Source organism: Rutidosis leptorrhynchoides, chromosome 6, assembly GCF_046630445.1.
Source record: "Rutidosis leptorrhynchoides isolate AG116_Rl617_1_P2 chromosome 6, CSIRO_AGI_Rlap_v1, whole genome shotgun sequence".
Classification (NCBI taxonomy): domain Eukaryota; kingdom Viridiplantae; phylum Streptophyta; class Magnoliopsida; order Asterales; family Asteraceae; genus Rutidosis; species Rutidosis leptorrhynchoides.
In genome coordinates, this window is record NC_092338.1 from 62,328,531 (window position 1) to 62,400,619 (window position 72,089).

Below are 72,089 nucleotides of genomic sequence, written 5' to 3' on the forward strand. Positions count from 1 at the left end.
CCTTCATGTTCGGGTTTAACCTTCGTTGAGTTTCATGAGGAGGTTTAACCTCAGGATCTGTCACTATACGATGCATACACACTGAAGGACTTATCCCTTTCAAATCAGCTATTGTCCATCCCACTGCAGCTTTGTACTTATTGAGCACCTCCATCAAAGCTTGTTCCTGTACACCTGTCAAATCTGAAGCAATAATAACTGGCAAAGTGCCATTAGTACCCAAGAATGCATACTTTAAATGGGAAGGCAACGGTTTAAGCTCAAGGGTCGGTGGTGACTCTAACGAAGGTTTTGTGTTGGTGCCTATGGACTTGGGTAATGGCTCATATTTATGAGTCCAAGGTGGTAACCTAGAGTCCATTGTACTTGCTATGGCCAACTCAACCGCCTTAAATTCCTCACACTCAATGTCATCCTCATCACCTAAGCAAAATACTTCCACCACATCATTTGTTATCAAATGGGAAGCATGTTTTTCCACTTGCTCATCAACTATATCTACTTGGTAGCATTCATGGACATATGAGGCATGAAGAGAATTAAAGATATTAATCCTCATTTTCCTATTTCCAAATGATATGTCCATGGCACCAGTTCTACAATTTATATGGGAATTTATGGTGGCCAAAAACGGGCGCCCCAAGATTATCGTGGGTTGGGCATCTATATTCCTAGGTTCAATATCCATCACTACAAAGTCAACTGGGTAATAGAAATCCTCCACTTTTACTATCACATCTTCTAACATACCCCTAGGCATTTTGATTGATTGGTCCGCTAGTTGAATGATTATATATGTTTTTTTCATCAATCCTAATTCAAATTGGTCAACTAGGCAAAAGGGTAAGATATTAAAGATAGCTCCTAGGTTCAATAACGACTTTTTCACATTTATGTTTCCTACGATCACCGCTATCAATGGGGTCCCCGGGTCCTTAAACTTAGGTGGGAGTGTACCCGAGATAACCGCACTTAGGTGCTAGGTTAGCTCCACCTTCTTGGGTAAAGTCGCCATTTGCTTCCTCTTTTGAGTGCAAAGGTCTTTCAAAAACTTAGTGTAGGACGGGACTTGCTTAATAGCATCGAGAAGGGGCAAATTAATCCTAACCTGTTTAAATGTTTCTCACATGTCTTTCGGTTGTGGTCCCTTCTTCCCATAAGGGAATTGGTTCGGGGACTCTAAGGCCTTGGGAAATGGAACGGTTTTTGGTTCCGTACCCGATTTTCCACTTTCCTCAATGATGGGTTCTTTATTTTCCACCCCCTTCCCAAGGTCATTATTTTCACTTACCTCATCCTCCTCATCAAGAACGATAGGAGACTTATGTGCATCGCTTTGAGCTACCTCTTTCTCACCAACCTTGTTGCCATACTTCTTTCCACTTCGCAAGGTGCCTACCATATTCACACTATGTCCTTCGATCGAGTCCTTATGATTTGGATTTAACACTGTATAACTCAGAATGGTACCCGGCTCCCGATTTCCCTTACTCTCCACTACATTGACAATTTCTTTAGCCAATGCACCAATAGACTTGTTTTGCACCTCCACTATTTTTCGCATTTCGGAAATAAACGCGTCCATCTTGGCATCCGAGCTTGATGGCTGATTGGGTGGAGAACTGTTTTGATTTTGGTTTTGGTTTTGATTTTGGTAATTGTTTTGGTTTTGGTTTCAGTTATTGGGATAAGGGTTTTGGTAATTTCTTTGGTAGTTCCCTTGATTTTGAAAGGTTTTTTGGTTTTGGTAGTTGTTTTGAGGTCTTGGTTGGGTTCCTTGATTTTTAGCATTTAAAGCGTTGTTGTTGCTCCAACTAAAGTTTGGATGATTTCTCCATCCCGGATTATACGTGTTGGAGTATGGATCAAATCTCCTTCCCTGAACCTCTTTAACTTGTTCTTCCATTATCTGTTGATTCACCGGTGGAATCCCATTCCTACAGCAGTGTACGAAATGAGAAGGATCCCCACATATCTCACCAACCTCCCGAACCTGCGAAACATTACAAGCAAGACCCTGGTTTGGGTTGTTAAATATAAGCATTTTCAAATCCATCTAGTTCTTGCTCAAGGTTCCTTGATGAACCGTCGGAGTCGGATACGTGATTCATTCGGGACGTACTAGGTTGTTTCCTATTAACCGAAGCTTGGGTTTTCGAACCCTTGCTTAATTGCTCAAAGAAGGTCCACTCGTCCTCACTAGTTCGTGTTAGGAATGCCCCACCACTAGCCGCCAAAAGGAATTGTCTATTTTAAGAATCTAGACTATCGTAAAAGACTTTGACTAATTCCCATTTGGTATCTCATGGTGTGGGCATGCCCTAAATAATTCCTTGAGACGCTCGTACGCTTCATGAAAAAGTTCACCAGACAATTGCCTAAAAGATTTCATTTGCGTACGCATGTCCGAGGTCTTACTTATGGGGTAAAACTCCTCTAAAAACCGTTTTTTCATTTCCGCCCAAGTATTAATACTCCGGGCGGGTAAGGATAAAAACCAACGTTTCGCTTTGTCTTTTAATGAATAAGGAAATAAGAGAAGGCGTACCTCTTCGTCAGTGAATCTGTTTACCTGATTAGTGGCACAAATTTCGTTGAACTCAGTAATGTGCTCATACGGTTCCTCATTGGCAATACCTCAGTAGGTTGGAAAAATGGAGATAAGTTGAGGTCGGACCTAAATCTCCGATTGTTTCCCCCTTCTTGGGTGGGAAAAACGATGGGTGAATGATCCGCATAATCACCCGGTTGGTAGTAGGTATCTACTCCTCTTGCACGTTCAGCCATTTCGGTTGGTTGAACAAGAATTTCCTCCTCAACGTCAGAGTCTGATTTAGGAGAATTTGGTGGAATGATGGGATGTGACTCTGCTGGTGGTTTTGTTGATGCTGAAGCCACCGTCGAGTTTTATAGAATCCTTCTAGATTTCCGATTAGCTTTTGCAGATTTCTCGATTTCCGGGTTTAAAGGCTAAAGATTTTGATCTCCTGAACTCCGAGTTTGCATACACTAACCTGCACTTCAACAAAAACAAGAATACCGAGCGTAAAACTGACAAAACAAAATAAAAGAAAACAATATTTTTGGATTTTTTATGTCTTATGATTTTTATGGTTTTTCTAATTTAACAAGAAAGCAATTAAAATAAGAGCTTGCAATCAAGCGCACACTTCCCCGGCAGCGGTGCCAAAATTTGATTGGTGTCGAAGGGCCGGTTAAAATAGCCTAATTACTCTACTTTAGATAGGGTAAGCAGGATTCGTTCCACGGGAAGTTATGGTTAACTAGCAAGCAATTTCAAGATTGGTTTGTTTGTGATTAACTAAGATTAACTAAAGTAAAGACTAGATTAACAAGTACTAAGTGTGATGACCCGTCAATTTCTGACCAAATTTAAACTTAATCTTAATATGATTTCGACATGATAAGCAAAGTCTGTAAAGTTGAGTCTCAAAAATCTTGAACTGTTTCATATATTCATTTGACTTTCGACCTTTCCCGACGATTCACGAATAACTATTTGTAAACAGATATGTGTGTATACATATAAATAATATTTGGAAGTATAGTTTGAAATATTAAATGATTGTAACATTCGGTTGTCATCTCTAATGATAGTAAACAAGTTTGAATATAAACTTGGGAGGATCTAAAAAAAAAAAAATTTAAAAAAAATATATATATAAATGTCGATTCATTTATAGGTCATGTAAATTATTGGTGTGTTAAAAATGCAAATACTTTGTTGATTTAAATTTTAACACTCCATACGTATTACTAGGAAATAAAAACAATTATTAGACGAAATATTATTCGTGTTTAAAGTATTGATACAAAATATCAAACAAGATGATTAACATTTTTTTTTTTCATCTTTGATTTTCTTATCATGTTATCTTTATATGTTAAATATTACAAAATAAGTGTCGGTAACAAAATGTTAAAGGGTGACTGCTTTATTTGTTATCTATCAATTCATTGTGCATTCATATTTAGTATTATATATTTATATATATTTGAGAGATTGAGATTTTGTTTTCTTCCTTTATCAACGATTCCCACTAACAACTAATAAAGTTTTGTATATTTATATCATATTCTCAAAACCACTCTTTCTCTTTACACATAGATATAGATACAATCATTTTTCTTTGTTTTTGTCTATCACTACTTTTCTCCTAATGATCAAAGATCACCACACCTTGTCTCCTTGCTTTATCCTTTTATCATCATCTCCATTGAATCAATATTCACAAACGATCACCATTTAAACCCAACTCAAAAACATATGTGATGATTACTTGTTTATTATTTCTACTTATGTTGTGTGCTAGGAGAAGTTCAACCCCCTTTATAGTTGCAACTACCCAGTTCCGGGTTCGACAACCATAGATCATCTTCATCATCTATCACCGAACCACTTTTGTTAATGAGCTACTGCTACATCTTTTCTGTTCCCTGTTCGACTTCAAAAACCACCACGGTATCTCTCACATCCTTCCTCTCTCTCTTCTATTCTATACTTGAACCACCAACAAAACTGTGACCACATTTTTACTGTTGTTTGTTCTTATGTGTCTATCCATCAAGAACAACTACAACTACGTCCATCACAAACCACCACCAAATCATCACCACAGGTTGTCGTTGCTATTATTTATATTTTCTTTCTTTGCTTCTTTTGTTATTGCTTTTGCTTTTGCTACTGCTCTTGATGTTACCACCAAAACCACCACCATGAACCATTGTAAGTTGATGTGTTAATACTATCTATTTTATGTTTTTGTGTTTCCATGTCAATAAAAATCCACCGACGTTCATCACCATAACCCACTTCCTGTTACAAGCCACCACAAATCCTACAACATCTTATTTGATTGTTATATTACGCTATTGTTGATGAAACGACACCCCAAACTCAACCTCAAAGATCACTTCCCTACTGCTTTTGCTTTTCCCTACTGATTGTTATATTACGCTATTGTTGATGAAATCGACCTCACCATCTTCAACTGATTATTTAATTACGCTGCTACGATTATTTTTCTTGTTCATTCACCACCACTTAATCGTTCCTGCTTAATCACTGTTACTGTTAAACATTTTCTTGATTCAAGAACCTGCAACTAGTGAATAATAATGGTGATGATACGTGAAGATAATAAAGAAAGGATGATGATCATTATGTCGTTTTCTTTTTTTTTTGAATTGATAGTGATATGGCTGCTATCACTTTTCCTTGATAGATTTATAAACCAAAAACCCTTTTAAATTCTGTTAGTGGACTACTTTTGTTGGGCTTACGAAGTTGGGCTCTGGATTGTTGGGCCGTATACCCTTTGTGATTGTTGGACTTGACTAGGTGATAAGTGAGCCGAAGCTCAAATTTAATTTGAATTGAAAGATGATGATTTATGATAGCATGAGGGTGATGTATGTGTTGGTGTACGATGGTGGTTAACGAATGACGAAATGATAATAATGAGCAGTCATAATATGATAACAATTAAACAGAAACTATGTTACAATGATGATCGTGTTTAGAGTGATGACATTAAACGAAAATAATTATGATGATGATTATTATGATCATAAAGATGATGAGATGATGAGAAATCGTGATGGTAAATGAACAAAGATGATAAAAATGAATCATGAATGACGATAAGGGTTAGATGATAAAGAAGAAGAAACAGTTAATAGATTAAACAAATTTAAGTAGGGTTATTATCAGAACATATGAAATAGAGGAGTGGTTTGTGGTTTTAACAGGTTAGCGGAACGTCGCGGGTTCAAACCCGGGCTTGGGCATTTTTCTAAGGACTACTTTTTTGAGGTAGTTATTTATTTATTTATTTATTATTATTATTATTATTTCATTATTATTATTATTATTATTATTATTATTATTATTATTATTATTATTATTATTATTATTATTATTATTATTATTATTATTGTTATTATTATTATTATTATTATTATTATTATTATTGATTGTTATTGATTGTTATTAAGTAATTATTATTATTACCAATATTAGAAATAAGATTATTAATATTATTATTATTATTATTATTATTATTATTATTACTAAAATATATATATTATTATTATTATTATTATTATTGTTATTATTATTATTATTATTATTATTATTATTATTATTATTATTATTATTATTATTATTATTATTATTAAAATAAGTATTAGTATTAAGATTATCATAAGTATTATTAGTTTTATCATTATTACTAAAAGTATCATTATTATTATCAATAGTATTAGAATTATCATTTAACATTTTATTAGTATTATTATTAATATGACTATTAACATTTCTATTAAAGATCATCTTTTTTGTTAAAAGTACCATTATTATTTAAAATATTACTTCTATGAAAACTAACATTTTTATCTTATCATTATTATCACTTTTATTAAAATTATTATTATTACTAACATTAATTTTATTATTAGTATTATTACCAAAACTATTAATATCAGTATCATTACAAAGTCTAATTACTTTTATTATTATTATAATTATCATAAAAAGATACAAATTTTTATTTATTATTATTGTTATTATTTTTACAAATAAATAACTATATAAAGAATATATTTAAAACATATCGCATAACAACATTAATATTTTCATAATAAATACTAATTATTTATCTAAGGTATATAAAATAAATATAGTTAAAATAGTTACCAATGAAACGTACAAGTTACTGAAATAACAATTAATAATAATATCTAAACTTGTTCGATTACAAGTATATGTTTTAATAAATATATGAATAATATAGGTTCGTGAATCCGAGATCAACCCTACACTTGTTTAATGACGTCATATGTATTTTTACTACAAAATACAGTATAGTGAGTTTCATTTGCTCCCTTTTTAAATGCTTTTGCAATATATATTTTTGGGACTGAGAATTCATGCGCAACTTTTATAAATGTTTGACGAAATAGACACAAGTACTTAAAACTACATTCTATGGCTGGATTATTAAACCGAATATGCCCCTTTTTAGTCTGGTAATCTAAGAATTAGGGAACAGGCACCCTAATTGACGCGAATCCTAAAGATAGATCTATTGGGCCCAACAAGCCCCATCCAAAGTACCGGATGCTTTAGTACTTCGAATTTATCATGTCCGAAGGGTGTCCCGGAATGATGAGGATATTCTATATGCATCTTGTTAAGGTCGGTTACCAGGTGTTCAATCCATATGAATGATATTTTTGTCTCTATGCATGGGACGTATGTTTATGAGAAATGAAAATATAAAATCTTGTGGTCTATTAAAATTATAAAATGATTAATTATGTTAAACTAATGAACTCACCAACCTTTTGGTTGACACTTGAAAGCATGTTTATTCTCAGGTACGAAAGAAATCTTCCGCTATGCAATTGCTCATTTTAAAGATATTATTTGGAGTCATTTATGACATATTTCAAAAGACGTGCATTCGAGTCGTTGAGTTCATCAAGATTATTATTAAGTCAATTATAGATAGATATTATAAAATTGTATGCATGCGCTCAACTTTCGATGAAATGAAAGATTGTCTTTTCAAAAATGAATGCAATGTTTGTAAAATGTATCATATAGAGGTCAAGTACCTCGCGATGTAATCAACTGTTGTGAATCATTTATAATCGATATAGACTTCGTCTGGATGGATTAGGACGGGTCTTCACAGTTGGTATCAGAGCGGTGGTCTTAGAGAACCAAGTCTGCATTAGTGTGTCTAACGGATAAGTCGTTAGGATGCATTAGTGAGTCTGGACTTCGACCGTGTCTGCATGTCAAAAGTTTTTCTTATCATTTAGTGTCGAAAATTATTTGCTTATCATCCTTAAAGTCTATACACGTCTTACTGCCTCTATTGCATAGACAGTGTATAGATAAGTTCATATCTTAGCGTATCTGTTATTGTTACCTTTGCCTGACAGATTCCGTAGATTCCTCTGTAAAGTTATGGGATTTTAGTATTATATATGCATATGTAAATTATGTATTGCAGGGTACTAATCTACATCCTATAATCTATTTCTTATCGAAAATCCTTCATCTGATCATACGAGATGAATCCCTCAAGCAGTTCGAATTCCTCGGATTCCGACAACTATTCCGATATGGAGTTTCACCTATCAGCGTCACCGGAATGAATCAATCAATCAGTCATCCCCAATTCATCTGATAGGTTCGTAGTCGACTTAATCAATGGAGACGCGAAGAAGGCGATCCCTTTCATCAAACGAATTCACCTCTTGACAATGAACCTGAAGCACTTACCGACGAACCTGTTCGAAACACCATTTTCACTCTCATTGTCCGAATATCTCGCCACGATGATATTCTATCTAAAATTCAAAACCTTATTCATTCTCTCATTCCAACTGACAATCACCCCGTAATAATAGAAGAAGTCAACAAACTGCGCGCTCGAAAAAAAAAATATAAATAAATAAATAAATAAATTTGGAGAATATGGTGCAAAATTTACCAGCTTCAGCAACATCACCAACACCAACAGTACCATCAATAACAACACCAGAACCATCAATAATCCATGCTTCAATATCATCATTTGTACTTTGAGCATGATCTTCGTTCTACGTATCGTTCTACATCAATTGTCTACGTTCTTCATGGCGATCATGCAATCTCTAATGTTTTAGAGATTATGTATTCTAGTTCTAACGGTAAATCAAATGAGATTAATATCATATTAACTCAATGAATCCATGATTACATCTGAAGAAAATGTATATGTATATATGTTTTTCATAAAGATTGTAATTAAAAATTCTTTCGTACAAAGTGTTAATTGTGAAAATATTTTAACGGGTAGGTAATACCCGAGGAATATTTAATTTCACATTAATAAGTTACAATGTACATTCTTTCAATCTGATTCAACAGTCATTTCCTATCCTATTTACATTCACAGATAAATGAATCCGTTCACTACAGAATAATCATTTCCATTCAAATTTCATATTTGGATTTGGACCTTTCAGAATCCAACAAGTGGCATAATGAAGAAATAATGGACACAATAAAAATTGATTAGAAACAGACTAATTAACAATATGAAATTTTGTTAAGAAACCACGCTAACAAGATCCTAGTTAACTGTTCCTAACTAACTGGTTACATTTTATTTATCACAATTTAATTATCGCAATTTACATTCTCGCAATTTTATTTATCGTCATCTAATTTCTGTTATTTATTTTACGCACTTTATTTATCGTCATTCTGTTATTTACACATTTTAAATATCGGGACACGTATACAATGTTTTGACATATCATATCGACCCATCTATATATATATATAGTTTGAGTTGTGATCGAGTCTGAGACGTATACGGGTCACGATACGTATTAATTAATTTGAATATTATATATTAAACTATATATGAATTACTGGACTGTTACTGTGGACTATCAACTGTGGACTACCAACACTGGACAATTAAAATGAATTAAAATATTGATTATAACATATGAAACTAAACAATTCTTCAAGTTTGCCACTTGATTTCATTTTAAACCCCATTCGTATCATCACAATTACAATCCGCGTTCAAACCTTTCATGATTCTTGAAAACACCTCAATCGATAGGATGAATCAACCGCACTTCATCTATGGAAGAAAAGATTTATGCATATAGTTATGCACCTAAGAAACTCTCGGCAATTGAGTAAAATTTAACACGTAGCCGCGTCAGATCCTTTGGCATTTATTAGTAAAAATAGCTTTGCGATCCCTTTTCAAAGTAGCTAATTTTGTCACAGCTCCAGCAGGTCAACTTTGACTTTTCATTCGAAATAGCCTTACTATAAATCCTGATATATATGATTACCCTTTTGATGCTGGAGAATTCTTTTATATTTCACCATATTACCAGCAGACGTACCAACAACCTCGTTGCTTCTTGGCTTAAATCTCTCTGACAAATCATTATATTTATTCATTGAAACCCTATCATATACTCATCTGCATCTTGTAACGAGAACTGCCATACCAATTACCGAGAATCATCAATCAGTACTTTGAAAACTCACAGCATATCTACATCAACAGTATATGTATGACATTTATCTTTTAGAATTATGATCTCTCATTCTGAAATTCTGAAAAGCACTCAGTCACAAATCAGTACTCTGAATGTTGAGGAAGCTGAATAAAGCAGCAGAAACTGTAGACAACCGTAAATGACCTTAACCGTTGAAAGTTTGATGATAAAGAATGGAGTATTGGAAACACTCAATAGAAAATTTAGTACCGAAAAGCGGATTATGCGAAACTATGAAGGAAGTCGTGGACAAATCACAAAGAATAAGTTTGACTTCAAAGAATCCAAATGATTCAATGCCTGCTGAAGTCTTTAGGGAATATCTTGCTCCTTACTCTAAACCCTTGCGGATAATAGTTTTCATCATCCTCTGATCTTAGATATTCAAAGATATTATCGTATATTTCATTACAAATATCCTCCATATTCTGAAGATATTTTCATAACTATTCTTATCTGAAATCATTCATCTCTTCGTGCTATCAGTGTTACATCATATAGAAACTGTTAGTTTCTATATTCTGTAAACTTTCGAGCTTAAAATATGAATGTTATTGAAGTAATGTTGGGAACTGATGCATGGGTTAGTATTATATAATGACATTTGATCAACGTGATTATATTACAATAAGTCATGCTGAGTTTCTAATGGAACGTGATGATTCACAGATCATATCGTCATCATGTGCCATGTTACATAACTCTTCCATTCTGATTAACTTATGAACATATCAAGAAAATATATTCTTGATAGTTCTATTCTCAGTGATTCTGGTAATTTGACAAATCAAATCGTGCTATTATGTTCTTTCTCGTTTAGAACATAAAGTTCATTCGAAACTCCATACTTATGAATTCGGGACCGTTACTCGCTTTACTAGAGGTCGAGAAGAGAATAAAAAGGCAAAGAGCTCCAAAATATAAGAGAAAATATAAAGCCCAAAAACAACACGGAGGTTACAAACCGTGGATATTAATAGGAATAACAATATAAAGACGCGGCATAATTAAGAATATGTCACCCCAAGGTTATATTAAAAGTAATCAGATTTTTCTAGTGGAAGATTGAAAAGAAGGATGACAGAAATGATAATTAGGAAAATATCAAGGATGAGAACGGGATTAAGCATTTTCACTATCTATTGGATGTACGAACTAAGGAAAGAAAGTATGGGAATGGTGAGAATAATGGAACGGAAGAGTTTATTTTATAATGGAAATTCCAGACAGAGTAATCAAGTCAGATCTCCACATTTAATTAGAGAGATCCTAATTTTCCTAATTCGCCGAAGAATCAGATCTTATAGATTTCCAAAGATTTTCTGTTAAATCTCTTGAATTCCGGAATTCAACCCTGACTCTGTCAAAAGCTAAGGCAAATCCTTATCTTTTCATTTCACTATTTTATGATAGCTTCACTCGTACGCTCCGTATAATCGAATCGTTTTATTTATATTAATCAATAATGATAAAACGATATTTATCAACTCATATTCGTCATGAAAACATTTTTATTGTTAGCCATGACCACCTCACTCAAATTTCGGGACGAAATTTCTTTAACGGGTAGGTACTGTGACGACCCGTCAATTTCCGACCAAATTTAAACTTAATCTTAATATGATTTCGACACGATAAGCAAAGTCTGTAAAGTTGAGTCTCAAAAATCTTGAACTGTTTCATATATTCATTTTACTTTCGACCTTTCCCGACGATTCACGAATAACTATTTGTAAACAGATATGTGTGTATACATATAAATAATATTTGGAAGTATAGTTTGAAATATTAAATGATTGTAACATTCGGTTGTCATCTCTAATGATAGTAAACAAGTTTGAATATAAACTTGGGAGGATCTAAAAAAAAAATTAAAAAAAAATATATATATAAATGTCGATTCATTTATAGGTCATGTAAATTATTGGTGTGTTAAAAATGCAAATACTTTGTTGATTTAAATTTTAACACTCCATACGTATTACTAGGAAATAAAAACAATTATTAGACGAAATATTATTCGTGTTTAAAGTATTGATACAAAATATCAAACAAGATGATTAACATTTTTTTTTTCATCTTTGATTTTCTTATCATGTTATCTTTATATGTTAAATATTACAAAATAAGTGTCGGTAACAAAATGTTAAAGGGTGACTGCTTTATTTGTTATCTATCAATTCATTGTGCATTCATATTTAGTATTATATATTTATATATATTTGAGAGATTGAGATTTTGTTTTCTTCCTTTATCAACGATTCCCACTAACAACTAATAAAGTTTTGTATATTTATATCATATTCTCAAAACCACTCTTTCTCTTTACACATAGATATAGATACAATCATTTTTCTTTGTTTTTGTCTATCACTACTTTTCTCCTAATGATCAAAGATCACCACACCTTGTCTCCTTGCTTTATCCTTTTATCATCATCTCCATTGAATCAATATTCACAAACGATCACCATTTAAACCCAACACAAAAACATATGTGATGATTACTTGTTTATTATTTCTACTTATGTTGTGTGCTAGGAGAAGTTCAACCCCCTTTATAGTTGCAACTACCCAGTTCCGGGTTCGACAACCATAGATCATCTTCATCATCTATCACCGAACCACTTTTGTTAATGAGCTACTGCAACATCTTTTCTGTTCCCTGTTTGACTTCAAAAACCACCACGGTATCTCTCACATCCTTCCTCTCTCTCTTCTATTCTATACTTGAACCACCAACAAAACTGTGACCACGTTTTTACTGATGTTTGTTCTTCTATGTCTATCCATCAAGAACAACTACAACTACGTCCATCGCAAACCACCACCAAATCATCACCACAGGTTGTCGTTGCTATTATTTATATTTTCTTTATTTGCTTCTTTTGTTACTGCTACGATGGATTTCTGTTTGCAACAATATCACAGCCACTTGCTATTCCTTTCTTGATGTTACCACCATAAATAAACAACAAAACACCTACAATCGATTGCTTTTGCTTTTGCTACTGCTCTTGATGTTACCACCAAAACCACCACCATGAACCATTGTAAGTTGATGTGTTAATAATATCTATTTTATGTTTTTCTGTTTCCATGTCAATAAAAATCCACCGACGTTCATCACCATAACCCACTTCCTATTACAAGCCACCACAAATCCCACAACATCTTATTCGATTGTTATATTACGCTATTGTTGATGAAACGACACCCCAAACTCAACCTCAAAGATCACTTCCCTACTGCTTTTACTTTTCCCTACTGATTGTTATATTACGCTATTGTTGATGAAATCGACCTCACCATCTTCAACTGATTATTTAATTACGCTGCTACGATTATTTTTCTTGTTCATTCACCACCACTTAATCGTTCCTGCTTAATCACTGTTACTGTTAAACATTTTCTTGATTCAAGAACCTGCAACTGGTGAATAATAATGGTGATGATACGTGAAGATAATAAAGAAAGGATGATGATCATTATGTCATTTTTTTTTTTTTTTGAATTGATAGTGATATGGCTACTATCACTTTTCCTTGATAGATTTATAAACCGAAAACCCTTTTAAATTCTGTTAGTGGACTACTTTTGTTGGGCTTACGAAGTTGGGCTCTGGATTGTTGGGCCGTATACCCTTTGTGATTGTTGGACTTGACTAGGTGATAAGTGAGCCGAAGCTCAAATTTAATTTGAATTGAAAGATGATGCTTTATGATAGCATGAGGGTGATGTATGTGTTGGTGTACGATGGTGGTTAACGAATGACGAAATGATAATAATGATCAGTCATAATATGATAACAATTAAACAGAAACTATGTTACAATGATGATCGTGTTTAGAGTGATGACATTAAACGAAAATAATTATGATGATGATTATTATGATCATAAAGATGATGAGATGATGAGAAATCGTGATGGTAAATGAACAAAGATGATAAAAATGAATCATGAATGACGATAAGGGTTAGATGATAAAGAAGAAGAAACAGTTAATAGATTAAACAAATTTAAGTAGGGTTATTATCAGAACATATGAAATAGAGGAGTGGTTTGTGGTTTTAACGGGTTAGCGGAACGTCGCGGGTTCAAACCCGGGCTTGGGCATTTTTCTAAGGACTACTTTTTTGAGGTAGTTATTTATTTATTTATTTATTATTATTATTATTATTATTTCATTATTATTATTATTATTATTATTATTATTATTATTATTATTATTATTATTATTATTATTATTATTATTATTATTATTATTATTATTATTATTATTATTATTATTATTATTATTTATTATTGATTGTTATTAAGTAATTATTATTATTACCAATATTAGAAATAAGATTATTAATATTATTATTATTATTATTATTACTAAAATATATTATTATTATTATTATTATTATTATTATTATTATTATTATTATCATTATTATTATTATTATTATTATTATTATTATTATTATTATTATTATTATTATTATTATTAAAATAAGTATTAGTATTAAGATTATCATAAGTATTATTAGTTTTATCATTAGTACTAAAAGTATCATTATTATTAACAATAGTATTAGAATTATCATTTAACATTTTATTAGTATTATTATTAATATGACTATTAACATTTCTATTAAAGATCATCTTTTTTGTTAAAAGTACCATTATTATTTAAAATATTACTTCTATGAAAACTAACATTTTTATCTTATCATTATTATCACTTTTATTAAAATTATTATTATTACTAACATTAATTTTATTATTAGTATTATTACCAAAACTATTAATATCAGTATCATTACAAAGTCTAATTACTTTTAGTATTATTATAATTATCATAAAAAGATACAAATTTTTATTTATTATTATTGTTATTATTTTTACAAATAAATAACTATATAAAGAATATATTTAAAACATATCGCATAACAACATTAATATTTTCATAATAAATACTAATTATTTATCTAAGGTATATAAAATAAATATAGTTAAAATAGTTACCAATGAAACGTACAAGTTACTGAAATAACAATTAATAATAATATCTAAACTTGTTCGATTACAAGTATATGTTTTAATAAATATATGAATAATATAGGTTCGTGAATCCGAGATCAACCCTACACTTGTTTAATGACGTCATATGTATTTTTACTACAAAATACAGTATAGTGAGTTTCATTTGCTCCCTTTTTAAATGCTTTTGCAATATATATTTTTGGGACTGAGAATTCATGCGCAACTTTTATAAATGTTTGACGAAATAGACACAAGTACTTAAAACTACATTCTATGGCTGGATTATTAAACCGAATATGCCCCTTTTTAGTCTGGTAATCTAAGAATTAGGGAACAGACACCCTAATTGACGCGAATCCTAAAGAAAGATCTATTGGGCCCAACAAGCCCCATCCAAAGTACCGGATGCTTTAGTACTTCGAATTTATCATGTCTGAAGGGAGTCCCAGAATGATGGGGATATTCTATATGCATCTTGTTAAGGTCGGTTACCAGGTGTTCAATCCATATGAATGATATTTTTGTCTCTATGCATGGGACGTATGTTTATGAGAAATGGAAATATAAAATCTTGTGGTCTATTAAAATTATAAAATGATTAATTATGTTAAACTAATGAACTCACCAACCTTTTGGTTGACACTTGAAAGCATGTTTATTCTCAGGTACGAAAGAAATCTTCCGCTATGCAATTGCTCATTTTAAAGATATTATTTGGAGTCATTTATGACATATTTCAAAAGAAGTGCATTCGAGTCGTTGAGTTCATCAAGATTATTATTAAGTCAATTATAGATAGATATTATAAAATTGTATGCATGCCCTCAACTTTCGATGAAATGAAAGATTGTCTTTTCAAAAACGAATGCAGTGTTTGTAAAATGTATCATATAGAGGTCAAGTACCTCGCGATGTAATCAACTGTTGTGAATCGTTTATAATCGATATAGACTTCGTCTGGATGGATTAGGACGGGTCTTCACACTAAGCAAGTGTAAACTTTGAGTATTTAAGAGCATAAACAATGAACTAAATGAAAAGGTTGTAATCAATTGGATGAAAGCCTTTATTCTTTTACAATCCCAATTATGCATGCACTAGTTCAACAAATTCTTATGCTATCAAATTATCAACTAAACCTCATAAACAAGACTTCTTCAGTTTTCCAATTTATGATTATCTTTGAAATGTCCCGTTCTTATTGATTAAAAAGGTTCCATATTAATTGATTTCGTTGCGAGGTTTTGACCTCTATATGAGACGTTTTTCAAAGACTGCATTCATTTTTAAAACAAACCATAACCTTTATTTCATAAATAAAGGTTTAAAAAGCTTTATGTAGATTATCAAATAATGATAATCTAAAATATCCTGTTTACACACGACCATTACATAATGGTTTACAATACAAATATGTTACATCGAAATCAGTTTCTTGAATGCAGTTTTTACACAATATCATACAAACATGGACTCCAAATCTTGTCCTTATTTTAGTATGCAACAGCGGAAACTCTTAGTATTCACCTGAGAATAAACATGCTTTAAACGTCAACAAAAATGTTGGTGAGTTATAGGTTTAACCTATATATATATATCAAATCGTAACAATATACCACAAGATTTCATATTTCAATACACATCCCATACATAGAGATAAAAATCATTCATATGGTGAACACCTGGTAACCGACATTAACAAGATGCATATATATAAGAATATCCCCATCATTCCGGGACACCCTTAGGATATGATATAAATTTCGAAGTACTAAAGCATCCGGTACTTTGGATGGGGTTTGTTAGGCCCAATAGATCTATCTTTAGGATTCGCGTCAATTAGGGTGTCTGTTCCCTAATTCTTAGATTACCAGACTTAATAAAAAGGGGCATATTCGATTTTGATAATTCAACCATAGAATGTAGTTTCACGTACTTGTGTCTATTTTGTAAATCATTTATAAAACCTGCATGTATTCTCATCCCAAAAATATTAGATTTTAAAAGTGGGACTATAACTCACTTTCACAGATTTTTACTTCGTCGGGAAGTAAGACTTGGCCACTGGTTGATTCACGAACCTATAACAATATATACATATATATCAAAGTATGTTTAAAATATATTTACAACACTTTTAATATATTTTGATGTTTTAAGTTTATTAAGTCAGCTGTCCTCGTTAGTAACCTACAACTAGTTGTCCACAGTTAGATGTACAGAAATAAATCGATAAATATTATCTTGAATCAATCCACGACCCAGTGTATACGTATCTCATTATTGATCACAACTCAAACTATATATATTTTGGAATCAACCTCAACCCTGTATAGCTAACTCCAACATTCACATATAGAGTGTCTATGGTTGTTCCGAAATATATATAGATGTGTCGACATGATAGGTCGAAATATTGTATACGTGTCTATGGTATCTCAAGATTACATAATATACAATACAAGTTGATTAAGTTATGGTTGGAATAGATTTGTTACCAATTTTCATTTAGCTAAAATGAGAAAAATTATCCAATCTTGTTTTACCCATAACTTCTTCATTTTAAATCTGTTTTGAGTGAATCAAATTGCTATGGTTTCATATTGAACTCTATTTTATGAATATAAACAGAAAAGTATAGGTTTATAGTTGGAAAAATAAGTTACAAGTCATTTTTGTAAAGGTAGTCATTTCAGTTGAAAGAACGACGTCTAGATGACCATTTTAGAAAACATACTTCCACTTTGAGTTTAACCATAATTTTTGGATATAGTTTCATGTTCATAATAAAAATTATTTTCTCAGAATAACAACTTTTAAATCAAAGTTTATCATAGATTTTAATTAACTAACCCAAAACAGCCCGCGGTGTTACTACGACGGCGTAAATCCGGTTTTACGGTGTTTTTCGTGTTTCCAGGTTTTAAATCATTAAGTTAGCATATCATATAGATATATAACATGTGTGTAGTTAATTTTAAAAGTCAAGTTAGAAGGATTAACTTTCGTTTGCGAACAAGTTTAGAATTAACTAAACTATGTTCTAGTGATTACGAGTTTAAACCTTCGAATAAGATAGTTTTATATATATGAATCGAATGATGTTATGAACATCATTACTACCTCAAGTTTAGTAGGTAAACCTACTATAAGTGACAAGAAATGATCTAGCTTCAAAGGATCTTGGATGGCTTGAAAGTTCTTGAAGTAGGATCATGACACAAAAACAAGTTCAAGTAAGATTTTTACTCGAATTAAGATAGTTTATAGTTATAGAAATTGAATCAAAGTTTGAATATGAATATTACCTTGAATAATAAAGATAACCTACTGTATATAACAAAGGTTTCTTGATCTTAGATGATTACTTGGAATGGATTAGAAAGCTTGGAAGTAAATTAGTAAACTTGAAGGGATTTTTGAAGTGTTCTTGAAGTGTTCTTCCTATGATGATTATAGCTTGATTCTTGAAGTGATTTTTGATGAATATGATGATTAACTACTAGAAAAATACGTTCATAATAGTGTGTGTGTGTGTGTGTGTTGAGATAGAATTAGAAAGAGAATTGGAAGTGAAATGGAGTGAATGATGAGTGGTAATTGGTGAGTGGTGAGTGGGGTTAAAAGGAGTTCTAGTTAGTTGACTAGCTCATGGTAGAAGTTAAAATTGATTAGCCATACATGACATAATCAAGAGTGGAATCCCATGCTAGTTCCTATTGGTATATACTCATAGTAAGTACGTTTTGAAGCTGTGTATAATACGGATAAGAATACGACTAGAATTCTTGATGAAAGAAAAGAATGGAAAAGTAACTGTAACCATTTTCGTTAAGTATAAGTGTTTTGATATATGTCTTGAAGTCTTCCAAAAGTATTTTAATACATCTAAATACACTACATGTATATATATTTTAACTGAGTCGTTAAGTCATCGTTAGTCGTTACATGTAAGTGTTGTTTTGAAACCTTTAAGTTAACGATCTCAATTAATGTTGTTAACCCATTGTTTATTATATCTAATGAGATGTTAAATTATTATATTATCATGATATTATGATATATTAATATATCTTAATATGATATATATACATTTAAATGTCGTTACAACGATAATCGTTACATATATGTCTCGTTTCGAAATCCTTAAGTTAGTAGTCTTGTTTATATGTATATAACTCATTGTTAATATACTTATGGAGATACTTACTTATCATAATCTCATGTTAACCATATGTATATCCATATATATATCGTCATGTCATTTTTACAAGTTTTAACGTTCGTGAATCGCCGGTCAACTTGGGTGGTCAATTGTCTATATGAAACATATTTCAATTAATCAAGTCTTAACAAGTTTGATTGCTTAACATGTTGGAAACATTTAATCATGTAAATATCAATCTCAATTAATATATATAATCATGGAAAAGTTCGGGTCACTACAGTACCTACCCGTTAAATAAATTTCGTCCCGAAATTTTAAGCTGTTGAAGGTGTTGACGAATCTTCTGGAAATAGATGCGGGTATTTCTTCTTCATCTGATCTTCACGCTCCCAGGTGAACTCGGGTCCTCTACAAGCATTCCATCGAACCTTAACAATTGGTATCTTGTTTTACTTAAGTCTTTTAACCTCACGATCCATTATTTCGACGGGTTCTTCGATGAATTGGAGTTTTTCGTTGATTTGGATTTCATCTAACGGAATAGTGAGATCTTCTTTAGCAAAACATTTCTTCAAATTCGAGACGTGGAAAGTGTTATGTACAGCCGCGAGTTGTTGAGGTAACTCAAGTCGGTAAGCTACTGGTCCGACACGATCAATAATCTTGAATGGTCCAATATACCTTGGATTTAATTTCCCTCGTTTACCAAATCGAACAACGCCTTTCCAAGGTGCAACTTTAAGCATGACCATCTCTCCAATTTCAAATTCTATATCTTTTCTTTTAATGTCAGCGTAGCTCTTTTTTCGACTTTGGGCGGTTTTCAACCGTTGTTGAATTTGGATGATCTTCTCGGTAGTTTCTTGTATAATCTCCGGACCCGTAATCTGTCTATCCCCCACTTCACTCCAACAAATCGGAGACCTACACTTTCTACCATAAAGTGCTTCAAACGGCACCATCTCAATGCTTGAATGGTAGCTGTTGTTGTAGGAAAATTCTGCTAATGGTAGATGTCGATCCCAACTGTTTCCGAAATCAATAACACATGCTCGTAGCATGTCTTCATGCGTTTGTATCGTCCTTTCGCTCTGCCCATCAGTTTGTGGATGATAGGCAGTACTCATGTCTAGACGAGTTCCTAATGCTTGCTGTAATGTCTGCCAGAATCTTAAAATAAATCTGCCATCCCTATCAGAGATAATAGAGATTGGTATTCCATGTCTGGAGACGACTTCCTTCAAATACAGTCGTGCTAACTTCTCCATCTTGTCATCTTCTCTTATTGGCAGGAAATGTGCTGATTTGGTGAGACGATCAACTATTACCAAAATAGTATCAAAACCACTTGCAGTCCTTGGCAATTTAGTGATGAAATCCATGGTAATGTTTTCCCATTTCCATTCCGGGATTTCGGGTTGTTGAAGTAGACCTGATGGTTTCTGATGCTCAGCTTTGACCTTAGAACACGTCAAACATTCTCCTACGTATTTAGCAACATCGGCTTTCATACCCGGCCACCAAAAATATTTCCTGAGATCCTTGTACATCTTCCCCGTTCCAGGATGTATTGAGTATCTGGTTTTATGAGCTTCTCTAAGTACCATTTCTCTCATATCTCCAAATTTTGGTACCCAAATCCTTTCAGCCCTATACCGGGTTCCGTCTTCCCGAATATTAAGATGTTTCTCCGATCCTTTGGGTATTTCATCCTTTAAATTTCCCTCTTTTAAAACTCCTTGTTGCGCCTCCTTTATTTGAGTAGTAAGGTTATTATGAATCATTATATTCATAGATTTTACTCGAATGGGTTCTCTGTCCTTCCTGCTCAAGGCATCGGCTACCACATTTGCCTTCCCCGGGTGGTAACGAATCTCAAAATCGTAATCATTCAATAATTCAATCCACCTACGCTGCCTCATATTCAGTTGTTTCTGATTAAATATGTGTTGAAGACTTTTGTGGTCGGTATATATAATACTTTTAACCCCATATAAGTAGTGCCTCCACGTCTTTAATGCAAAAACAACCGCGCCTAATTCCAAATCATGCGTCGTATAATTTTGTTCGTGAATCTTCAATTGTCTAGACGCATAAGCAATCACCTTCGTTCGTTGCATTAATATACAACCGAGACCTTGCTTTGATGTGTCACAATAAATCACAAAATCATCATTCCCTTCAGGCACTGACAATATAGGTGCCGTAGTTAGCTTTTTCTTCAATAACTGAAACGCTTTCTCTTGTTCATCATTCCATTCAAATTTCTTCCCTTTATGCGTTAATGCAGTCAAGGGTTTTGCTATTCTGGAAAAGTCTTGGATGAACCTTCTGTAGTAACCAGCTAGTCCTAAAAACTGGCGTATGTGTTTCGGGGTTTTCGGGGTTTCCCACTTTTCAACAGTTTCTATCTTTGCCGGATCCACCTAAATACCTTCTTTGTTCACTATGTGACCGAGGAATTGAACTTCTTCCAACCAAAATGCACACTTTGAAAACTTAGCGTACAATTCTTCCTTCCTCAATACTTCTAACACCTTTCTCAAATGTTCACCGTGTTCTTGGTCATTCTTTGAGTAAATAAGTATGTCATCAATGAAAACAATGACAAACTTGTCAAGGTATGATCCACACACTCGGTTCATAAGGTCCATGAACACAGCTGGTGCATTAGTTAAACAAAACGGCATGACCATAAACTCGTAATGACCGTAACGTGTTCTAAAAGCAGTCTTTGGAATATCATCTTCTTTCACCCGCATTTGATGATACCCAGAACGTAAATCAATCTTTGAATAAACAGACGAGCCTTGTAGTTGATCAAATAAGTCGTCGATTCTCGGTAGTGGGTAGCGGTTCTTGATGGTAAGTTTGTTCAACTCTCGGTAGTCGATACACAACCTGAATGTACCATCTTTCTTCTTGACAAACAAAACAGGAGCTCCCCACGGTGATGTGCTTGGTCGAATGAAACCACGCTCTAAAAGTTCTTGTAATTGGCTTTGCAGTTCTTTCATCTCGCTGGGTGCGAGTCTGTAAGGAGCACGAGCTATTGGTGCAGCTCCTGGTACAAGATCTATTTGAAATTCAACGGATCGCTGTGGGGGTAATCCCGGTAATTCTTTCGGAAATACATCGGGAAATTCTTTTGCAATGGGAACATCATTGATGCTCTTTTCTTCAGTTTGTACTTTCTCGACGTGTGCTAGAACAGCATAGAAACCTTTTCTTATTAGTTTTTGTGCCTTCAAATTACTAATAATATGTAGCTTCGTGTTGCCCTTTTCTCCGTACACCATTAAGGGTTTTCCTTTTTCTCGTATAATGCGAATTGCATTTTTGTAACAAACGATCTCTGCTTTCACTTCTTTCAACCAGTCCATACCGATTATCACATCAAAGCTCCCTAACTCTACTGGTATCAAATCAATCTTAAATGTTTCGCTAACCAGTTTAATTTCTCGATTCCGACATATATTATCTGCTGAAATTAATTTACCATTTGCTAATTCGAGTAAAAATTTACTATCCAAAGGCGTCAATGGACAACTTAATTTAGCACAAAAATCTCTACTCATATAGCTTCTATCCGCACCCGAATCAAATAAAACGTAAGCAGATTTATTGTCAATAAGAAACGTACCCGTAACAAGCTCCGGGTCTTCATGTGCCTTTGCCGCATTAATATTGAAAACTCTTCCGCGGCCTTGTCCATTCGTGTTCTCCTGGTTCGGGCAATTTCTAATAATGTGGCCCGGTTTTTCACATTTATAACAAACTACATTGGCATAACTTGCTCCGACACTACTTGCTCCGCCATTACTCGTTCCGACACCATTTGTTCCTTTCGTTCTATTAACCCCTGGTCCGTAGACCTCACACTTCGCCGCGCTATGACCATTTCTTTTACACTTTTTGCAAAATTTGGTGCAGAACCCCGAGTGATACTTTTCACACCTTTGGCATAGCTGCTTCTGATTGTTGTTATTGTTGCGGTTATTATTGTTGTTGGGATGATTGTTGTAGTTGCTGTTGTTGTTGTTGTTGTTGTTGTTGTTGGGCCGTTTGTTGTAGTTGCGATTGATGTTGCGATTGTTGGGATAATTGTTGCGATTATTGTTGTAATTGCTGTTGTTGTTGTATTGGTGATTCTTATCACCGTTTTCCTCCCACTTTCTTTTGACTTGCTTCACATTGGCCTCTTCAGCAGTCTGTTCTTTAATTCTTTCTTCAATCTGGTTCACTAGTTTGTGAGCCATTCTACATGCCTGTTGTATGGAGGCGGGCTCGTGTGAACTTATATCTTCTTGGATTCTTTCCGGTAATCCTTTCACAAACGCAATCCTTTCACAAACGCGTCGATCTTCTCTTCCTCATCTTCGAATGCTCCCAGACACAATAGGCACAATTCTGTGAATCGTCTTTCGTACGTGGTAATATCAAATCCTTGGGTTCGTAACCCTCTAAGTTCTGTCTTGAGCTTATTGACCTCGGTTCTGGGACGGTACTTCTCGTTCATCAAGTGCTTGAATGCTGACCACGGTAGTGCGTACGCATCATCTTGTCCCACTTGCTCTAGATAGGTATTCCACCATGTTAACGCAGAACCTGTGAAGGTATGCGTAGCGTACTTCACTTTGTCCTCTTCAGTACACTTACTTATGGCAAACACCGATTCGACCTTCTCGGTCCACCGTTTCAATCCGATCGGTCCTTCGGTTCCATCAAATTCCAAAGGTTTGCAGGCAGTGAATTCTTTGTATTTGCATCCTACACGATTTCCTGTACTGCCAGATCCAAGGTTATTGTTGGTATGTAGCGCAGCCTGTACTGCGGCTATGTTTGAAGCTAGAAAAGTAAGGAATTCCTCTTCATTCATATTCACGGTGTGTCGAGTAGTCGGTGCCATTTCCTTCAAAATAGTCAAATGGAACAAGTTAATCATACAGAATATTAAGAGTAGTTAATAATATTTCGTAGCATAATATTAACTCATTTATAAAAGCTTTTTCTTCATATTAGCGTTTTATAAGTTTAAATTCGGGTAGTACCTACCCGTTAAGTTCATACTTAGTAGCTAATATACAATTCAACTACTACAATTCTATATGAAAAACTGATTGTAATAATATTTCGCGTTCAAACTTTTATACAATATTTTACAAACTTACAATACCGCTTATTTTACATAAAGCATGAAATATAGCACACAATAACTTTGATACAAGATAGTTGTGAAGATAATTCTAGCTAGTACACAAGTCGTTCAGCAAAGGCAATAAAGACACGTAATTCATACGTCCAGAAACATGTCATGCATTCTGGTTTTACTAGGACTATCCTTGGTCTTGTGGAACATAACCGTTATGGCTGTTGATAAGACAGCATGTTGTAACGTCGTCAAAGGGACGAGGGTTACGTAATGACCAACAGTCTCGTAATAACCTAAAAACCTCATTTCTTACCCCAATTACCGACTCCGTCACTTGTGGGAACGTTTTGTTTAATAGTTGTAGCCCGATGTTCTTGTTCTCACTTTGGTGAGAAGCGAACATTACTAACCCGTAAGCATAACATGCTTCTTTATGTTGCATGTTAGCCGCTTTTTCTAAATCACGAAGTCCTATATTCGGATATACCGAGTCAAAATAATTTCTTAACCCGTTGCGTAAAATAGCATTTGGGTTCCCCGCAATATATGCGTCAAAGTAAACACATCGTAACTTATGGATTTCCCAATGTGATATCCCCCATCTTTCGAACGAAAGCCTTTCATAAACCAAGGCATTCTTGGAACGTTCTTCGAATGTCTTACAAACTGATCTCGCCTTAAATAGTTGTGCCGAGGAATTCTGACCGACTCTAGACAAGATTTCATCAATCATGTCTCCGGGTAGGTCTCTTAAAATATTGGGTTGTCTATCCATTTTGTGTTTTTATACTGTAAAATAGACAAGAGTTAGATTCATAAAAAAAATACTTATTAATACAAGCAATTTTTACATATATCATAAAGCATAAGCACACTATATTACATATATTACACCACACGAATACAACTATCTTATTCCGACTCGCTCGTTTCTTCTTGTTCGGTTTTGGTTCGTTTTGCCAAGTTTCTAGGGATATATGATGTTCCCCTAATACGAGCCGTCGTTGTCCACATTGGTTTAGAAAAACCTGGTGGTTTAGAGGTTCCCGGGTCATTGTTACAACTTAAGGACTTCGGGGGTTGACGATACATATAAAGTTCATCGGGGTTGGAATTAGATTTCTCTATTTTTATGCCCTTTCCCTTATTATTTTCTTTTGCCTTTTTAAATTCAGTTGGGGTAATTTCTATAACATCATCGGAATTCTCGTCGGAATCCGATTCATCGGAGAATTGGTAATCCTCCCAATATTTTGCTTCCTTGGCGGAAACACCATTGACCATAATTAACCTTGGTCGGTTGGTTGAGGATTCTCTTTTACTTAACCGTTTTATTATTTCCCCCACCGGTTCTATTTCTTCTTCCGGTTCCGATTCTTCTTCCGGTTCCGATTCTTCTTCCGGTTCCGACTCTTCTTCAGGTTCCTCTTCGGGAACTTGTGAATCAGTCCACGAATCATTCCAATTTACATTTGACTCTTCATTATTATTAGGTGAGTCAATGGGACTTGTTCTTGAGGTAGACATCTATCACATAATATCAAACACGTTAAGAGATTAATATATCACATAATATTCATATGTTAAAAATATATAGTTTCCAACAAAAATGTTAAGCAATCATTTTTAAAGAAAACACGGTCGAAGTCCAGACTCACTAATGCATCCTAACAAACTCGATAAGACACACTAATTCAAATTTTCTGGTTCTCTAAGACCAACGCTCGGATACCAACTGAAATGTCCCGTTCTTATTGATTAAAAACGTTCCATATTAATTGATTTCGTTGCGAGGTTTTGACCTCTATATGAGACGTTTTTCAAAGACTGCATTCATTTTTAAAACAAACCATAACCTTTATTTCATAAATAAAGGTTTAAAAAGCAGTTTACACACGACCATTACATAATGGTTTACAATACAAATATGTTACATCGAAATCAGTTTCTTGAATGCAGTTTTTACACAATATCATACAAACATGGACTCCAAATCTTGTCCTTATTTTAGTATGCAACAGCGGAAGCTCTTAGTATTCACCTGAGAATAAACATGCTTTAAACGTCAACAAAAATGTTGGTGAGTTATAGGTTTAACCTATATATATATCAAATCGTAACAATAGACCACAAGATTTCATATTTCAATACACATCCCATACATAGAGATAAAAATCATTCATATGGTGAACACCTGGTAACCGACATTAACAAGATTCATATATATAAGAATATCCCCATCATTCCGGGACACCCTTCGGATATGATATAAATTTCGAAGTACTAAAGCATCCGGTACTTTGGATGGGGTTTGTTAGGCCCAATAGATCTATCTTTAGGATTCGCATCAATTAGGGTGTCTGTTCCCTAATTCTTAGATTACCAGACTTAATAAAAAGGGGCATATTCGATTTCGATAATTCAACCATAGAATGTAGTTTCACGTACTTGTGTCTATTTTGTAAATCATTTTATAAAACCTGCATGTATTCTCATCCCAAAAATATTAGATTTTAAAAGTGGGACTATAACTCACTTTCACAGATTTTTACTTCGTCGGGAAGTAAGACTTGGCCACTGGTTGATTCACGAACCTATAACAATATATACATATATATCAAAGTATGTTTAAAATATATTTACAACACTTTTAATATATTTTGATGTTTTAAGTTTATTAAGTCAGCTGTCCTCGTTAGTAACCTACAACTAGTTGTCCACAGTTAGATGTACAGAAATAAATCTATAAATATTATCTTGAATCAATCCATGACCCAGTGTATACGTATCTCAGTATTGATCACAACTCAAACTATATATATTTTGGAATCAACCTCAACCCTGTATAGCTAACTCCAACATTCACATATAGAGTGTCTATGGTTGTTCCGAAATATATATAGATGTGTCGACATGATAGGTCGAAACATTGTATACGTGTCTATGGTATCTCAAGATTACATAATATACAATACAAGTTGATTAAGTTATGGTTGGAATAGATTTGTTACCAATTTTCACGTAGCTAAAATGAGAAAAATTATCCAATCTTGTTTTACCCATAACTTCTTCATTTTAAATCCGTTTTGAGTGAATCAAATTGCTATGGTTTCATATTGAACTCTATTTTATGAATCTAAACAGAAAAGTATAGGTTTATAGTCGGAAAAATAAGTTACAAGTCGTTTTTGTAAAGGTAGTCATTTCAGTCGAAAGAACGACGTCTAGATGACCATCTTAGAAAACATACTTCCACTTTGAGTTTAACCATAATTTTTGGATATAGTTTCATGTTCATAATAAAAATCATTTTCTCAGAATAACAACTTTTAAATCAAAGTTTATCATAGTTTTTAATTAACTAACCCAAAACAGCTCGCGGTGTTACTACGACGGCGTAAATCCGGTTTTACGGTGTTTTTCGTGTTTCCGGGTTTTAAATCATTAAGTTAGCATATCATATAGATATAGAACATGTGTGTAGTTAATTTTAAAAGTCAAGTTAGAAGGATTAACTTTTGTTTGCGAACAAGTTTAGAATTAACTAAACTATGTTCTAGTGATTACGAGTTTAAACCTTCGAATAAGATAGTTTTATATATATGAATCGAATGATGTTATGAACATCATTACTACCTCAAGTTTAGTAGGTAAACCTACTGGAAGTGACAAGAAATGATCTAGCTTCAAAGGATCTTGGATGGCTTGAAAGTTCTTGAAGTAGGATCATGACACAAAAACAAGTTCAAGTAAGATTTTTACTCGAATTAAGATAGTTTATAGTTATAGAAATTGAATCAAAGTTTGAATATGAATATTACCTTGAATAAGAAAGATAACCTACTGTATATAACAAAGGTTTCTTGATCATAGATGATTACTTGGAATGGATTAGAAAGCTTGGAAGTAAATTAGTAAACTTGAAGGGATTTTTGAAGTGTTCTTGAAGTGTTCTTCCTATGATGATTATAGCTTGATTCTTGAAGTGATTTTTGATGAAGATGATGATTAACTACTGGAAAAATACGTTCATAATAGTGTGTGTGTGTGTGTGTGTGTTGAGAGAGAATTAGAAAGAGAATTGGAAGTGAAATGGAGTGAATGATGAGTGGTAATTGGTGAGTGGTGAGTGGGGTTAAAAGGAGTTCTAGTTAGTTGACTAGCTCATGGTAGAAGTTAAAATTGATTAGTCATACATGACATAATCAAGAGTGGAATCACATGCTAGTTCCTATTGGTATATACTCATAGTAAGTACGTTTTGAAGCTGTGTATAATACGGATAAGAATACGACCAGAATTCTTGATGAAAGAAAAGAATGGAAAAGTAACTGTAACCATTTTCGTTAAGTATGAGTGTTTTGATATATGTCTTGAAGTCTTCCAAAAGTATTTTAATACATCTAAATACACTACATGTATATACATTTTAACTGAGTCGTTAAGTCATCGTTAGTCGTTACATGTAAGTGTTGTTTTGAAACCTTTAAGTTAACGATCTCAATTAATGTTGTTAACCCATTGTTTATTATATCTAATGAGATGTTAAATTATTATATTATCATGATATTATGATATATTAATATATCTTAATATGATATATATACATTTAAACGTCGTTACAACGATAATCGTTACATATATGTCTCGTTTCGAAATCCTTAAGTTAGTAGTCTTGTTTATATGTATATAACTCATTGTTAATATACTTATGGAGATACTTACTTATCATAATCTCATGTTAACCATATGTATATCCATATATATATCGTCATGTCATTTTTACAAGTTTTAACGTTCGTGAATCGCCGGTCAACTTGGGTAGTCAATTGTCTATATGAAACATATTTCAATTAATCAAGTCTTAACAAGTTTGATTGCTTAACATGTTGGAAACATTTAATCATGTAAATATCAATCTCAATTAATATATATAAACATGAAAAAGTTCGGGTCACTACAATCTTGGGCACAAATAATGCTACTTACACACGTTGTCTTTATCCCTATACTAAATTATAACTAGGTTGGATTAAGCACAAGATGTTAAATAATAATCATTTGTCTTGCAACAATCAATAACTTTCAAACTTGCATTAATTGATAATTCAAAAGTTTCAATGAAGTTATAAACCAAAAGACATAAGAACTAAGCATACAATAATTGTTCATGCAATTAATAAAGTAAAAGAGACTAACCAAGCATGTTGGTGATGATGATCATGGTTGCTTCTTGAAGTTGCATGATGAACACTCCTTGAATCCTAGCTTGAATCCTTGACTGACGATGATTGATGGTGTAATTTTGTGTGTTTTTGGCTCTCAAAACTGATGGAAAATGTGTGGAATTCGTAGCCTAGAGTTTACCTTATATAGGGGTGAAGTAGGGTATTCCCCAAGCATGAAATCCCTCAAATCCGGCTCTAAATTCTATCCAAAAATACGTCCAGCCGCAATTTATGCTCACCGGGCGCAAATTACGCCCAGCCGTAAAAATCAGGCGCCTCCTTATGCCCGTTTCTCACCTGAACAAAAGTCTGACCCCAGGCCAGGCACCACTTGCGCCCACAGCCGCAATTTGCAGCTGGGTCCCCTTTTTCGCGCCTTTTTCTCATTTTAAACCTCATTTTCGTGTTTCGTCTTGACTCGTTACCCATTATGAAAACCTTATAAAATAGCTTTTTAATCCTCGAATTTACGCGTAAAATTAATCTCTTAATATCAAACACAATCAGCATTTATGAACCGATCAATCTCCTGTTAGTTTATTTGTATTTTTTGTCGCCATTTTATCTTAGTTTTTTTTATTATCTCGTTTAGGTTTTCTTTAGATAGCATTTTTGCCGAGGTTTAGTTTGGTTGGATTTATGTGGTTGCTAGTCTCGTTTTTGGTTTGCTTGAGCCGGTTTACTTATTACTTGTATTTTTATTTAGTTCTTTTTTTTCAAAAAAAAAAAGCTTTTACATATCGTATTCATTTTTCAAAAAAAAAAAAAAAAAATGTACATAAGCAAGCGCATTAACTAACAAATCTTAAATAATTCGTCATTTTCTCCCATTCCCCTTTCTCGAAAAGGTTTGCACTAAATTTAGGTCAATTTGCTGGTCACGGCAACAATCATTCCTTGAACATTTTTTCTAGCTTTAGCAGGGGCGACTCTACACCTTAGGGAGTGGGGTCCTATGACCCCACTAGTGAAAAAAAAAAATTTATACAATGTATACTCTAAATTGTACAGGACACCGCTAAATTTTACTATAGAACCTCATATATTTTTAAAATTTATATTTTTTTGGAGTTAAACCACCACTAAAGTACCTTCCAAATATAATTAACTTTGAAAAAAAATTTGGGACTCCATTGGACTTTCATCCTAGATTCAGATTCGCCAGTGAACTTTAGTACCACTATCTTTACATTACTAATTGTTTGACGACTTACATTGGCAAAATAATCTTTAATTCATCTAGTTCATTTCAGATATACACATATTTAGCATCTCACCTCATGTTTGTGAAATTGTATGAAATTGAGCATTGTTGTATTTACTATTTAACATCTCAACTCTATATGTTTAAAATTGTAAATAAGCATACACCTTTTGAAAGTGCTTTCATATCTAAGCATGGATTTAGCAGGGTTTTTATCACATCATATTTTTGAACCAATTTAAAGATAGTAACTAATAACACAAATAACACCATACTTAAAAATTTTAAATACACGCCAAATTGCAACTGTCAACCACAAACAAACGTAAATAAATACACTCAGATTTATGAATTCTAATTCCCAAAGTGACGTTCTAAAATCTTTTCAATGTACGAATAAACAATGGACAATGTGTATAAAACAATTAACAAAATAAATAAACGAAAATGTGTATAAAGCTACTAAAACGTATATTGATATTTGATATGATCAATAATCAATAATAAACAGGATAAAATAAAAACGAGGATAAAAATGTATGAAGGCTCAGATCTTTAAAAACCCATCGGTATAAACTGGATAAACCGCCATGGCTGCAATAATCACGGAGAGTCAACCCGCCGGAAAATTGCCCCGCCAAGATACGGTGCATCTCAAGAGTAAACCGACTAACTCAGACAAATAGAAATCCATCATCACAGCCTCCATTTTATATTTTAAAGCATAGTTTACACATATCACTTAGGGTCGGAAACGGGGCACAAATAATACGATTAACATCGCATATCTGAATAATTGTACTCGCCTCCGTAACAATAATGATAATAATAATAATAATAATAATAATAATAATAACGGTGAAGGTGGTGAAGGTGAATGAGGAATTGGATTTCGCTTTCAAAGAAGCTGATCCATTGATCGATCATATAAGAATATAATATTCTCAGTAGATATATATGTATGTTTGTGTATATGTATATGTATACAAAAGGGTTGTTGAAATTTGGGGGCAAAATAGAAAATCATCAGCGACGGAGATGGTCAACAACCCTTGTTCTCTCCGCTGCTTCAATTCTTGTCTGAGTTTTTTCTTTTGCCCCTAGCCCTAATTCAGAAAAGATGATCTGTTTTATACTACTAATTTTCCGGTTTTACCCTTCTTCAAATACTGAAAAACAACATGTCTAGTAATTTTATTTGAACTCAATTATTTAGATAATAAATAATTAATACGCTAATTACCATATTAATTACGGAGTATTAGACAAAACTTATGAATAGTACCAGGGTTATTTTCATCTTTTCACTTTTTTTCCCTCCCTTCTTTCTTTCAGGTAACACAACAAAAGCCTCCACACTTTGTTCAAAAATTAAAATCGGCCCCTAACACAGGGGGTTAAAGCGTCAAATCAAAATTTTCATAAAATATCTTAAATAAACTCCACTCAAATATTCAACAGGTCATATCTTCTCGCTCGCAACGAGTTAAATTTTTTCGACACCATCCTTAAACTCGAAATAATTTTATGAACTCAATGTCACTAACTATACGCAAAACAGACATTTTTAAAAAAACGCTAAATATTTAGGGTACTTTTCATATATATATGTTGATATGTTGATTTTTCACTCGCAGGCTCCGTAACTAAACACAATAAAATACATTAAAAATCGAACCCCCGGCGAGAAGCGAGGGTTCGAAAACTAGTTGTATCTCATACACGAAAAGAGGGCAATGTACCATTCCAATGCCCCACATTAATCGCCACAAACTACACCACTTGGGCAATCCGTTTAGAAGCTATCTTGGATGCCCATGGACTTTGCGAATCCATTGAACCACCAGTCGGGGTGACGGTGGATGTTAAAAAGAGTAAGTCAGCGAGAGCATTTCTCTTTCAAACGGTGCCTGAAGAAGTTCTATTGCAGGTGGCAAAGAACAAGACGGCTAAGGAGGTGTGGGAGTCGTTGAAGACGCGTTATTTGGGTGTTGATCATGTACAAAAGGCGAGATTGCATACTCTTAAAAGTGAATTTGAAGGTATGCGAATGAAAGACAGTGAGTCTATAGATGAGTTCGATGGCAAGCTACGAGGGATGCTCTCTAAATACACCAGCGTTGGAGCCACTCTTGAAGATAGTGTACTTGTAAGAAAGCTACTCGATTATGTCCCTGATAGATATCTTCAGTTGGTGGTGTCCATAGAAGAATATGTTGATGTCGATACAATGATGTTTGATGAGGCTATTGGAAGACTGAAGGCCTATGAAGATCGACTTAAACTTCGATCTAATAATAATAGCAACTCTGAAAACAGTTTGTTATTGGTGAAAAGTGAATCCTCTACTCAAAAGAATTTGAAGGCGAGTTCGAGTTCAAATGGCAAAGGGCGTGGCACAAATCACCACGATCGGGGTGGTCGAAGTGGTGGAAGAGGTAAGGACGTGGTAGAAATAACCGGGGTGGTTATAATGGCCAGCGAGATGGAGAAAACAACTATCATAAACCGAAGGATAAGAAATATATAAAATGTTTCAATTGTGAGAATAGGTCATTATGCGTCCGAGTGTAAATCACAAAAGGATAAGAATGATGAATCAAACTTAACAGCCACATATGAAGAACACACTTTATTGATTAGTGTGTGCGGAGAGGTGATTGATTCGTTGGTTTTACTCAAGGAAGAAAAGGTACTTCCAGCAAGGTACGAAGGTGAGAAGAATGAGCATGTTTTATACCTAGACAATGGTGCAAGTAACCACATGACATGGGTGAAAATTCGTTCACATAGTTGAATGAAAACACAATAGGTCATGTACGGTTTGGTGATGAATCGAAGGTACAAGTCGAAGGAAAAGGAACTATTCTGTTCAAGTGTAAAAATGGAGATCAATTGGCTCTTTCTGATGTGTACCATATCCAACGTAACTCGTTTACTTGATTAACTTCTACCCATGATCCATAAGACTCGGCCCATCCGGTGACTAAGTCATAATTAGGCCAACAGTAATTCACAGTGATGATTTTGTTTGGTATCTTGATTTACAAATCAAACACAACCTCCATCATTTGTGAGACACATTAAAAACACAATAAACACACACACACACACACACAAAATCACCTCTGCAAATTCATGCAAATATTTTACTCATGTTGTACACAAATTTGATTATTGTACCCTGAGAAACAAACGACGTAAAATATGTTTTAAGAAAATTGTGTTAAACATAAGCCTCAACATATTACTTGGTAACAACATTTCGACAATACTCATTACTGTTACTACTTTTTATGTTGGTTCAAGAAGTTTTATACACATCCTTTTATGTGTATTATTATTTTGTGTATATAATATCCGGGTAAGATATATAATTAACATTGTAATCTTATTAATTAATTTTTTACTGATATAATTATTGACAAGTCTGACTATACATCACTCCCATACACCTTGATGTTGTTTCATCTGAAATTAGGGTGTTTATATTAGATTCTTCCAAGACCAGGGCCAATAATGGTGATTGGTCTACGCCAATCGCCTCACCAAACGCCTTACAAACCTTTGGCGTTCAATGGCAATATCTTCGTGATTGCTCGCCAATTTGTTCAATGTTTAATTTCGCGAATACACTGTATTTTCATTGGTGAGAGTTGTATGTTTTATAGACTTGTACACTACACATAATTAATGGTAAAATGGTTTAACTAAATAATTAAGGTGGATTTATAACTTCATGTGATGGTGCGGAAGTATTATCGATGATACTGAGATGTGATGTAGTGACCCGAACTTTTTCATGTTTATATATATTAATTGAGATTGATATTTACATGATTAAATGTTTCCAACATGTTAAACAATCAAACTTGTTAAGACTTGATTAATTGAAATATGTTTCATATAGACAATTGACCACCCAAGTTGACCGGTGATTCACGAACGTTAAAACTTGTAAAAACTATACGATGACATATATATGGTTATATATATAGTTAACATGTTTTTATTATAAGTATGTATCTCATTAGGTATTTTAACAATGAGTTATATACATAAAAATGAGACTATTAATTTAAGAAACTCGAAAACGATATATATAACGATTATCGTTATAACAACGTCTTACTAGGTACATATGAATCATATTAAGATATTGATACACTTGGTTAATTATGTTAAATGATAAGTAAATATATTATTAAGTGTATTAACAATGAAATACATATGTAAAAATAAGACTACTAACTTAATGATTTCGAAACGAGACATATATGTAACGATTATCGTTGTAACGACATTTAACTGTATATACATCATACTAAGATATATTATATATCATAATATCATGATAATATAATAATTTAACATCTCATTTATTATAATAAACAATGGGTTAACAACATTCAACAAGATCGTTAACCTAAAGGTTTCAAAACAACATTTACATGTAACGACTAACGATGACTTAACGACTCAGTTAAAATGTATATACATGTAGTGTTTTAATATGTATTCATACACTTTTGAAAGACTTCAAGACACTTATCAAAATACTTCTACTTAACAAAAATGCTTACAATTACATTCTCGTTCAGTTTCATCAACAATTCTACTCGTATGCACCCGTATTCGTACTCGTACAATACACAGCTTTTAGATGTATGTACTATTAGTATATACACTCCAATGATCAGCTCTTAGCAGCCCATGTGAGTCACCTAACACATGTGGGAACCATCATTTGGCAACTAGCATGAAATATCTCATAAAATTACAAAAATATGAGTAATCATTCATGACTTATTTACATGAAAAGAAAATTACATATCCTTTATATCTAATCCATACACCAACGACCAAAAAAACCTACAAACACTTTCATTCTTCAATTTTCTTCATCTAATTGATCTCTCTCAAGTTATATCTTCAAGTTCTAAGTGTTCTTCATATATTTTACAAGTTCTAGTTACATAACATCAAGAATACTTTCAAGTTTGCTAGCTCACTTCCAATCTTGTAAGGTGATCATCCAACCTCAAGAAATCTTTGTTTCTTACAGTAGGTTATCATTCTAATACAAGGTAATAATCATATTCAAACTATGGTTCAATTTCTATAACTATAACAATCTTATTTCAAGTGATGATCTTACTTGAACTTGTTTTCGTGTCATGATTCTGCTTCAAGAACTTCGAGCCATCCAAGGATCCGTTGAAGCTAGATCTATTTTTCACTTTTCCAGTAGGTTTATCCAAGGAACTTAAGGTAGTAATGATGTTCATAACATCATTCGATTCATACATATAAAGCTATCTTATTCGAAGGTTTAAACTTGTAATCACTAGAACATAGTTTAGTTAATTCTAAACTTGTTCGCAAACAAAAGTTAATCCTTATAACTTGACTTTTAAAATCAACTAAACATATGTTCTATATCTATATGATATGCTAACTTAATGATTTAAAACCTGGAAACACGAAAAACACCGTAAAACCGGATTTACGCCGTCGTAGTAACACCGCGGGCTGTTTTGGGTTAGTTAATTAAAAACTATGATAAACTTTGATTTAAAATTTGTTATTCTGAGAAAATGATTTTTATTATAAACATGAAACTATATCCAAAAATTATGGTTAAACTCAAAGTGGAAGTATGTTTTCTAAAATGGTCATCTAGACGTCGTTCTTTCGACTGAAATGACTACCTTTACAAAAACGACTTGTAACTTATTTTTTCGACTATAAACCTATACTTTTTCTATTTATATTCATAAAATAGAGTTCAATATGAAACCATAGCAATTTGATTCACTCAAAACGGATTTAAAATGAAGAAGTTATGGGTAAAACAAGATTGGATAATTTTTCTCATTTTAGCTACGTGAAAATTGGTAACAAATCTATTCCAACCATAACTTAATCAACTTGTATTGTATATTATGTAATCTTGAGATACCATAGACACGTATACAATGTTTCAACCTATCATGTCGACACATCTATATATATTTCGAAACAACCATAGACACTCTATATGTGAATGTTGGAGTTAGCTATACAGGGTTGAGGTTGATTCCAAAATATATATAGTTTGAGTTGTGATCAATACTGAGATACGTATACACTGGGTCGTGGATTGATTCAAGATAATATTTATCGATTTATTTCTGTACATCTAACTGTGGACAACTAGTTGTAGGTTACTAACGAGGACAGCTGACTTAATAAACTTAAAACATCAAAATATATTAAAAGTGTTGTAAATATATTCTGAACATACTTTGATATATATATGTATATATTGTTATAGGTTCGTGAATTAACCAGTGGCCAAGTCTTACTTCCCGACGAAGTAAAAATCTGTGAAAGTGAGTTATAGTTCCACTTTTAAAATCTAATATTGTTGGGATGAGAATACATGCAGGTTTTATAAATGATTTACAAAATAGACACAAGTACGTGAAACTACATTCTATGGTTGAATTATCGAAATCGAATATGCCCCTTTTTATTAAGTCTGGTAATCTAAGAATTAGGGAACAGACACTCTAATTGACGCGAATCCTAAAGATAGATCTATTGGGCCTAACAAACCCCATCCAAAGTACCGGATGCTTTAGTACTTCGAAATTTATATCATATCCGAAGGGTGTCCCGGAATGATGGGGATATTCTTATATATGCATCTTGTTAATGTCGGTTACCAGGTGTTCACCATATGAATGACTTTTATCTCTATGTATGGGATGTGTATTGAAATATGAAATCTTGTGGTCTATTATTATGATTTGATATATATAGGTTAAACCTATAACTCACCAAAATTTTTGTTGACGTTTTAAGCATGTTTATTCTCAGGTGATTATTAAGAGCTTCCGCTGTCGCATACTTAAATAAGGACGAGATTTGGAGTCCATGTTTGTATGATATTGTGTAAAAACTGCATTCAAGAAACTTATTTTGTTGTAACATATTTGTATTGTAAACCATTATGTAATGGTCGTGTGTAAACAGGATATTTTAGATTATCATTATTTGATAATCTACGTAAAGCTTTTTAAACCTTTATTGATGAAATAAAGGTTATGGTTTGTTTTAAAATGAATGCAGTCTTTGAAAAATGTCTCATATAGAGGTCAAAACCTCGCAACGAATCAATTAATATGGAACGTTTTTAATCAATAAGAACGGGACATTTCAGTTGGTATCCGAGCGTTGGTCTTAGAGAACCAAAATTTTGCATTAGTGTGTCTTATCGAGTTTGTTAGGATGCATTAGTGAGTCTGGACTTCGACTTTGTTTACTTGAAAAATGATTGCTTAACAAATTTTGTTGGAAACTATATATTTTTAACATGTGAATATTATGTGATATATTAATCTCTTAACGCGTTTGATATTATGTGATAGATGTCTACCTCTAGAACAAGTCCCATTGACTCACCTAATAATGATGAAGAGTCAAATGTAAATTGGAATGATTCGTGGACTGATTCACAAGTTCCCGAAGAGGAACCGGAAGAAGAGTCGGAACCGGAAGAAGAATCGGAACCGGAAGAAGAATCAGAACCGGATGAAGAAGTAGAACCGGTGGGGGAAATAATAAAACGGTTAAGTAAAAGAAAATCCTCAACCAACCGACCAAGGTTAATTATGGTCAATGGTGTTTCCGCCAAGGAAGCAAAATATTGGGAGGATTACAAATTCTCCGATGAATCGGATTCCGACGAGAATTCCGATGATGTTATAGAAATTACCCCAACTGAATTTAAAAAGGCAAAAGAAAATAATAAGGGAAAGGGCATAAAAATAGAGAAATCTAATTCCAATCCCGATGAACTTTATATGTATCGTCAACCCCCGAAGTCCTTAAGTTGTAACAATGATCCGGGAACCTCTAAACCACCAGGTTTTTCTAAACCAATATTAGGGGAACATCATATATCCCTAGAAACTTGGTAAAACGAACCAAAACCGAAGAAGAAGAAACAAGCGAGTCGGAATAAGATAGTTGTATTCGTGTGGTGTAATATATGTAATATAGTGTGCTTATGCTTTATGATATATGTAAAAATTACTTGTATTAATAAGTATTTTTTTTATGAATCTAACTCTTGTCTATTTTACAGTATAAAAACACAAAATGGATAGACAACCCAATATTTTAAGAGACCTACCCGGAGACATGATTGATGAAATCTTGTCTAGAGTCGGTCAGAATTCTTCGACACAACTATTTAAGGCGAGATCAGTTTGTAAGACATTCGAAGAACGTTCCAAGAATGTCTTGGTTTATAAGAGACTTTCGTTTGAAAGATGGGGGATATCACATTGGGAAACCCATAAGTTACGATGTGTTTACTTTGACGCATATATTGCGGGGAACCCAAATGCTATTTTACGCAACGGGTTAAGAAATTATTTTGACTCAATATATCCGAATATTGGACTTCGTGATTTAGAAAAAGCGGCTAACATGCAACATAAAGAAGCATGTTATGCTCACGGATTAGTAATGTTCGCTTCTCACCAAAGTGAGAACAAGAACATCGGGCTACAACTATTAAACAAAACGTTTCCACAAGTGACGGAGTCGGTAATTGGGGTAAGAAATGAGGTTTTTAGATTGTTACGGGAATGTTGGACATTACGTAACCCTCGTCCCTTTGACGACGTTACAACACGCTGTCTTATCAACGGCCATAACGGTTATGTTCCACAAGACCAAGGATGAGAAGTAATCCTAGTAAAACCAGAATGCATGACTTGTTTCTAGACATATGAATTACGTGTCTTTATTGCCTTTGCTGAACGACTTGTGTACTAGCTAGAATTATCTTCACAACAATCTTGTATCAAATTTATTGTGTGCTATATTTCATGCTATATGTAAAATAAGCGGTATTGTAAGTTTGTAAAATATTATGTAAAAGTTTGAACGCGAAATATTATTATAATCAGTTTTTCATATAAAATTGTAGTAGTTGAATTGTATATTAGCTACTAAGTATGAACTTAACGGGTAGGTACTACCCGAATTTAAACTTATAAAACGCTAATATGAAGAAAAAGCTTTTATAAATGAGTTCATATTATGCTACGAAATACTATTAACTACTCTTAATATTCTGTATAATTAACTTGTTCCATTTGACTATTTTGAAGGAAATGGCACCGACTACTCGACACACCGTGAATATGAATGAAGAGGAATTCCGTACTTTTCTAGCTTCAAACATAGCCGCGGTACAGGCTGCGCTACATACCAACAATAACCTTGGATCTAGCAGTACAGGAAATCGTGTAGGATGCACCTACAAAGAATTCACTGCCTGCAAACCTTTGGAATTTAATGGAACCGAAGGACCGATCGGATTGAAACGGTGGACCGAGAAGGTCGAATCGGTGTTTGCCATAAGTAAGTGTACTGAAGAGGACAAAGTGAAGTACGCTACGCATACCTTCACAGGTTCTGCGTTAACATGGTGGAATACCTATCTAGAGCAAGTGGGACAAGATGATGCGTACGCACTACCGTGGTCAGCATTCAAGCACTTGATGAACGAGAAGTACCGTCCCAGAACCGAGGTCAATAAGCTCAAGACAGAACTTAGAGGGTTACGAACCCAAGGATTTGATATTACCACGTACGAAAGACGATTCACAGAATTGTGCCTATTGTGTCCGGGAGCATTCGAAGATGAGGAAGAGAAGATCGACGCGTTTATGAAAGGATTACCGGAAAGAATTCAAGAAGATATAAGTTCACACGAGCCCACCTCCATACAACAGGCATGTAGAATGGCTCACAAACTCGTGAACCAGATTGAAGAAAGAATTAAAGAACAGACTACTGAAGAGGCCAATGTGAAGCAAGTCAAAAGAAAGTGGGAGGAAAACGGTGATAAGAATCACCAATACAACAACAACAGCAATTGCAACAATAATCGCAACAATTATCCCAACAATCGCAACATCAATCGCAACTACAACAAACGGCCCAACAACAACAACAACAACAACAACAACAGCAACTACAACAATCATCCCAACAACAATAATAACCACAACAACAACAACAACAATCAGAAGCAGCTATGCCAAAGGTGTGAAAAGAATCACTCGGGGTTCTGCACCAAATTTTGCAACAAGTGTAAAAGAAATGGTCATAGCGCGGTGAAGTGTGAGGTCTACGGACCAGGGGTTAATAGAACGAAAGGAACAAATGGTGTCGGAACGAGTAATGGCAGAGCAAGTAGTGTCGGAGCAAGTTATGCCAATGTAGTTTGTTATAAATGTGGAAAACCGGGCCACATTATTAGAAATTACCCGAACCAGGAGAACATGAATGGACAAGGCCGCGGAAGAGTTTTCAATATTAATGCGGCAGAGGTACAGGAAGACCCAGAGCTTGTTACGGGTACGTTTCTTATTGACAATAAATCTGCTTACGTCTTATTTGATTCGGGTGCGGATAGAAGCTATATGAGTAGAGATTTTTGTGCTAAATTAAGTTATCCATTGACGCCTTTGGATAGTAAATTTTTACTCGAATTAGCAAATGGTAAATTAATTTCAGGAGATAATATATGTCGGAATCGAGAAATTAAACTGGTTAGCGAAACATTTAAGATTGATTTGATACCAGTAGAGTTAGGGAGTTTTGATGTGATAATCGGTATGGACTGGTTGAAAGAAGTGAAAGCAGAGATCGTTTGTTACAAAAATGCAATTCACATTATACGAGAAAAAGGAAAACCCTTAATGGTGTACGGAGAAAAGGGCAACACGAAGCTACATCTTATTTGTAATTTGAAGGCACAAAAACTAATAAGAAAAGGTTGCTATGCTGTTCTAGCACACGTCGAGAAAGTACAAACTGAAGAAAAGAGCATCAATGATGTTCCCATTGCAAAAGAATTTCCCGATGTATTTCCGAAAGAATTACCGGGATTACCCCCACATCGATCCGTTGAATTTCAAATAGATCTTGTACCAGGAGCTGCACCAATAGCTCGTGCTCCTTACAGACTCGCACCCAGCTAGATGAAAGAACTACAAAGCCAATTACAAGAACTTTTAGAGCGTGGTTTCATTCGACCAAGCACATCACCGTGGGGAGCTCCTGTTTTGTTTGTCAAGAAGAAAGATGGTACATTCAGGTTGTGTATCGACTACCGAGAGTTGAACAAACTTACCATCAAGAACCGCTACCCACTACCGAGAATCGACGACTTATTTGATCAACTACAAGGCTCGTCTGTTTATTCAAAGATTGACTTACGTTCCGGGTATCATCAAATGCGGGTGAAAGAAGATGATATTCCAAAGACTGCTTTCAGAACACGTTACGGTCATTACGAGTTTATGGTCATGCCGTTTGGTTTAACTAATGCACCAGCTATGTTCATGGACCTTATGAACCGAGTGTGTGGACCATACCTTGACAAGTTTGTCATTGTTTTCATTGATGACATACTTATTTACTCAAAGAATGACCAAGAACACGGTGAACATTTGAGAAAGGTGTTAGAAGTATTGAGGAAGGAAGAATTGTACGCTAAGTTTTCAAAGTGTGCATTTTGGTTGGAAGAAGTTCAATTCCTCGGTCACATAGTGAACAAAGAAGGTATTAAGGTGGATCCGGCAAAGATAGACACTGTTGAAAAGTGGGAAACCCCAAAAACTCCGAAACACATACGCCAGTTTTTAGGACTAGCTGGTTACTACAGAAGGTTCATCCAAGACTTTTCCAGAATAGCAAAACCCTTGACTACATTAACGCATAAAGGGAAGAAATTTGAATGGAATGATGAACAAGAGAAAGCGTTTCAGTTATTGAAGAAAAAGCTAACTACGGCACCTATATTGTCATTGCCTGAAGGGAATGATGATTTTGTGATTTATTGTGATGCATCAAAGCAAGGTCTCGGTTGTGTATTAATGCAACGAACGAAGGTGATTGCTTATGCGTCTAGACAATTGAAGATTCACGAACAAAATTATACGACGCATGATTTGGAATTAGGCGCGGTTGTTTTTGCATTAAAGACTTGGAGGCACTACTTATATGGGGTCAAAAGTATTATATATACCGACCACAAAAGTCTTCAACACATATTTAATCAGAAACAACTGAATATGAGGCAGCGTAGGTGGATTGAATTATTGAATGATTACGACTTTGAGATTCATTACCACCCGGGGAAGGCAAATGTGGTAGCCGATGCCTTGAGCAGGAAGGACAGAGAACCCATTCGAGTAAAATCTATGAATATAATGATTCATAATAACCTTACTACTCAAATAAAGGAGGCGCAACAAGGAGTTTTAAAAGAGGGAAATTTAAAGGATGAAATACCCAAAGGATCGGAGAAGCATCTTAATATTCGGGAAGACGGAACCCGGTATAGGGCTGAAAGGATTTGGGTACCAAAATTTGGAGATATGAGAGAAATGGTACTTAGAGAAGCTCATAAAACCAGATACTCAATAAATCCTGGAACGGGGAAGATGTACAAGGATCTCAAGAAACATTTTTGGTGGCCGGGTATGAAAGCCGATGTTGCTAAATACGTAGGAGAATGTTTGACGTGTTCTAAGGTCAAAGCTGAGCATCAGAAGCCATCAGGTCTACTTCAACAACCCGAAATCCCGGAATGGAAATGGGAAAACATTACCATGGATTTCATCACTAAATTGCCAAGGACTGCAAGTGGTTTTGATACTATTTGGGTAATAGTTGATCGTCTCACCAAATCAGCACACTTCCTGCCAATAAGAGAAGATGACAAGATGGAGAAGTTAGCACGACTGTATTTGAAGGAAGTCGTCTCCAGACATGGAATACCAATCTCTATTATCTCTGATAGGGATGGCAGATTTATTTCAAGATTCTGGCAGACATTACAGCAAGCATTAGGAACTCTTCTAGACATGAGTACTGCCTATCATCCACAAACTGATGGGCAGAGCGAAAGGACGATACAAACGCTTGAAGACATGCTACGAGCATGTGTTATTGATTTCGGAAACAGTTGTATCGACATCTACCGTTAGTAGAATTTTCCTACAACAACAGCTACAATTCAAGCATTGAGATGGCACCGTTTGAAGCACTTTATGGTAGAAAGTGCAGGTCTCCGATTTGTTGGAGTGAAGTGGGGGATAGACAGATTACGGGTCCGGAGATTATACAAGAAACTACCGAGAAGATCATCCAAATTCAACAACGGTTGAAAACCGCCCAAAGTCGACAAAAGAGCTACGCTGACATTAAAAGAAAAGATATAGAATTTGAAATTGGAGAGATGGTCATGCTTAAAGTTGCACCTTGGAAAGGCGTTGTTCGATTTGGTAAACGAGGGAAATTAAATCCAAGGTATATTGGACCATTTAAGATTATTGATCGTGTCGGACCAGTAGCTTACCGACTTGATTTACCTCAACAACTCGCGGCTGTACATAACACTTTCCACGTCTCGAATTTGAAGAAATGTTTTGCTAAAGAAGATCTCACTATTCCGTTAGATGAAATCCAAATCAACGAAAAACTTCAATTCATCGAAGAACCCGTCGAAATAATGGATCGTGAGGTTAAAAGACTTAAGCAAAACAAGATACCAATTGTTAAGGTTCGATGAAATGCTCGTAGAGGACCTGAGTTCACCTGGGAGCGTGAAGATCAGATGAAGAAGAAATACCCGCATCTATTTCCAGAAGATTCGTCAACACCTTCAACAGCTTAAAATTTCGGGACGAAATTTATTTAACGGGTAGGTACTGTAGTGACCCGAACTTTTCCATGTTTATATATATTAATTGAGATTGATATTTACATGATTAAATGTTTCCAACATGTTAAACAATCAAACTTGTTAAGACTTGATTAATTGAAATATGTTTCATATAGACAATTGACCACCCAAGTTGACCGGTGATTCACGAACGTTAAAACTTGTAAAAACTATACGATGACATATATATGGTTATATATATAGTTAACATGTTTTTATTATAAGTATGTATCTCATTAGGTATTTTAACAATGAGTTATATACATAAAAATGAGACTATTAATTTAAGAAACTCGAAAACGATATATATAACGATTATCGTTATAACAACGTCTTACTAGGTACATATGAATCATATTAAGATATTGATACACTTGGTTAATTATGTTAAATGATAATAAATATATTATTAAGTGTATTAACAATGAAATACATATGTAAAAATAAGACTACTAACTTAATGATTTCGAAACGAGACATATATGTAACGATTATCGTTGTAACGACATTTAACTGTATATACATCATACTAAGATATATTATATATCATAATATCATGATAATATAATAATTTAACATCTCATTTGTTATAATAAACAATGGGTTAACAACATTCAACAAGATCGTTAACCTAAAGGTTTCAAAACAACATTTACATGTAACGACTAACGATGACTTAACAACTCAGTTAAAATGTATATACATGTAGTGTTTTAATATGTATTCATACACTTTTGAAAGACTTAAAGACACTTATCAAAATACTTCTACTTAACAAAAATGCTTACAATTACATCCTCGTTCAGTTTCATCAACAATTCTACTCGTATGCACCAGTATTCGTACTTGTACAATACACAGCTTTTAGATGTATGTACTATTGTTATATACACTTCAATGATCAGCTCTTAGCAGCCCATGTGAGTCACCTAACACATGTGGGAACCATCATTTGGCAACTAGCATGAAATATCTCATAAAATTACAAAAATATGAGTAATCATTCATGACTTATTTACATGAAAACAAAATTACATATCCTTTATATCTAATCCATACACCAACGACCAAAAACACCTACAAACACTTTCATTCTTCAATTTTCTTCATCTAATTGATCTCTCTCAAGTTCTATCTTCAAGTTCTAAGTGTTCTTCATATATTTTACAAGTTCTAGTTACATAACATCAAGAATACTTTCAAGTTTGCTAGCTCACTTCCAATCTTGTAAGGTGATCATCCAACCTCAAGAAATCTTTGTTTCTTACAGTAGGTTATCATTCTAATACAAGGTAATAATCATATTCAAACTTTGGTTCAATTTCTATAACTATAACAATCTTATTTCAAGTGATGATCTTACTTGAACTTGTTTTCGTGTCATGATTCTGCTTCAAGAACTTCGAGCCATCCAAGGATCCGTTGAAGCTAGATCCATTTTTCACTTTTCCAGTAGGTTTATCCAAGGAACTTAAGGTAGTAATGATGTTCATAACATCATTCGATTCATACATATAAAGCTATCTTATTCGAAGGTTTAAACTTGTAATCACTAGAACATAGTTTAGTTAATTCTAAACTTGTTCGCAAACAAAAGTTAATCCTTCTAACTTGACTTTTAAAATCAACTAAACATATGTTCTATATCTATATGATATGCTAACTTAATGATTTAAAACCTGGAAACACGAAAAACACCGTAAAACCGGATTTACGCCGTCGTAGTAACACCGCGGGCTGTTTTGGGTTAGTTAATTAAAAACTATGATAAACTTTGATTTAAAAGTTGTTATTCTGAGAAAATGATTTTTATTATGAACATGAAACTATATCTAAAAATTATGGTTAAACTCAAAGTGGAAGTATGTTTTCTAAAATGGTCATCTAGACGTCGTTCTTTCGACTGAAATGACTACCTTTACAAAAACGACTTGTAACTTATTTTTCCGACTATAAACCTATACTTTTTCTGTTTAGATTCATAAAATAGAGTTCAATATGAAACCATAGCAATTTGATTCACTCAAAACGGATTTAAAATGAAGAAGTTATGGGTAAAACAAGATTGGATAATTTTTCTCATTTTAGCTATGTGAAAATTGGTAACAAATCTATTCCAACCATAACTTAATCAACTTGTATTGTATATTATGTAATCTTGAGATACCATAGACACGTATACAATGTTTCGACCTATCATGTCGACACATCTATATATATTTCGGAACAACCATAGACACTCTATATGTGAATGTTGGAGTTAGCTATACAGGGTTGAGGTTGATTCCAAAATATATATAGTTTGAGTTGTGATCAATACTGAGATACGTATACACTGGGTCGTGGATTGATTCAAGATAATATTTATCGATTTATTTCTGTACATCTAACTGTGGACAACTAGTTGTAGGTTACTAACGAGGACAGCTGACTTAATAAACTTAAAACATCAAAATATATTAAAAGTGTTGTAAATATATTTTGAACATACTTTGATATATATATGTATATATTGTTATAGGTTCGTGAATCAACCAGTGGCCAAGTCTTACTTCCCGACGAAGTAAAAATCTGTGAAAGTGAGTTATAGTTCCACTTTTAAAATCTAATATTGTTGGGATGAGAATACATGCAGGTTTTATAAATGATTTACAAAATAGACACAAGTACGTGAAACTACATTCTATGGTTGAATTATCGAAATTGAATATGCCCCTTTTTATTAAGTCTGGTAATCTAAGAATTAGGGAACAGACACTCTAATTGACGCGAATCCTAAAGATAGATCTATTGGGCCTAACAAACCCCATCCAAAGTACCGGATGCTTTAGTACTTCGAAATTTATATCATATCCGAAGGGTGTCCCGGAATGATGGGGATATTCTTATATATGCATCTTGTTAATGTCGGTTACCATGTGTTCACCATATGAATGACTTTTATCTCTATGTATGGGATGTGTATTGAAATATGAAATCTTGTGGTCTATTATTATGATTTGATATATATAGGTTAAACCTATAACTCACCAACATTTTTGTTGACGTTTTAAGCATGTTTATTCTCAGGTGATTATTAAGAGCTTCCGCTGTCGCATACTTAAATAAGGACGAGATTTGGAGTCCATGTTTGTATGATATTGTGTAAAAACTGCATTCAAGAAACTTATTTTGTTGTAACATATTTGTATTGTAAACCATTATGTAATGGTCGTGTGTAAACAGGATATTTTAGATTATCATTATTTGATAATCTACGCAAAGCTTTTTAAACCTTTATTGATGAAATAAAGGTTATGGTTTGTTTTAAAATGAATGCAGTCTTTGAAAAATGTCTCATATAGAGGTCAAAACCTCGCAACGAAATCAATTAATATGGAACATTTTTAATCAATAAGAACGGGACATTTCATGTGATGGGTTAGTAATCGAAAGAAAATGAAGATACTGAGATGTGATGGGTTAGTAATCGAAAGAAAATGAAGATGTGATACTGATCTAGCAGTGTGTTGCTGTTAACATTGGTAAAAAAAGTTCAGCTTTGTTAAAAAAGTTACTTTATAAATTTAACCTTTTAAGGAGGCACTTCATGTATCAACATTGATGATGTTACTTTAATTTGTCCTTCCTTTTATTGCAACACACCACGACTATATGTAAATCAAATTAAGATTATAATTTGTACATTTGTTATTTTTGGCAAGTTAAATGATGCGATGTAGCAGCCCATGCGCTACAAAGAGTTGTATACATCCTTTAAGAGCAGTGTTGCACAAATCGATCAACTCGGCTGAGAACTCGGGGAGTTCTTGGTGTCAAATAGCTACCGAGTTCTCTAGCCCCGACTCAGCCAAAAAATTGGTCAACGGCTGAATTAACTCGGCCAACGGCCAAAAAAATCAGAATAAATCGGACAAACTCAAAAAATTCGAAAAATCGGTTAAAAAATCAAAAAATCGGGGATAAACTTAGTCAACTGAGAGCTATAATTTTTATTGAGTTTTACTTTAGCGCTTTGTACTTTAACCAAACTAATCACCTACTTGATGAGCACAGAGGTGTATACGAAATACTATTATTTTTATTGCGAAATACTATTAAATACGATACAATTTTACACAAGTTATTTATTTATTTATAGAATGGATATACCTAAACCTTGCTACAACACTATAGGCAGTGTACCTAATCGTAGAGTAGTGTAGTTTTTAGTAAGTCCGGTTCGTTCCACAGGGAGCTAGCTGAGTTTAACGCTATATTTTTAACAACTATATTTATATAAAATATATATAATTATATATAGTAATATTATTATAAAAGGGGGTTTTTACCGTTTAATGACTGGTTTGTCGATTTTAAATAAAGCGTAAAGATAAATGACGATAATATAAATGATAGAATTTAAATTGCGATAAAGTAAATTGCAGTAATTAAAATGACAGTAAATAAAGGTACGATAAAATATGAAATAAAAGTATTATGCTTATTTAAACTTCCGTAATGATGATGTTTGACGTTTTGATTAATTGTTACCCTGGGTTAATTGTCCTTTGTCCTGGATTATTTGATACCTATTTGGTTTTTGTCCAAAATAGTCCATCGGTCATAATTATAAAATGCTCGTCAAATTAACCTTATTCCCGAAGTCAAATATTCCAACTAATTAGGGATTCAAACTGTAACAAGGTTTTAATACTTTGTTTAATAATTACACCAGGTTATCGACTGCGTGTAATCCAAGATTTTAATACTTTGTTAACAATTACACCAATTATCCTTGTATGTAATCCACCCCTGTTTTAATGAGATATGAATATTAATTTACCCACTTGATCAGAATGAATAATCAATTACCCAACCCGAATAATTAATTAAATGATCGTAAAAGATGTCGTATAAACGTCACTAAATAGAACATACATAATCATTTTGATAATTATTAGATTAACTAATTTGAAGATAGGTTCGACAGGTTCCAATGAGTTGTCATTCGATTAGACAATACCCCCTACCTATTAATAGTCAATAGTCCAATGTTCACAAGTGTCGGTCTTTTGTCCAAACCTTAATTATGGTACAAAATCTAATAACCCAATCTTAATTTTTAATCCAACATCACGATTACTTTGGCTTAAATAAGCATAATAAAAACTTAGTTACGGGACATTAATTTAAAAAGGAAGAACATAGCTTACAGTGGTGATTAATCGCGTAGCGTTACACGGACAGAGTTCCGACTTAAAACCCGTAAAACATTTCTTACATTAACCCAATTATTATTAAACTTAATTTAAACTTAAAATTATAAATATAAATATATATAATTTGATCAGAGGAGGAAAAGAAAAGGATGTGTACATAATTCGCTGAAAAATGTTGCAATTTATAGATGTGGCCAGCCATTTGGGCTCATGAGATCGCATGAAATATGGGCATCCTGGCCATGCGATCGCATGGCCAGCTGGATCAGCTCACATCTTTTTGTTTTCTAGTTTGCCGACGTTTTATTTTATATATAATATAATATATATATAATTTTAAGAATTGTTTATATATTATATTATATTTATGTGCATAGTTGACTTGTAATTTTAGCTCCGTTGCGTCGTGCGTTGAGAGTTGACTCTGGTCCAGGTTCCGGATTTTCGAACGTCCTTGCGTACTATTTAATATCTTGTACTTTGCGTTTTGATACTTGTACTTTTGTAATTTTGAGACGTTTCTCATCAATATTTCGAACCACTTGGATTGTACTTTGTACTTTTTGGCTTTTTGGTCATTTGCGTCTTCAAATCGTCGTTTTCTTCTTTTGTCTTCGCACTTATTTATTTAAACGAATATTACATAAAAATGGAACAATTACAACTAAAAGCTTTACATATTGGAAGGATATTGTGCCTAAATATATGTTCATTTAGAGCACTATCAAATATCCCCACACTTGAGCGTTGCTTGTCCTCAAGCAATACAGAACTTGAAATTAAATCACACTTCACTCGAATCACTTTTTTTATTCTCACACTTTATACATCAGTGATTTTGATACAGCGGTAAAAACAATGATAGTAACGATGTGGTTTACAGTCCCACATGACTATGAAAATTTAGATCCTTTAAGGAAATTGGATCTTTATGAAAACATTTGATCTTTTGAAAATTCAATCTAGCTTTTACCCTAGATAAGTTTTCCGGAATAACCCTTCACCGGTGTTTGCAAATTGTTTTTGTGGGTTTTGTGGGTTTCAGATTTGAAAATTTTAGCTTAAAACTTGCGGTTTTGTGTCACCCACTTGCTAACCTTGTATTGGGAAAGCAACACGTCCAGTATACTTGCTCCGTATATTACCTTTTGGTAAACCACCGTCCGGTTGTAAAGGAAAGCGTTGAACAAGCAATTGTTAAGGCAATGTCCCGTGACATGCTTTTAATTATGGTCAAAAATGTGTCAGATGCAATTACTATTCTTTGTAGGAGCAATAGTAAAGATCACCCTATAGTTTTTCGGTCTGGCATAAGGTCCTGTCTTCGACCATGCTATGCAACCACCGTTCTTACGGTTGACACCCGATTTGGTTCAGGTGACCTAATGAATTCCAGGTGAATTCCTAGGATTTTACATTCAATGGTAATGAACGCATTGAAAATAGGTTTTCATAAAACAAATAGGTTTTATTTTGATCAAAATATTTTCTCGTTCAAGCTCGAGTTTAGATATCATTGAATTTCATGAGTTTGTAATTCTCAATATTTAAGGTCAATCTCAAGGATTGAGTAATATCAGACTTAAAAGCTGATTTTTAATCTTTAAGGAGATTATCCTTTCTGGGGGTCTGATTCATTAGTCTTATCAAGCTAATTTTCACGGCGCCCTCCCCATTTTACGAGACAGATCCTCTCATGGTTTTGATAAGTCTGACCACTTGGCGACCCTGTTTGATACTGAGGTCCGTGGATTTCTTGCTGATTTTAGAGATGACTTTTCTAGATTTTTCGTCAACCTACAGCTGGTCTGGACGACAACTTCCTGACCTAAATCAAGAAGCGCGTGTCTTTTTCGGAAGACTTTACTTCCTTTTAATGATGGAATTGATTCATAGTGCAGATCCATCTTTCTTTCAAATATATTACAGTAAATTAGGTAAAACTGATTAGTTTAGTCCAAAACAAAAGTACCTGCAATAATCTTGTACAAATATGTGATATATATTTTAAATAACTTGGTAAAATCTTCCCAAACTTAACTTTTATTTATTTTTTTCTTTGCCTTTTTTATTCTCCTCTATTCCATTTTAAATGAATTCTAACGTTTTGGGTAGTTTCTTCATTTATGTTCTCTCCGAGGTAACAATAATTTCGGCATTAACACCTAATTTTATCGTTCATAAATATGTATAAACATGATTTTGAATTCATTTAGTTAAAAATTTTTCAAATTTTCACAAAATTTGGCAATTAAACTAAGTGTAAACCCGAGAGAATTTATAACCCTTCCCCACACTTGAGATCATGCAATGCCCTCATTTGCATGAAATCAGACTATAATTATAAATTCATGAGGGTGATTAGTGTAGAAAAGTGATTAAAAATACCGAGTTTGCAAACATATTATTTTATATCACATTTGATATTTTGCGTCTTGTCGTCAAAATTAGTAGCTTTTGCTGAACTTTAATGTCAGTCTTTGAAAATGCGCTGTTTTACCCTGTTTTGTACATAAGATAAACTACAAACATACATAATATTTTTATTATTATTATTATTATTATTATTTTTTTTTAAATCTTTATTTATTAAAACAATTTAAATGAATAATTTTTTTAAAATTTTGTTTCCTTTTACTTTAGGTAGTTTCGGTATGTTTACCTAGTCCGTCCCTCGAAAAAATTTAAAATTTGTCGTTTTTAAAGCGATTGTTTTAAAAACAAAGATTTTTGGGTTTTTTTTAATTTTTTTGGTATACTTTAGATCAATAATATTAAAAATAATGACAACAAAATTTGTCGCCCCGCCCTCGGGTAAAGCAATTTCGGTTCCATGACCTAGTCTTCAACTTACGATGAATTTTAGAAATCATTTTTTTAAACTTAATGAAATAAAGTAAATTTTGTTTTTAGATTCACACAAAACTTAAATTTAAAAATGCATATTAATTTCATACAAAACTTACAAAACAAAAATTCAGAATGGGGGGAGAAAACTACTTCTTTAGTGTCTGCTAGCGGAAAAGACTAATCGGATTCCATTCTCGGAACAACACGAGAACAGAACAACTAACTCTAGACAGTATTTTATTTTTAGAACATTTGAATCTCCCCACACTTAGGTAGCTGTGGTGTCGAAATTGTGATTAACTTCATTGTCAATTTCTTTTGGACCATAATCAACTTGCATATATGTGACTTTTGTTTTAAGCCATTGGTCGGATTCTTGTGTAATATTCACAAATTCAACTAGTTTCGCCTTTTCTTTAGGCGATAGATTGGATACTAACCGGTTACATAACTTAAAGTTCCCCTTGGTTGTAGCATCACGAATCCGTTTAATAAGTTTCCTCATTGAACTATTAATAATGGAGTCATTTAATTTCGTATCATAGCGGGGTTCTTTGTTATCAGTTCATCATTAGATTTTACTTCATCTTCCCCACACTTAGGCATTTTATTATTGTTAAGCACTACCGTTGGCGTTGGTAAAACAACATGGTTCTTACCAATCATTTTTGTTGGTTCAACGGTTTTGGTTGGTGGAGATTTAGACTTTCGACTTACAAAGGTGATCGATTTTTCATCATTACTAAGTGTCATTCTACCTTCTCTTACATCAAATAACGCTCCGGTGGACGCTAAGAATGGTCGACCTAAAATTAGAGGAATGTTTGGGTCCTCTTCTATGTCAATGACAATAAATTCGACTAGAAAGGTTAAATTACCCACTTGAACGAGTAGGTTGTCAGCAATTCCAACTGGGTGCCTAATGGTTTGATCAAAGAGTCGAACACTCATCTCTGTTGGACTTTACTCACCTACTCCTAATCTCTTATATAATGAAAGAGGCATAATACTCACTCTCGCACCTAAATCTGCTAGTGCATCATACATGACACAATCACTAAGTAGACAAGGAACAATAAATTCACCCGGATCACCCACCCTGGGTGGAGATTTTGGTGGAACTGTCTTCACCGGGTTTATCTTTACGGTTTTTGTTTCTTGTACTTTCTTATTCTTCTTCTTCTTTCTAGAGGTATCACAAACTTTATTACCTATTACTTGCTCATACTCAACTCCCTTTCTTGGAAACGGGATGGGTGGTTTGTATGGTGCCACCACTGGCTTTACATACTCCAGTGGTGGTGGTGTTGTGACTTTTTCATTGTTACTCACATCAAAAACCTTCCCATCTTCTGATACTGGTTTTTCAGAATTTGTTGACACCATATTAACATTTTCATTCCGAGGATTTACTTCAGTATTACTCGGTAGCTTTCCTTGTTCCCTCTCACTCATCATGCTAGCAAGAGTTCCTACGTGTTTTTCTAGATTCAAAATGGAAGCTTGTTGAGTTCTTAATGACTGATCAAACCTCTCATTGGTTTGGGTTTGAGATGTAATAAATTGTGTTTGAGATTCCATTAGCTTTGCCATCATTTCTTCCAGATTTGGCTTTTTCTCTTCGGTTTGTTGTGGTAGTTTATATAAGCCAGGTCTTTGTTGATTGAAAGTGTTGTTTTGGGTTGGTTGGTTATTCGGACCTTGTTGGTTGTACGAGTTATTGTTAGGTCCATTTGGATTGTAAAGAATGTTTTGATTTCGATTAAAGTTCGGCCTTGGCGGTTGATAATTATTTTGATAATTATTTTACGGCCTTTGGTTCATGTAGGAAACATTCTCACGTTGTTCCATCGTTTGTTCAGTGTGACAATCTTTCGTTAAGTGTGGTCCACCGCATTGCTCACAACTTATTCGTATTGCGTGAATATCTTTAGTCATCTTTTCCATTCGTCTCTCGAAAGCATCTATTTTTGTGGAAACGGAATCAAAGTCATGGTTAGAATCGGCTCTAGCCGCTTTAGTTGAACGAAAGATATCTTTTTCTTGATGCCACTCATGAGAGTGGGAGGCTGTGTTATCAATAATTTTGTAAGCTTCAGTAGCGGTTTTCTTCATAATGGAACCACCAGCTGTTATGTTGATGTCTTTTCGTGTAGCAATGTCGCATCCTTGGTAGAATATTTGTACTATTTGATAAGTATCTAAACCGTGCTGAGGACATCCTCTCAACAACTTTCCAAATCTTGTCCACGCCTCATATAGAGTTTCATTTGGCTTTTGTGTGAATGTAACTATTTCTCCTTGAAATCTCACGGCTTTAGATGCCGGAAAGAATTGTTTAAGAAAATTTTCAACTAACACATCCCATGTATCAATTGCCCATTCAGGTAACGATTCTAACCAATCTTTGGCTTCTCCCTTTAAAGTCCAGGGAAATAACATGAGATAGATTTTTTCATCCTCCACTTCTCTGATTTTGAATAGAGTACAGTTCCTGTTAAAGGTTCGAAGATGTTCGTTTGGATCTTCTTTTGGCGTACCACTATATTGGCATTGATTAGTTACCATGTGTAGGATTTGTCCTTTGATTTCATAATTTGGCGCATTAATGTCTGGCTTAATAATGGCGTGACCTTGGCCAGTGCATGTGGCTCTCATTCGATCTTCCATACTTAGAGGTTCCGTTACTTCCATAATTGAATTTGTTGAATACGAATCACTAGAGGATTCTGATTTAATGGTTTCTTCCTCGACAATCTCTGGTTGAATGATTTGTGATTCCGGAGGAAATATTAGTGGTTCAGGATCTCTGAATTGTCCTTGAATATCCTCCGGGTTTTCAATTTTGAAGTCGGGTTCAAAAAATGGATTATCGGAAATGTGAATTGGAGTACTTGTGTGACGATCGCTCCAAATCCATATGGACGAACACGTCATTCATTGATTTCATTGCGAGGTATTTGACCTCTATACGATACGTTTTGTAAACATTGCATACGTTTTGTAAACATTGCATTCTTTTCAAAAGGTACACAATAAATGAATATCAATTTCTAAGGTTTTCAACGTTTGATGATTTCTACATATAGACAATCACCATAAATAATAGTTTACCATAATACATCCATTGACAATGAAGTCAAAATAAGATACACGGTGATGATTTTGTGAATGCAAAGTTTTCTTGAATAAAGCATGTATGACTCCATGCACATAGCTTGTATCACATATAAGCAAACAGCGGAAGACTTCTAAAAACCTGAGAATAAACATGCTTAAAAGTGTCAACACAAAGGTTGGTGAGTTCATAGTTTTAATGTTGCGCATAATCTGTATATAAAGGTGAATCACAAGTTTTCAGTTGTTTCATCCAGAAACGTTTATCAAAATATTCTACGAAATTGAGCACCCTGGTAACTAAACTTAACGTATATATATTTTATACCCTTTGTATAATCATCTTAATAATACACGCAAACCAACGTGTACGCTTCTCAAATAGCATACGTCCGTTAAAAGGCTAGCGCTCTAGCTCAGACGGGGATATCAAGCCCTATGGATCCTTATACTACTACTCGCGCCCACCAGTTCTTATAACCGGCAGTTACTAGTTACCAAAGCTAAGGGATTTTTGTTTCAAACTCAGTGTAGAATTTAGTATGTACTTGTATCCATTGTGTTTAAAATAAAGTGCATGTATTCTCAGCCCAAAAATATAGATTGCAAAAGCAATTAAAAAGGGAGCAAATGAAACTCACGCATATAAATATTGTATATCGGTTAACAAAGCATTTGCACGTATTCTCAGCCCAAAAATGTAGAGAGTAAAAGGGATCTTATGAAACTCACCTTAGCAGCACATAAGGTCATTCATCAAAAAGTGACCGTAACTCAGAATGCAAGATTAACCGTAGATCTCAACCTAGAGAACATATGTTGGTCAATACATGTCTAATAAACTAGGTTGGGTTATAGTGTATCAAAATCCTAATGCTCGAGATCGACATACAAAAATTATCAAAAGTCATTTCAAAAAGTCAATTTTGACAATTGTTCAACAAAACGAGACGTGCCTTATATAAGGATTCATTTACTTGGCTAGTAGTATTTTATCAATCTCATAAACAGGTTGTTTAAATATTAATTGCAGATTTAAAAGCAATTCCAATTAACGTCAATTATAATTCAGTTGACCATATCTTTTGATTCGTTCATCAAAATTAAGCGATTTCTAAATGAAAAGTTATTGATTTTTCACCAGCTTTCCGAAAACATGTATATTATATACCTTTTACCAGTAATATATGTATTTAATTCGTGATTCATTATAAACTGTTTAACAACAAAATTTAGCATACAAGCATGTATAAATATATACTCGAACACTAGACATGTATACACTATTAATATATAAAAGATAAGATATGAATGCTCACATATCAATATTGAAATTCAATATTGCAGGAAAGTACGTAGACGCAACAGAGATGATAAATACTAGGTTTGACTTGCAAACAATACCCATGAATATTACCCATAACCTCCATAGCTATAACCCATAATTTCCTTAGTTCTATCCCGTTTGAAGCTTGTTTTGAAAGTGACGCGCTCATGACCTCGTCGTAATATTTTATGTATAATATTACTAAAAATATTAAGATTAATAATAATAATAATCTTAATAATATAATAATAATAATAATAATAATAATAATAATAATAATAATAATAATAATAATAATAATTATTATTATTATTAAAATTATAATAATTAAATACTTACAGAGTATATGTGTAAAAGAATTCGAGCAGAAACTGGACTTTTATAGGCAACTTTTTGAAATCTGATGCCCATGCGATCGCATGGGTTTTATGCCTATTTCTCATGCGATCGCATGGTCGTCAGATCCAGCTCACATATTTTTTGTTTTCTTGTTTGTCAACATAATTAAATATAATATATATAATATATATAATTTAAATAATTAATTATATATTATATTAAATTCATGTGCATAGTTGACTTGTAATTTTCGTTCCGATGACTCGTACGTTGTCACTCGACTTATGTCCCGGTTCCGATTTCTCGAACGCATTTTTGTACGCTTAGAAAACTCGCAATTTACGTTTTGTGACTCGTACCTTTGTCAAAATATAGTCTTAAATTATCAATAAACTATATCATTCTAAGTGTATCTTAAACTTTCGAGTGTTTTGGTCATTTACTTCTATAAATCATTGTCTCGCTATTTGTTAATATATATATAATAACAAATCGTTTTATGACCAAGTTAATATATATTTTCAACATTCATAAACACGTTTTAAATATACGTCGCAAGTTATTCATACAATTAATATTCCAACTTTTCATATATATTCAAATAAATATTTAAACCAATAAGTTTAATGTACGGTATCAAACAATTAATACATTGTTACATTTTTAAGTTATAGTATATATATATATATATATATATATATATATATATATATATATATATATATATATATATATATACATACATATAATTGTTCGCGAATCGTCAAGAACAACCGAAAGGTATTTGAATATATGAAAGTAGTTCAAAAATTTTGAGATTCAGTTTTACAGACTTTGTTTATCGTGTCAGAAATATTAATCATACAAAGATTAAGTTTAAATTTGGTCAGAAATTTTCGGGTCGTCACTGTACCTACCCGTTAAAGAAATTTCGTCCCGAAATTTGAGTGAGGTCGTCATGACTAACAATAAAAATGTTTTCATGACGTATATGTGTTGATAAATAGAGTTTTATCACCGTTGAATAATATGGATAAAACAATCCAATTATTCGAAGCGTATGAGAGAAATTATCGTAAAAGAGTGAAATGAAGAATAGAGATTCATCTTAACTCTTGACATATTAATGATTGATTTCCGTAATTTAAGGAATAGAAAATCTTCATAATCTAAATAAGATTTGATTCTTTGGAATTTAAGGAAATTAAGATTTCTTTTGATTAAATGCGTAATTTGCCTCGATTGCTATGTTTGATATTTCGCTATAAATTGACCTCTTCCGTTTCATTATTTTCATCACTCTTTCATCTTCTTCCTCATTTCCTATTTTCAAAAGATTGTGAAAAATGCTTCATCCAGTTCTGATTCTTGATATACTCCTAACTTTCATATCTGTCATTCTTCTTTTTCATCTACCACCGGAGGAAGTTATTTTCTTCTACCATTACCTTGGGGTTATAGTGTTTTTTATTCTCCCGTGTCTTTATATTGCTATACGCATTGATATACACGGTTTGTAGTTTCTGGGTGGTTGTTGGGTTTTATATCTTCCCTTATATTTCGTTGTCTCTGCTTCTGTCTTTCCATAATCATTGACATCCACAGTTAATACTCTCTCCAATTTACTGTGATTTATATATACTCCCATTGATATTTTGAAGCTTCATGCTTTTGTTTTATCTTTTCGACTTTAAATCAAGCGAATAATGGTCCAGAATTCGTAGGTATGAATTTCGGAATGAACATAATTAATGTTCTAAAAAGAAATGGTAATAGCACAATCTGACTTGTCAAATTACCAGAATACCTTGAAAAAGACAGAAAATATTTTCTTGATAGTTTAGAGGTTAAATAGAATGAAAGAGTTATGTAACATGGTTTATAATGAGGGTATGATCTGTGAACCTTTATCACGTTCCATTAGAAACTCAGCATGACTTACTGTAATATAATCACGTTGATCAAGTGTCATTATATTATACTCACCTCTTCAAAAATATTCATATTTTAAACTCGAAGGTTTCAGAATTTAGAAATTAAAATAGTTTTTTTATGATGTTACACAGATATCGCAAGGAGAAAATTGATTTCCGATAAGAATGATTATGGAATTATCTCCAGAAATATGGAGGATATTTATAATGAAAGATACGATGATATCTTAGAATTTCTAATATCAGAGGATGATGAAGAATATTGTCCACAAGGGTTTAGATTCGGAAGCAAGGTATTCGTTAATGTCTTCAGCAGATACTGAATCATTTGGATTCTTTGAAGTCAGGTTTCGTACTTGTGATTTATCCACAGCCTCTTTCATACTTTGCTCAATCCGTTTTCCAGTTCCAAACCTTCTCTTTTTCTGAGCTTTACCAACACACTATTCTTTATCATCAAACTTTTGGCTGTTAAGGTCGTTTACAGTTTTTTGCTGCTTCATCAGCATTCAAAGTTGTCATAACCAAATCGTTGGTTATCAATCTGAGGTGTTTACAAAAGTTTGAAGGGTTTGCATGAAGATTGTAATTGTCAAGATACATATGATATTCTAGAATTTTGAACGATACAATTTTTTTTTCTGGGTTTATGAATAGAAGTGATGTTCTAGCACAGTTTTGAAGTCAAAGTATAGCATTTGAAAGATGTAAGAATCTAAGAGTGATATTTTCTGTTAAATCTTGGCTTGGATTCTGATTTTTTAAAACCAGAATATGTAATTGAATTTGTATGGAAACGATTGTATATCACTGTGAGCATAGGTAATAATTTTTGAATCAAAGTTGAAGAATGTACAGTATAACATATTAATTGTGAACTTATATATTTCCCGAGTATTACCTACCCATTAAAGATTTCACAATTAATACTTTGTACAAAAGAATTTTTTTTTATTACCGTCTTTATGAAAATATATGTATGTATATTTTCTTCAGATGTAATACAGATTTGATGAGTTAATATCATATTAAGCTCATTTGATTTTTGAATTGAATGAATAATCTTTAAAACATTAAGGATTACATAATCTTCGCGGAGTATTTCACTAATGAAATCAATACTTCATTATTTATTCTTATTCCTCGGTGAAGGATGTTGATGCTCGTGGAATTCTTATGAACTTCATAAGATATAAATGATGTTTTCTAGAAAGTTTCGAGTACATCGAAGATAAAAGTGTAAAATCAAACATGTAATTGATTAATACACTAAGTTCATTATGAAATGGAATTCATTGAGTTGAAACAGATATTTGTAGTTAACGATGGTTAAGTTGTTAACGAAGGATGTACATCATAACATATTAGTAATATGAATTAACCGAGTAGTATTTACCCTTTTTCAATTCATACATAATAGCTTAGTACGAAAAGATTTATGATGATTTTAAAATTTATATATATAAGATATACATATAAATTCTTTAGAGGAATTGAGTTATTACTTCATAACTCATTGGTACAATATACTCGTTGTTGACTCGTAATAATGTCCACGGTGCTTTCTTGAACTGACGGAGCTTGTGATGTTAGAGGTGCTGCTGATTCTGACGATGTTGACAGCACTGACTGTGCTGGTGAGGCTAAGAGTACTGTTGATGCTGTTGGTAAAACAAGTCTAGCTTGTATCTTACACCATTCGGATAAGGGTTTCTACTCTATCTGATTTAGGGTTAATGCTAGAATAGATAATCTCTAAACTTTAGAAATTACATAATCATCGTAGAATGTTTCTCCGATGAAGTTATGAATCCATACTTCATCGTTTGTCGTTGCTGGTACTTCTTGGTACTGATGGTGCGTATGATGTTGATATCCGAGGTACAGATTGTGATGTTGAGGCGTGTGATGCGGATGTGGTTGTTGGTGGTGGTAATGATCCTGTTGGTGTGGATGATGGTGGTACCGGTTATGCTGTGGGTGCTGCTTCTGGTGTTCGTAACCCTTGCACTATATTCTCCAAAGCCACTACCCGAGCACGAAGCTCGTTGACTTCTTCTATTATACCGGGATGATAGGTGGTTCGGACGATCGGATAAATAAGATTTATAATATGGGATAGTATATAATCATGATGAGATACTCTGGAAATGAGAGAGAAAATAGTATTACGAATAGGTTCGCCGGTAAGTGCTTCAGGTTCTTCGCCAAGAGGTGAATGTGGTGGATGGAAGGGTTCACCTTCTTATTGTCTCCAATGATTAAGTAGGCTACGAACCCATCCCCAATTCATCCAGAATAGGTGATGGCTGATTGGTTGATCCATTCTGGTTACACTTTCTTCAGAGTTCAGGTGAATATCCATATCGAAATAGCTGTCAGAATTTAAGGAATTTGAACTAGATACGGGATCCATCTTGTATAATTAGAGAGATAATTTTTGATATGAAATAGATTATAGATTTTGATTGGAACTCTTCAATACATAATTTACATATGTATATATAATATCAAAATCCCGTAAATTACGGAGAAATTTTCGGAAGATGGCAGTCAAAGTTTACTGTAATAGATATGCCAAGATATGAATTTTGTCTATACACTATTTATGCAATCAATGCAATAAGACGCGTTTAGACTTAAGATGATAGATAGGTAATTTCTGACAAGAAATGATAAGCAAAACTTCTGACATGCAGACACAGTCGAAGTCCAGACTTACTAATGCATCCTAACAACTATCAGTTAGACACACTTATGCAAGACCTGGTTCACTAGGACCAACGCTCTGATACCAACTGTGACGATCGCTCCAAATCCATATGGACGAACACGTCATTCATTGATTTCATTGCGAGGTATTTGACCTCTATATGATACGTGTTGTAAACATTGCATTCTTTTCAAAAGGTACACAATAATGAACATCAATTTCTAAGGTTTTCAACGTTTGATGATTTCTACATATAGACAATCACCATAAATAATAGTTTACCATAATACATCCATTGACAATGAAGTCAAAATAAGATACACGGTGATGATTTTGTGAATGCAAAGTTTTCTTGAATAAAGCATGTATGACTCCATGCACATAGCTTGTATCACATATAAGCAAACAGCGGAAGACTTCTAGAAACCTGAGAATAAACATGCTTAAAAGTGTCAATACAAAGGTTGGTGAGTTCATAGTTTTAATGTTGCGCATAATCTGTATATAAAGGTGAATCACAAGTTTTCAGTTGTTTCATCCAGAAACGTTTATCAAAATATTCTACGAAATTGAGCACCCTGGTAACTAAACTTAACGTATATATATTTTATACCCTTTGTATAATCATCTTAATAATACACGCAAACCAACGTGTACGCTTCTCAAATAGCATACGTCCATTAAAAGGCTAGCGCTCTAGCTCAGACGGGGATATCAAGACCTATGGATCCATATACTACTACTCGCCCACCAGTTCTTATAACCGGCAGTTACTAGTTACCAAAGCTAAGGGATTTTCGGTTCAAACTCAGTGTAGAATTTAGTATGTACTTGTATCCATTGTGTTTAAAATAAAGTGCATGTATTCTCAGCCCAAAAATATAGATTGCAAAAGCAATTAAAAAGGGAGCAAATGAAACTCACGCATATAAATATTGTATATCGGTTAACAAAGCATTTGCACGTATTCTCAGCCCAAAAATGTAGAGAGTAAAAGGGATCTTATGAAACTCACCTTAGCAGCACATAAGGTCATTCATCAAAAAGTGACCGTAACTCAGAATGCAAGATTAACCGTAGATCTCAACCTAGAGAACATATGTTGGTCAATACTTGTCTAATAAACTAGGTTGGATTATAGTGTATCACAATCCTAATGCTCGAGATCGACATACAAAAATTATCAAAAGTCATTTCAAAAAGTCAATTTTGACAATTGTTCAACAAAACGAGACGTGCCTTATATAAGGATTCATTTACTTGGCTAGTAGTATTTTATCAATCTCATAAACAGGTTGTTTAAATATTAATTGCAGATTTAAAAGCAATTCCAATTAACGTCAATTATAATTCAGTTGACCATATCTTTTGATTCGTTCATCAAAATTACGCGATTTCTAAATGAAAAGTTATTGATTTTTCACCAGCTTTCCGAAAACATGTATATCATATACCTTTTACCAGTAATATATGTATTTAATTCGTGATTCATTATAAACTGTTTAACAACGAAATTTAGCATACAAGCATGTATAAATATATACTCGAACACTAGACATGTATACACTATTAATATATAAAAGATAAGATATGAATGCTCACATATCAATATTGAGATTCAATATTGCAGGAAAGTATGTAGACGCAACAGAGATGATAAATACTAGGTTTGACTTGCGAACAATACCCATGAACATTACCCATAACCTCCATAGCTATAACCCATAATTTTCTTAGTTCTATCCCGTTTGAAGCTTGTTTTGAAAGTGACACGCTCATGACCTCGTCGTAATATTTTATGTATAATATTACTAAAAATATTAAGATTAATAATAATAATAATCTTAATAATATAATAATAATAATAATAATAATAATAATTATAATTATAATAATTATAATTATAATAATTAAATACTTACAGAGTATATGTGTAAAAGAATTCGAGCAGAAACTGGACTTTTATAGGCAACTTTTTGAAATCTGATGCCCATGCGATCGCATGGGTTTTATGCCTATTTCTCATGCGATCGCATGGCCGTCAGATCCAGCTCACATATTTTTTGTTTTCTTGTTTGTCGACATAATTAAATATAATATATATAATATATATAGTTTAAATAATTAATTATATATTATATTAAATTCATGTGCATAGTTGACTTGTAATTTTCGTTCCGATGACTCGTACGTTGTCACTCGACTTATGTCCCGGTTCCAATTTCTCGAACGCATTTTTGTACGCTTAGAAAACTCATAATTTACGTTTTGTGACTCGTACCTTTGTCAAAATATAGTCTTAAATTATCAATAAACTATATCATTCTAAGTGTATCTTAAACTTTCGAGTGTTTTGGTCATTTACTTCTATAAATCATTGTCTCGCTATTTGTTAATATATATATAATAACAAATCGTTTTATGACCAAGTTAATATATATTTTCAACATTCATAAACACGTTTTAAATATACGTCCCAAGTTATTCATACAATTAATATTCCAAATTTTCATATATATTCAAATAAATATTTAAACCAATAAGTTTAATGTACGGTATCAAACAATTAATACATTGTTACATTTTTAAGTTATAGTATATATATATATATATATATATATATATATATATATATATATATATATATATATATATATATATATATATATATATATATATATATATATATATATATATATATATATATATATATATATCTATATACATATAATTGTTTGCGAATCGTCAAGAACAACCGAAAGGTATTTGAATATATGAAAGTAGTTCAAAAATTTTGAGATTCAGTTTTACAGACTTTGTTTATCGTGTCAGAAATATTAATCATACAAAGATTAAGTTTAAATTTGGTCAGAAATTTTTGGGTCGTCACAACTTGTCGACTAGATGACGATTCTAAAGAAAAATCAACGGCGACAATATTAGCTAGATGTCTTGATCGAGTTACAGGTGGTGAACGTATGAAAGGTGGTGAACGTTTTGCTCGGTGCATTCTCTGAATATCCTATTAGTTATAAAAATAAAAATTATATAAGTTATTAAATTAATAGACTTTTCTGATTTTGCCCACGTTTCGAATAGCCAATAGATGCAGCAGGTACCTAGGACCCTTTAAATCGGAAGCCCACAACTCGCCACTAACAAATTCAACTATTACTACGAACCAGAAAATTTTGGATGTCTATCAATTTAACCGCCTAAAATAATTTTTCGTTTTGAAATTTTAGAGAAGAAATAGAAAATTCTATGTCCTAAAAAACTAGAGCATCGAGAAATAAGAAAGAAAAAGAGCGCATCGAAAAACGTCGAAAAATAAAAGGTCGAAAAATAGGTGTCGAAAAACAAATAAAATGCAGCGTCGAAACTTAAAAGTCTAAAAACTAAATATTAAAAATTACGTCTAAAAGAATTAAAGCTTAAAAGGAATTCTATATATAAAACGGCAATAACTTAAAAAGCACTAAAATCTATTAAATATTAAAGTGATAAGCGACGTCGTAAAATTCTAAGGTGCCTAAATCTTAATCTAAAGAAAAAGTAATTTAAGGGATTTTACGGCAAAGCTTAAAAATCTAGAAATATAAAATACTACAGCAAAATACTAGATTAAAAACTAATTACGAATGAAAAATAAAATATACGAATAAATGATAAAAATATACAATTTATAAAAAGAGACAAATAATGATTACATATTAAAAAAATTATTATTTTTATATTATTTTTATAAAAGTATTAATTTTTATATTTAATAAAACTAATTAAAACTTAATATTACAAATTAAATATTAAAACTAGAATTAAAAATTGATTAAATAACTAAAACCCTAATTAATAATTAATTAATAATAATAATTATTAAACACAAACCCTAATTGTACGTACTAGGATCAGGTCTATCTTTTCACCTCATGCGACCGCATGAGGTATTAGTTGTCGGGCCATGCGATTGCATGGATCCGAAAACCAGGCCAGATTGTTTGGGCTTCGACAGGCTTCGGCCCGATTATTTTTTTTATTTTTTTATGTTTTATAAAATATTTTTTTGTTTTTAATTTATTTATATAAAATAAATAAAAACTTAATTTTTAAAAACTAAAATAGAAATAGAAAAACTTTATAATTTTATATATTTTATATAAACTCTTAAAAATATATATATTTCGTTTTTTTTCTTTTTATATTTTTGTATTTTTAATATTTAAAGCGTATTTTTACAAAAAGAAATTAAAACTTAATAAAAATTCCTTTTTTTTATTGCGTTTCGCTTCGGCATTTAAGACAGATCCCCAGCAGCGGCGCCAAAAATACTTGATGAGCGTAGAGGTGTATACGAAATACTATTAATTTTATTGCGAAATACTATTAAATACGATACAATTTTATACAAGTTATTTATTTATTTATAGAATGGATATACCTAAACTTTGCTACAACACTATAGGTAGTGTACCTAATCGTAGAGTAGTGTAGTTTTTAGTAAGTCCGGTTCGTTCCACATGGAGCTAGCTGAGTTTAACGCTATATTTTTAACAACTATATTTATATAAAATATATATAATTATATATAGTAATATTTTTATAAAAGGGAATTTTTACCGTTTAATGACCGGTTTGTCGATTTTAAATAAAGCGTAAAGATAAATGACGATAATATAAATGATAGAATTTAAATTGCGATAAAGTAAATTGCAGTAATTAAAATGACAGTAAATAAAGGTACGATGAAATATGAAATAAAAGTATTATGCTTATTTAACTTCCGTAATCATGATGTTTGACGTTTTGATTAATTGTTACTCTGGGTTAATTGTCCTTTGTCCTGGATTATTTGATACCTATTTGGTTTTTGTCCAAATAGTCCATCGGTCATAATTATAAAATGCTCGTCAAATTAACCTTATTCCCGAAGTCAAATATTCCAACTAATTAGGGATTCAAACTGTAACAAGGTTTTAATACTTTGTTTAATAATTATACCAGGTTATCAACTGCGTGTAATCCAAGGTTTTAATACTTTGTTAACAATTACACCAATTATCCTTGTATGTAATCCACCCCTGTTTTAATGAGATATGAATATTAATTTACCCACTTGATCAGAATGAATAATCAATTACCCAACCCGAATAATTAATTAAATGATCGTAAAAGATGTCGTATAAACGTCACTAAATAGAACATACATAATCATTTTGATAATTATTAGATTAACTAATTTGAAGATAGGTTCGACAGGTTCCAATGAGTTGTCATTCGATTAGACAATACCCCCTACCTATTAATAGCCAATAGTCCAATGTTCACAAGTGTCGGTCTTTTGTCCAAACCTTAATTATGGTACAAAATCTAATAACCCAATCTTAATTTTTAGTCCAACATCACAATTACTTTGGCTTAAATAAGCATAATAATAACTTAGTTACGAGACATTAATTTAAAAAGGAAGAACATAGCTTACAGTGGTGATTAATTGCGTAGCGTTACACGGATAGAGTTCCGACTTAAAACCCGTAAAACATTTCTTACATTAACCCAATTATTATTAAACTTAATTTAAATTTAAACTTAAAATTATAAATATAAATATATATAATTTGATCAGAGGAGGAAAAGAAAAGGATGTGTACATAATTCGCTGAAAAATGTTGCAATTTATAGATGTGGCCAGCCATTTGGGCTCATGCGATTGCATGAAATATGGGCATCCTGGCCATGCGATCGCATGGCCAGCTGGATCAGCTCACATGTTTTTGTTTTCTAGTTTGTCGACGTTTTATTTTATATATAATATATATATATATAATTTTAAGAATTATTTATATATTATATTATATTTATGTGCATAGTTGACTTGTAATTTTAGCTCCGTTGCGTCGCGCGTTGAGAGTTGACTCTGGTCCCGGTTCCGGATTTTCGAACGTCCTTGCGTAGTATTTAATATCTTGTACTTTGCGTTTTACGACTTGTACTTTTGTAATTTTGAGACGTTTCTCATCAATATTTCGAACCACTTGGATTGTACTTTGTACTTTTTGGCTTTTTGGTCATTTGCGTCTTCAAATTGTCATTTTCTTCTTTTGTCTTCGCACTTATTTATTTAAACGAATATTACATAAAAATAGAACAATTACAACTAAAAGTTTTACATATTGGAAGGATATTGTGCCTAAATATATGTTGATTTAGAGCACTATCACTACTCTATTTAAATATAAATTTTTAACCCTTTATTTTAATTTATATAAAGTTATTATTAAATATTTACACTTTATATCACATAATTTCAAATTCTAGTATTTATATACTTAAAGTCAACGTTAGTTAGCATTCGAGTTCTCCCCAAGAACTCCCCGAGTTGTCGAGAACTCTTTCAAAAGTCTTTACCGAGTTTCCCCCGAGAAGCGATTTCTTCAACCTTGTTTACGACCATCTAGTCATTGACATGTTTGTAACATCACAATTTTAATGACGGGAATTGTTATGCATCAACGTCTCGTGAAACGTACTCCCTCCGTCCTACATTAATCGTCCACTATTCTATTTCGGGATGTCCCAGATTAATTGTCCACTACCAAATATGGAAAGTAAATTTAGTCAAGTTTACCATATTGTCCTTAATCAATTAATTAAATTACAAAAGTAAAAGGGTTTTCTAATTAATTTGTGACGACCCGGAAATTTTTGATCAAATTTAAACTTAATCTTATATGATTCTGACACGATAAGCAAAGTTTGTTAAGTTGAATCTCAAAATTTTGAACTATGTTCATGTATTAATTTAACCTCGACCAAATTCCGACGATTCACGAACAATTATATAAATGGATATGAATATATGTGTGTGTATGTGTGTGTGTGTGTGTGTGTGTATATATATATATATATATCTATATTATAACTTGAAAACGTTAACAAAGTATTAAATATATAATACTTTACGTTAAATGTATTTGTCTCAATATATATTTGATATATTTATCTATGGAACTAGAAGGTAATACCAATGATTGATTTAGTAGATACTTCAACACTTATAAATCCCGTAAATATTATGATATGGTTTTAGGCCTCTGTTGTGAGGTCCACATTGATTTGAAAAATCATTCCTTTTTAACTATATACAGAATAATTGGTAAAGTAATCTACAAGTGGAAATGCGGAGTGTAAATAATTGAGATAATGGATGTCGACAATATAAGCAAATTGACATGTCACATTAAAATAATTTCATACATTTATTTATTCGTTGGACTTTAACCTTCAATTCACAAACAACCATTTGTTAATGGACATGTGTGTATATATATATATATATATATATATATATATATATATATATATATATATATATATATATATATATATATATATATATATATATATATTACAAAATGATAAAATATAATATTAACCTGGTTATAAAATGTTTAGATTTTAAATATATATTAATAAACAACGAGAAGTTGATTTAATGAAGCAAATGACCAAAACACTCAAATGATTAAGTTATACTTCGGGTAATATAGTTTATCATTGATTAAGTCTAATTATTGATAAATGTACATGTCGTGAAACTTAAAGTGCTAGTTTTCTAAGCGTACGAAAGGACGTTCGAGAAACCGGAACCGGGACATAAGTCGAGCGTCAACGTACAAGACAACGGAGCTAAAGTTACTAGCCAACCATGCACGAGAATATAATATAATATATAATTAATTAATATAAATTATATATATTAAATATATTTAATTATGTCGACAAACTAGAAGCCAAATGATGCATGAGCTGGATTTCACAGCTCCGCGATCGCGGAGCATATAGGCATAAAACCTTCACGATTGCGGAGGTGTCAGTGTCAGGATTGGTGTATAAAAGCCCAACATTTTTCTGCCGAATCCATCTATTTTTTTCAATCTCTCTGTCTCTTAATATATTATTTATATTTATTATTATTATTATTATTATTATTATTATTATTATTATTATTATTATTATTATTATTATTATTAAAGATTACTATTATTAATCTTATTATTATTGGTATTAGTATTATTAGATAGCGTTATTATTAGTATTATACATAAAATATTACGACGAGCTTATGCCCAAACGATTTCAAAACAAGCTTTTCGAGCGGGATAGAGCTAAGGAAATTATGGGTTATAGCTATGGAGGTTATGGGTATTGCTTGAGGGTTATGATCATGAGTCAAAGGTCAACCTAGCGTTTATCATTTCCATTGTGTCTACGTACTTTCCTGCAATATTGAATCACAATATTGATACGTGAGCATTCATATCTTATCTTTTATATATCAATAGTGTATCCATGTCTAGTGCTCGAGTATATGTATTTATGCATGCTTGTATGCTTTAAGTTTGTTGCTAGATAGTCTATGATGAATCACGAATTTGATACATATGCTACTAATATAAAGTATATGATATGCATGTCGTTGGAAAGCTATCGAAAAATTAATAAATTTTCATTTAGAAATCACGTGATTTCGATGAACGGATTAAAAGATATGGTCAACAGAATTATGGGTAACGTTAATTGAAATTGTGTTTGAAACTGTAAATTAATATTTAAACAACTTGTCTATGAGATTGATAAATTGGATTTTTAGATATTACTAATCGAGTAAATGAATTTCTATATAAGGCGCATTCTGTTTTGTTGATCAATTGTCAAAGTTGACTGTCTTATCTTGTTTTAAAAGCTTTATAAATACTATAATCTGATTTTAAAAGTATTGGAAAACTATGTATAATAATAAAATATGTTCAGTTGCCATGATAATTCAAATATAATATAGCTCCTGAAATAAATAATATTTTGAGTTTGATAAACTATAAATTCGTTCAATTATCAAGACTTATATTATGTTAATAAATATGTATAGATTTAAAGATCATATTGGGTCAGGTTGACTTTTGAGATGACTTTTGTTAACTTTTGCATGTCGGTCTCGAGCATTAGGATTGTGATACACAATGACCCGACCTAGCTTATTAGACATGTATTGACCAACATATGTTCTCTAGGTTGAGATCTACGATTATTTTGCATTTCGAGTTTCGATCACATTTCGGTGAATGACCTTATGTGCTGCTAAGGTGAGTTTCATTTGCTCCCTTTTTAATTGCTTTTGCAATCTATATTTTTGGGCTGAGAATACATGCACTTTATTTTAAACGCAATGGATACAATGTAAGATCCAGTTTTTCTCTGTTATGTTGGACGCCGTCCAACAGGGCTTGACGCCATCCTGTTTTGAAGGGCTGGACGCCGTCCAGAAATCTGGACGCCGTCCAGATGACCTGATCAGCCAGCTTTGTGTTTTTAGATATTTTAAAGTGGGTATTTTGGTAATTTCACTTAGAGAATGACTTAAAGGCCCAAGATCAGTTGGTGGAGCCTCATTCACTCCACTTTCAACTACCTTATCTCCTTCCATTAAAATCTAGAGAGAGAGTAAGATTCTAGAGTAAGAGAGCTCAAATCAAGGGAGAAGAAGGTCGAATCGGGTCTTGGTGCGAGTTCTAAAGTTGTTCATCTCCTCACTAGCTATGTTTTGATTGTGTTGGTAAGTCTTTACCTTGATTTCCTTACTTTAATTAGTTTAAAGGTTAGGTTTTGGGTTAGTGTTGCACATAAAACCCATTTGATAGTGATTTGGGGGTTTTGGGTACGTTTGGGTCATGAAGACCCAAAAGATGACTAACCTAGGGTTTTGAAATGTTAAAGTGTGTAAATGGGTCTTAAAGGCTTAGTAAATCACTAGCACACTTGTAGTTAATGTTAATGGGTGTCATTTGGGTTGTGGGTGACCCGAATGGGCGTGTTGACCTCGAAATGGGTCAAATGGGTCTTGGGCGACCTAGGTT

General features: G+C 32.9%; 1 protein-coding gene across 1 annotated transcript; it reads left to right on the forward strand.

Annotated features, from left to right (window-relative positions):
* Positions 1-31,486: 31,486 nt before the first annotated feature.
* On the forward strand, positions 31,487-33,839 carry LOC139853687 (uncharacterized). Its single transcript, XM_071843055.1, has 4 exons — positions 31,487-31,556; positions 32,696-33,334; positions 33,449-33,588; positions 33,690-33,839. The coding sequence occupies exons 1-4, from the start codon at positions 31,487-31,489 to the stop codon at positions 33,837-33,839; spliced, it is 999 nt and encodes a 332-aa protein (XP_071699156.1).
* Positions 33,840-72,089: the final 38,250 nt, after the last annotated feature.

Coding starts and splice junctions, on each gene's coding strand:
- LOC139853687 (XM_071843055.1), top strand. CDS start 31,487: ATGGCTGCAATAATCACGGAGAGTCAACCCGCCGGAAAATTGCCCCGC. Junction 33,335..33,448: donor TGGTCGAAGTGGTGGAAGAG/GTAAGGACGTGG, acceptor TTGTGAGAATAG/GTCATTATGCGTCCGAGTGT. Junction 33,589..33,689: donor TTTTACTCAAGGAAGAAAAG/GTACTTCCAGCA, acceptor TCGTTCACATAG/TTGAATGAAAACACAATAGG.